This window comes from Rattus norvegicus, chromosome 17, assembly GCF_021556685.1.
Source record: "Rattus norvegicus strain SHRSP/BbbUtx chromosome 17, alternate assembly SHRSP_T2T, whole genome shotgun sequence".
Lineage (NCBI taxonomy): Eukaryota > Metazoa > Chordata > Mammalia > Rodentia > Muridae > Rattus > Rattus norvegicus.
In genome coordinates, this window is record NC_141550.1 from 33,021,525 (window position 1) to 33,093,613 (window position 72,089).

A 72,089-nucleotide genomic window follows, 5' to 3' on the forward strand; every position below is an offset into this window, starting at 1 on the left:
GAGGATGGGGAGCAAGGATGTGGGCAGGAAGCTTGGATGAGCCCTACTCTGCAAGCAGAGCCCCCAGGTTGGTGCAGAGTACGAAGAACTATGGGTACTTCATGCAGCCATGTCCAGGGTGCAATGTAAATGGTGTAGCTACTTGGGCCTGGAAGAACCTATGGAACCAGAAGAAAATGTCAGTGGCAAAGCATGGTGTGTGGAGTATAGGGTGATCCCCAACATCAGAAGGAAATTCTGGGCCCTAGGGCCCTAGGACAGTGGAAAGGTCTAGATTGTCTGTCTTTTGAAAAACTGCTCCTAGAACATCATTGTCTGGGTATAAACTGGATGTCTGTCCTTACAATGCCAAGGGTTATGTGGCCCAATCTGCCCACAAAATTGAATCTCTGTAGGGAAACCCTCAAAAGACAGTGCTTATGAGCAATTGACAATTCTGGGTGACTGTACATTGTCCAAAAGTCAATATGCAGAATATACTACCATAACCATTCTAGGCAGCAATGCTTAATGCTGCAACCCTTCCTGCCAGGGCTATAAACATGGTCTATACTGGGTAAGCCAAAGTTCCTTCCTTGCTCCCACCTCCTCCTGGCTGTACTGTCCACATCTGGACAGTAGCTGATTAGTGTGGCTTTTAGAACTAGAGGGCCTAGGGAACTGATTAAGACAGCATGGCATCTGTTGGCAGCTATCACAGCCAGATCTACTGAAACACCATGTGACTTTGGACATGTCCTTTACTTACTAGACACACAGGAACAGCAGTGGCAACCCAGAGAGATAGGGACTGAACTGCCACTGATGGTACTCAGGTACCCAAAGCTTTCTGAGCGTCAGCTCTGTTCCCAGGTAATGGAGACTGGCAATGAACAAACAGACAGACCCTTTGCTCTGGTTAGAGAGTAGAAAATAAGTGAAAGAGGTCAGCAAACTTGAGTCAGCTTCGGATAGTTTCAGTGATCTGGTGCTAGGACCCTGTGTATGACCAACTCCCAGTGCTTAGACCCCTCATGTCAAAGGGTGTGATGCTTCCAAGAAGCTGATCTGTCTTCCAGACCCACCAGGTCACCTCCAGATGAGCCACAGTTTCTGATGCAGCATCAATACCTGCCAATTGGCATGAGCAGGCTGGTATAAACTTTACATGCTATGGAGACGACTGTGCAGGACGTGGGGTAATTTTAGATACAGTGACCTGAGATGGTGGCTAAAAGTAAACACTTAAAAAGGAAACAAACAAACAAATAAAAAATAAATAAAAACAACCCAGCAAAGCAGCAAAGGAATCAGCACACAGGAAGTCAAAGGCGTTGTGCAGGAGGCCACAGGTATGCAGGGGCGGAGGGGGGAAGGATCAGGGGGCAGCAGGCTGAAAGAACCTGAGAAGGGAGAGGGGATGGGTCAGGGAGACTGAGATTGAAGGACACTGTCATAAGAAGTGCCTAGTACACCCCAACATGCAGCAGACTCCAGTGTGTGACTGTTACAGATATCTTTTCATCCATGTGGGATAGGGCCCTAGACTCTAGTGGGTACACAAACTTCCAAGGAGTATTGAGCCCTTCACATCCTATATACCTACACTCCCTGTGCCTGCATGGCTAGGATATGGCTTGACTTCTAACTCAGAAGAGATAAACAAAAATCACTAAAGTAAAATTATATTGTGATAAATCCTCAGACTTATGACTTGTTTATTTCTGTAATTTAGTATCTTAGAGTGGTGGCAACATGGACACTGTTAGTGTGAGAAGATTGCTACATTTGAGGGACTAAGCTTTATGAAGCTGAGGAGTTCCTTCCATGGACTTAGTCTACTGGACTTCCTGTTCTCTATGACACTACCCTACAGAGGTGTGTAGCCCATGGCAGACAGGCTCCTTGGGTCAGACACAGCTCAATGGGTCATACCATTGATTGGCCTTGACTCTGGGGTGCCCACCCCAACCTCCTTTACACACTCTCTTCTCTTGACCTCTTCCTTCCACCAAGAGAATTAACAAAGGCTAGAGGCTCACATCTCCCTGTGCCTAAGAGGAAAAGATGATCTGAAATATTTGTAGCAGCTCTGTGGGGACGCATACTTCCATGCCCACCTTAACACTTCCCCCACATCTGGTCATAGAATGGTGACACCCAGCCCTGCCTGGAACAGAATCAGGGACTCTGAGAACAGATGGAAACTTCTTAAAAATGAATTCACATGGTGGTGGCTGATCTTTGGGCCTCTACAATAATGTTTGGCAGTCCTGGGATCTCTGTCATTTTGGCCTGTCACAATACAGTAATGTAGACCATACAGGGCTGATGAGCCTCTATATAGGTGACTATAGTGGTAGGTGCTTTGTAAAAATGAAGCTTCTGGTATTTGCCCTCCATTTTGAAGAATGGTGTGTTGGGCTGTGTCAGCCAGGAGTGGCAGTTTTAGTTCTCTGATCACCAGGTGTCTTGCATTGTGTGAGCTGGAGGTCCTTCTCTGAAATCTCCTGTGCACAGCTATACTTCAGGTCTCTTCCATGAAGTGTGCCCAGGGGATGGCCTGTGGGCCTCTCTGCCCCATGCTCAGGAGCTGATGACCAATGCAAAGTGGACTGTGTTTGCCTATATTTTTGTTTGTTGCTTATTTTGCTTTATTGTTGTTCTTGTCATTCATTTGTTTTGTTTTGTGAATTTTGGGGTCTTGTTTGGTGTGTGTGTGTGTGTGTGTATGTTTAATCTTACCGAGTTGTTTGTCTATTTGTTTTGTTGGTTGGTTTGTTTTGATTTTTGTTTTGAGACAGAGATAGAGCATGAAGTTGGGTGGATAAGGAAGTGGGAGAAATCTGGGAGGAGTTGGGCATGGAAGAATACGGTCGAAATATATTGTACGGAAAAATGAATTAAAAAACATCATTCAAAGGAAAAAATATAATGCTCTGGGAAATTCTGAGAGGACTTCTGATAGTTGATAATGATTGTTGACTAGACAGATTACAAGCAGCTGAGACAAGGCTTTGGGCATGCCTGTGAGGAGTGATCTAGATTGGGTTAGCTGATGGTTTTGCCTGTGATGTCTAGATTGGGCTAACTAAAATGTGAAGACTTATCTTAACTATGAGAGACTCCATTCTATGGGCTAGATTCCTGGTTGGATAAAAAGGAGTGAGCCAATCCTGAACATTCATTTCTCTCTTTTTTTTTTTTAAGTTTTGTTGATTCTTTGTGAATTTCACATCATGCAATCCAATCCCACTAATCTCCATCTCCCCTCACACCCTTGCAACCTCTTCCCTGAAGAGAGAAAAAAATCTCATTCTGGAAGTTGTAGTGTGCTACAGTGTGTCCCACAGTATTACCTTTTTTCACACTTCTTTGCTTGCAAAGGTTCATTGCGATGGCTCATTGGTCTCCATCTTCTGCTACTGTATCAATACTGAATCCTCGCTGGGACTTCTCTCAGCTCATCTGTTGTTGCCCTGTGTCATGGAGATCCTGTAGTTTTGGATCTGTAGGACAGGCGCCTTCATGCATCCCAGCAGTTAATCAATGGGGTAGATGTTGGGACAGGCCAATTCAAAGCCCTACCTGAGAGGTATCTGAGATGACCAGCCTGCCAGCTCTCCCACGTCAGCTCAGCCCCACAACCAGGGCCAGCTCTACCAAGATGAGGTACAGGGCCCACTTTCCTGTGTATTGAAGCCGGTGAGGGACATGGCTATTTCTTCCACTCTCATGACCCTGGGGCCAGCTTTCCAGTCTGCCATTGAGGGAAGGGAGAAGGGAGAGCACAAAGGTACGCCACCACCCAGAAGACAAGAGGCAGGGCCAGACCTCCTGTGCTCATGCCCTCAGTGCTGGTTCGCCTACAAGCCCCACATGAAGGTCCAGCTCTATTGTGCTGCCCAGGTGAGGAACAGGGCCCACTTTCCCAAGTGCTGCAGCAGGGCTAGTACTCCTGCTTTCATGAGGTAGGGCAGACAAGAGGCAGAGGGCTAGCTCTCCCATGCTCAAACCCTCTAGGCCGGTTCACCCACATCCCTTCCACCAGGGTCAGCTCTACTATGCTGCTTGGGTAAGGTGCAGGGCCTGCTCTCCTGAGTGCTGCAGTATGTAAGGGGCAGGGACCACTCTCATGTTCTCAGGACCCCACTGGGCCAGATTTCCAGCCCACCACCAGAGATGCGGGCAAAAGGGAGGTGAGGAGAGCTCTTCCTCACTAATGCCACCACCACACAGCAGACAAGAGGCAGGGCTAGCTCGTCCATACTCATGCTGAGGGCCAGCTCACCTGTAACCCCCACATCCCAGGTCAGATCTACTGTGTTGCCCAGGTGAAGTGCAGGGCCTGCTCTCCCTAGTGTTGTAGCTGGTGAGGGGCAGGGCCAGCTCTTCTGCTCTCACAACCCTGTTGAGGCCAACTCTTCTACCTGCCACGTGTGTGTGTGTGTGTGTGTGTGTGTGTGTGTGTGCGTGTGCTCTCTCTCTCATGAGTACTGCACTTGTTGACAGAAGAGCAGGGCCACTTCTCCAAGATGTCCAGGTGAGGAGTGGGGCCAGTTTTGCACAGCCCTCAGTTATCAACATGTCCCAGGTGTCAATCCAGACCAAGGAAGTCCACCTGGCCTTTGGCGGTAACAGACCTCTGTCACTGCAGGACCATGGACCCAAAGTCACACTCCCTACCTCCACGGTCTGAGATGATGTCACCAGCTACTCACAACAGGCTGTTCCTCATTACTCTCAAGTGTCCAGATCTGCCTCCCTTCATTGTTTACACATCCTTCTGTTTCTTTTTCTCTTTATTTTCCCACCACTTACTTGCTCCTCTCAGTGGTGCCAGGGTCTGAGTGTCACCTCAGGAGTGGGCTCAGGAGTGCTATGCCCCACTAAGTGTTATGGTACTGTTAAGGCCTTTGTGCTGCCAGATTGCTGTTTGTCTCAGGCTAGCCCTCTGTCTGACCCCCATGGTTCCAGTCTGGTGATTGTCAGACTCACCTTGAGAGGGTCTTAGGCTTACTTCCTCCCGGAACCTGTAGTCCCAGGTGGGGTTCTTCTAGCTCTGGCTTGCTTCCAATCCTGGGAGCCCCTCTGGGTATGGCTGGTTCTTAGTGGTCATCTCAGACTCACTTTTTTCAGGGAATGTCAGGTACACTAAGCATAGATAGATTCTCTCTGCTGTACCACCTACTGACATACATGTGACACAGCAGTCACGTCTGCAATGCCTCTAGGGGCAGGGCACATTCATTTCTTGATTCTCTCTGCTACCTACTGTAGACACAATGAAACAAGTCTTCTCAAGCTCCTTCTGCTGTGACCTTTCTGCAATGATAAGGCCGTACCCTTGAACTCTGAGCCAAAATAAATCCTTCAAGTTGCTTTTGCCAGGTGTTTTCTCATAGCAGTGAGACACATAACTGATACAGACACACTGATCTGTCAGTGACTGGTAAGTCAGTCTGTGTAACGGGAGAACCGTATAGGGTAACCCTCCCATTTGAGGAGTAAGACAGGATAGGGGTGGGTTAGCAGAGTGTCTGTTAGAGCAGAACTGTTCAAAGGCCTAGAGTGGCTTCCATCTGTAACCTCTGAGAGAAGCCAAGAGGCAGTGACCCGGGGCAGAGCTGACCCTTATACAAGCTTTCACTGGAACTAGTTCTAAGAACTGACATGACTTTTGAATCCTCCTTGTTCAAAAATAAAATAATTTTAGCACAGGGCAAATAGCTCCATGTTGGGCTGAACTGGTTGGTGGAGCATGGGTAGAGAAGGGATTGAGGTGGGGCTCAAAGTAAGAACCTCTGAAGGGTGAGTGTGGCGTGACAGTTACACATAGGGTGGGGATATGTATGTATGTTGGTATGCCCAAGCCTGTGTGGAGGAGGAAATTTGTTGGTTTATGTGTGCATGTAGAATCTGAACTTAACCCCTATCTAGTTGTATGAGATTTATGAGAACCAAGTATGAAATTGTGTTAAATGGGGTAGATTATTTGGATGCTGTGTGTATGTGGTGTGTGTGTGTGTGTGTGTGTGTGTGTGTGTGTGTGTGTGTGTGTTTCTCATTATTCTTTTTAACCTCCTGACCATGAGGGTTTTGCTTGTAGGTCCTGTATTACTATGGCTATAAGAAGTAAAGAATTAAAACAACAACAACAACAGGAGCCATGCCATGAAATCTTTTGAACTGAAATCCAGTACAGGAGTCTATCAGTCTTTAGGATGCAGTGGGAAACATTTCATTTCTTTAGTTTTCTTAAGTTATAAACCAAACAGGTGTGTGTGTGTGTGTGTGTGTGTGTGTGTGTGTGTGTGTAGTTGTATCCTGAATGTAATATCAGTGGTGATAAGAGTACATCTATGCTTCGATTCAGTATTTTAATGGTAAATTTTGTGAACATTTTCCCAATAACTACTTCGTTGATTCATCCTCTATTCCCCCAGCAAACAGTTATTTGACAGTTGCATTACTTAGACAATAGAGATACACATGAATAAGAAATGACCCAGGCCAGAGTGGTCCTCACAGCTTCATCCTAGGGGATGGTAGGAAGAACACAGCTGACTCTGCCTTCATAGACCTCACAGTCTGGCAGGGGATTCTAAACACCAAAGACTGAATGAAGTGCTTACTATGAGGAGAAATCCCATTTAAAGTCTTGGAAAGAGTGACAGGCACCAGAGGAAGATCTTAATCCACAAACAGTTAGGCCCTATGAGGTGCTGAGAGTTCCTTTCAGGGAGAAGCATGGCATATGCAGAAAAGAAGGTTATCCTGAGTGACTGAGGTACAGAGAAGAGAGGGGCAGGAAGAGCACAGGGTGAGGGCAATAGAGTATTGGAGACCAGATTTTGACATCTGTCACAGGCCTGGTGTCATGGCCCTGCAATCCCAACTACTGAGGAAACTAAGGCCAGAAGAGGAGGATCACAGGCTCAAAGCCTTGAATGTGAGCTACAGAGTAGGTCGATTACCAGCTGAGCAATGTAGTCAGATCCTGTCTCCAAAGGAAACCATAGAACAGGCTTAGCGTGAGCTCACTGTTTCAGTGTTTGTTAGATCCCTGGCTTCTATCCCCAGCACAGTGGCAGGGGAATAGAGTGGCTGGAGTTTGGTGAAGCTTATGTCTTGAGGCCTTTGGGATAAAACCCAAGAAAGGACTTCTCAGAGTCTGTTATCCCCAGAGCATATTTTGGTTGGTTTCAGGCTACAACTTGATGTGGAATCAAGTCTCAGGAAAGGAACCTCCTTTTCTGAGATCAGTGAGTTCTTCAAGTCTAAAGGCTGTGGATATGGGGATGTAAAAGGAAGAAATACTGTCCTATGTTTGCCATGGTTGGGTTGATTGCAGTGTTTGTTAGTGGATGCTATCAGTTTCTATGTTTTCTACTAAGTTCTAAAATTCCACTTTGCTGCTGTTTACCCTTAGCCAACATGCTGTCCCCATCTTACACACAGTGAAGCTGGCTGCCAGCCTGTGAGTCACACAGGAGCTGCACCTTCATCTTCAGACACTAAATGGACCCAGTCCTGCATTCTGTAGAAACAGAGGTGGTCTACGTGGGCTTGTGAGTGTGCCTCCAAGAACAGCCACAGGATATCTTACATCAAACACTGCTGTAATAGAATTACAATGGGTGCACTGAGCCTCTCTTTTAATTGGGCAACTGTACCACATTATCCAATAAGTTTAAAGGACAATAAATTCCAGACTCAAATAAGGAAGTGTCATGCCACTTAGAGTACTCACAGCACTAGAAGGGGGAAGCTGGTGAAATCCAGCTCTGACTACATTTGCCAGAGGCCCCAGGCACATTGGAGATTTTGATTGCTACCCACAGGTGGGCTCTGTGAGTCCCAGAGATGTGGTGGGGGGTTCCCCAAAGCCTTATGTCCACATTCTTGCTCTTTCCCCATAAGCAGTAGATATGACTTTCACAGGTGAGGCTGGCTGGAGTCTTTTCAGACCATCTCTTGATTCTGTCAGCTGCTTGTCACCAACTAACCACAGCAACTGCAGAGACCCAAACCTGGTGAAGGTATCACGTGATTACCCATGGAGCTGAATTGAGGAGACCTTGTCCTGGTTCCTTCTGGGGCTCCCCAATAGCCGACCTCTTCCATAGACCAGATCATTTAGATCAAATGTTTTGCAGATTCCAGTCAGTCCTTGCAAACAGAGAATAGATTAGAATTTGTGGAACAGAGGAAGGGAGAGGGTCTAGATATTGAATCTGTATTAAACACACATTAGGAAGGTGAAGTCAAATGACTCTTCTGAACTCTGTGTGCGACAGGCTAAGTGTGAGAACAGGGATGGGCGACAGGCCAATGTGTGTTTCTAAGATGATCTGTGGGATGCTGGATATGTTAGCCCCTTTTTAAAATGCAGTTTTTGAGCTATCTAGGCACTAAGGAAACAGCCTACCTACCAGGAAATAGGCAGAAGAAAAAAAAGCTGTGGTTTGGATGTGAATGTCTGAAAAGCCTACATGTTAAAGGCATTGTCCCAAGGCAGTGCAGTGCAGCAGTTAGGATGTGGATCTTTGGGCCAGGTTACTGGGAAGCATTCTGAGGGGATTTTGGGACTATAGTCTCTTCCTCTCTCTTTCCTCTTGCTAATTAGGTGAGTAACTTTGCTCTGCCTGCTCCCACTACACTATGCTGTCCTACAGGCCCAAACCAGTAGGGCCAGGCGATCCTGGACAGGAACCACTGTCAGCCAAGACAAACTGTTTTTCTTTATAAATTAACTATCTAGGGCATTTTGATATATTGACAGAGCTAACACTAATAAACCTTTGACTTTCTCTTTTTTCTGTCTCGTGATTTAAAAGGCCACTCATTAGTTCAGTGCATATGAGAGGTTTGAAGAATAGGTCCTGCATCTGCATTTTTTATGAAACTCACTCATGATACCCAGAGCTTAATGAAGAAAAACACTCTCAACCTCATTCATGACAAGTGATAATGTGAATTCAATGAGAACATTGCATTGCTCAGGGTTAATTAGAGGAATAAAATACAATAAACATACAGATGCATGCACATATATAATACACATACATATAAATGGATATACACACAGGTATATGTATATGTAGATATGTATATACATACACTCATATGTAACTTAAGAAATAGGCTCATGTTGAAATTGTAACAACTGCTATCTCCTACCAGGAAAGCTCAGAACCCAGCAGTCACTTAGTGTATGGGAGTGGGTGTCTCGGCAGCTGCAGTACCCCACAGTGGCTTCCTCACATTGGTGAGGTCTCCAGTTGCTCAGTGCTAGGTGCCTCATGAGCTTCAATCTTGGTTCAAAATCTAGAAGGATTCCTGGAGAGCCACCAGTCCTTAGTCTATGCCGGAAGCCTGGAAATGCTGGTTCTGATATTAATGGAGGAATCAGCAGCAGCAGCGACAGGTTACAAGCAGAAACAATCCAATTACCGGTAAACAGGAAATTAGTTAAATTGTATCAGATGCGAGACAAAAGAAGTGTAAAAGATTCAGCTTGGAAAGAGCATGAGATTCTGTTCTTGAGATAGTTTCCTGTAGCCCAGGATTGCCTTCATCTCACCATGTAGGGGAATAGAATGACCTTGAACTTCTGATCTTCCTGCCTCTAACTCCTAAGTGCTGGAATTCCAGGGTATGTGCCACCATGCCTGGCTTATGTGGCACTAACTGTGAAACCCAGGGCTGTCTGAGTGGTGGGCAAATGCTCTCAGCCAAGCTGCATCCTCAGCTTTTCCAAAATGCGTCATTTCTCCATTCTTTTTATTTTATTTTATTTTATTTTATTTTTTAGGATTTCATACTTGAATACAATGAATTTTATTATACCTATCCCTCCCTCCTCACCCTGTGTCTCCCCATCTCCCTCTCGAATTCAAGTCCTCTTCTACAATTATTATATGGTATAGTATAGGATTTTATAGAATTATTATACATAATACATTATATCCTCTCTATGTAATCTGAATCTGGTTAGTGCTGCTCTTACACACACGGGTGTAGGGCTGACTAACCACTTAGCATGAGCAACCTAGGAGGGAGTTCATCCATGACAAACACTGACTCTCCCTTTGGGTGCAGGGTTGTGCTATAGATTTCCCTCTTGGGGGATATTCCGGTCTCTTATTCCAGCGGTGCTTCTCTGTCTCTTTAGAAAGAAGTTCCTCTGATGAGGGGAAGTGCTTCCTTTATTGCAGGATTTACAGATGGGTAAGACTGTTGATGGCTTTTCTGGCCAAAAGGCTTGCACAACACCCATGACTGTGACACTATGAGAGCTAGCCACTGGGAAGCGTCTTCCAGCTCGATTTGTCCAAGTCTTATGGCTAAAGTGTGTGGTCTTCAGTGATGGGGTCTTATCCTCAAGTTCTGGCACTCAACCTAAAGCAATGATAGTAGCTTGGGTTGTCCACAGTGAAAAGCAAAGTGTGTCAGCGCGGGGACAGCATGAGTGCATGTTTGCATGTATTTTCATTTACATTAAAACTCAGTGTTCAAGAATGATGGGAGTTGTCATCTGTGCTGTCGAGCCTTGGTCAGGAGTGAGTGGAAAACAGGCAGAAAAGAAACATGAGTCTCACAGTGGGAATATTACCTGTACAAAAAGGAAAATTAAAAGATAATGATACGGGCTCTGGGCTGAGCATTCTGGGTTCGAGTCCAGCACATATCATGTACCAAATATAAGACCTAGGGTGACCTATGCTTCCTGTGGTGTATTCCCTCATTTGTAGAAGGGATTTTTTTCATTAATTATTTTGTTTATCCACTTTAGATCCTGGTCACAGGTTCCCCTCTTTTCTCTTCTCTCAGTCCCACCCTTATAAGTCCCTAGCCCCATTATCCCCTCCCCTTCTTCTCAAAGAAAGAGAAGCCCTCCTTGGGTACCACCCCACTCTGGGACATCAAGTTAAAACAGGACTAAGGACTAAGTGCATCCTCTCCCACTGAGACCCAACCAGGTAGTCCAATTAGGGGAAGGGGATCTAATGACAGGCAACAGATTAGAGACAGCCCCTGTTCTAATTGTTAGGGGGCCATGTGAAGACCAAGTTACAATCTGCTCCAAATGTATAGGGAGTCCTGAGTTCAGCCTCTTGTTAACAAGAGTCTGCAAGCCATGATTCTGGGGTGAAGGAGGATGGTACTGGAAAAATGCTGGATGACTGACATGCACTGTACATAGTCCACATTCCCTGTAGCACTTCTCACCAGGTGTGTCACAGGGAGAGCAGACAGGGTGAGAGATGAACGCTCTACAAAGATCAGGGTTATCAGGGCTGAAACGACATTAGACATATTTACAAATCAAAATTAACCTTGATCTTGAGAACCAAACTTGCACAATGACTGGTCAGGAAAGATACATAAATGAATTTTGCATCGTCACTAAAACTACGATGCTTAAGACAGGGCAAACAGTTAGGTACCTGATAGACCTCACTCGCTGAAAGATCCAGAACTGGCTTGAAAAGAAGTAACAGCGTCACGGTTTGTTTTCACTGTATCATCTTGACTTTATATCACTTTACGCATCCACACTGCCCTGTTTACTTTAGTCAGGCTTTTCCATCCAGCTGCTTAAGTTAGCATTGCATAGGCTTGTCAGCAAATACAATGGTAAAGTGAGACCAAGTCAGGGAACAAACCTTGAGTCATCTTGGCGCCTTGGAGTGGCCTCCTCCCTACAGATGATAGAGGGTCAGAAGTTGCAAAGACACAAAGTGAAACAAGGGCCCAGGAAGGAATACCAGGTCGGAAGTTCACTTCTGACTCTAACACATTGATCTGGTGCTGTGCTGAGGACTCAAGAGACCTAGGTCCTAAGGAATCATCAAGAGGGACAACTGGTGACCTCAGCTGAAACCCTGGCAACAAAGAATGCGTTCATGTAGAAAGCTGGGGAGAAAAAGCTGGTGAAGTTTCACCCTGGGAAATCTGCTTGGAGTGTGGTCGAAATGAAGAACAGCAGGAATAACTCACCACTGTTTCCATATTCTTCTCGAGGCCCAAGTTCATCTGTCAAGTGGGTCACTGGTTCAACTTCTAGGGAAGCATGGGGATTAGAAAGGACCTCAGCTGGAACAGAGCACGGTTCTGAAGAGGTGAGCTGTCTTCAACAGATGGGGCAGTCTTCCTGACTAGCCACTTGAGCAAAAGGTTCTTGGGGATGGGAATTTTTCTAAAAATCCACCTTCATTTTACTGGAGGTTCCTGGAATGAAGACATCTAATGAGTTTTTAAAGGTATGGATGAGAACACAGTACAGCTTAGAGAATTCTGGTCAGTTTGTCTCGCAGTTACTTGGAGAAGTAGATGAATATATAGGAACACAGGACTGCATGGGTGGTGTTGGGCATAGAGAATCAGGAGGGAGGCAAGGGAGGGCTGCCCCAGGGAACTTTGCTGAAACAAGTCTGAAGAGCTGACCCTGCTTCCAAGTATATCTGAGATTCAGAAGAACCCATCTGTAGGATTACTTTTGATAATGCTGCTCTATTAGCTTTGGGGGAAAGGGCATGGAAGCGAAAGGAAGCAAGACTTGGTTTGTCGACATAAGGAGTCATAGATCTTAGTTTGGAACTGGTGCTGCATGGGGTTTAGGGTTTGGATGTCCATCCCACCTCTTCCCTGTAGGAGACAGAACTGTAGAGGACTGATCCTCCATAGGCGATCCACATAGCTTGCATTTTGAAATATCTAACAAGCTGAAATGCTCCTGCCTCAGCTCCCTAGTGCTGCTGAACTGCCTGTCAATAGCATGGCAAGTCTCCAGTGTGGCTACTGGCCTGAATCTTGTCTCTGTGATTCTGCAGTGCTGGTGAAGCACTTCATGAGTTCAGAAGGGGAAATGGCCCTGAGTTCACTCTTGAATAAACTTCAGAGAAAAGAGAGGTCAAAGGTCAAAGAAGTTGCCACTCTGGCTTTCAAAAAAAATGTTTTCCAGGAAAGGTCTATGATTCTAGGAATAACAACAGATAACAACAACTCTGCTAAGCACTGAGGAAAATGCTATGTCGTTCTGGACATAGATTTGGGGTTGCAAGAAAATGATGCTGTAAGAGGTGGGGATGGGTAAGGGAGTGAGGGGCTGCTGCTTGACCTCTGGATGTGGGCCAGCTAGGGATGGGAGCTGAGTGAGGTAGGCATTGAGATCTGTGCATCCCACTTCATAGCAAAGTGAGCAATGCAGAAAAGGGCTGTGGTCCTCCAGCAGAGAAGCCTCCTGCCAACACATGGTTGACACCCTCTGGACTTGCAGCTTCCTGACAACAGTGTGACCAGCGTTGTGGAAGTAGATTATGCAAACACAGAAGAGCTAGAATCACTCACTGTGAGTTACAAGGTTGTGGTGGTCTGAATTAAGATGGCTCCCATAGACTCATAGGGAGTGGTATTAGTTGAAGAGATCAGGATGAAGGGTCTTGTTGGAATAGATGTGGCCTTGTTGGAAGGAGTGTGTCACAGAGAGTGGATTTTGAGGCTTTAAAAGCTCAAGCCAGGACCAGAGGCTTCTCTCTCTCTGCTGCCTGCAAATTCAGATGTAGAACTCTCAGCACCTCTAGCACCATGTCTGTCTTCATGATGTCATGTTTCTTACCATGATGATAATGGACTGGACCTCTGAACTGTAAGCCAGCCCCTATTAAATGCTTTCCTTTTTAAGAGTTGACATGGTCATGGTGTCTCTTCACAGCAATAAAAGACTGACTAAGACAAAGGTTAACTGTAGGCCAGAGAGGTATTTTAGGAATAAAATAAAATTCCCATGCTCACAGACTCCAGGCGTGAACTACTACTATTCTGCTAAATGGTCTGCCTTCTAGATTTTCATTTCTATACCCTCAGATCAGCACAGCTCCTGAACCACATCAGATAAATGTATTTGTGCAGTGGACTGCTCAGCCACACATAAGTCATACATAATCCTCTTGCCAAGGCTCAGATCCCATTTGTGATTAACACAGAGACTCACAACCGGAGAGAATACAGAGATTGAGTGTAGGTGGAATGCTCTGCCACAAATGGGTCATCTGTGTCACATCCTCTTCCCAAACCCCAGAGACCATTGTGCACTGGGAGTGAGGGCAGTTGTGAGAGCCAGAGGGCAGGGAGGATTGCAGCAAAACCATGTTCCAGACATGATAGACCACTGCTTTCACTAACTCACATTGGCTGTGGCTGCCTGCACAAGACCTTCGCAAGATCAAGCCAGTCAGCATTCCAGCATGGAGTGGGAAGAGGTTCATGAGCCCTGACCCCTAACTGAGGAGCTGTGAACAGTCAATGGCTTCCTGGTTCCGGGGTTGGGGGTGGGTATGGGGGTGAGGGTGGGGGTGGGTGGGTCAGTTCTCTTTAAGGGTGTGGTCCTGGTAGGGCAACACTCCCCTGGATGGTTCCACATTAAGGAGTTCATGAACACCATACATTTGGAGTTCAAGGATTATTTAAAAATAAAAGTTTCAGTGGGATGAATTTGAGCCTGAATTTGAGAGTAAGGATGAAAAGCTTTGGGTGAATATGATCAAAATGCATTGCATGAAACTAAGAATTATAAAATTAAAAAAGGAAACTGAAGTGAGCAGGTCCTTGTTAGGACTCCATGAGGACCGGAGGGTGGAGGAGTTTATTGTGTAACTACAAAGGGTGGGAACAGCAGGCACTACAGAGATGCTTTTTAAAGGAACCTTTACCTGAGGGCCAGGCTATCCTCCTTTGCAGCCACTTCCTATGGTTTGGGAGATGGCAATGTGAAAAATCTTAATGGCCTCCACTTCTCCAGGACATATCACCAGAAGACAAGTGCCACAGTGCTAGAGGGTGTGCCAATCAAGACTACACACTCCAGCTCCACAGAGCTTTGTGTACTTCGGGGAGCTTTGTGTAGAGGAAACTCAGATGCCCAACGGCAAACAAATTCTATGCCTACATTAGTTACAGTGCATTTCACATGACTCTTCCGTGGTGTTATGTGACAATGTAGGACACGGACATACAGGGACAGTCTGTGGCAGTTTGGGTTTTCTGAGCTGTGTATGGTCTGGCATGGCGTATAATCATAAGCAATAGGGCTGAAAGTTTCAGATCACAGTGAAGCCATTTCTTTTTTTTTTTAATTAACTTGAGTATTTCTTATTTACATTTCGAATGTTATTCCCTTTCCTGGTTTCCGGGCCAACATCCCCCAAACCTCTTCCCCTCCCCTTCCTTATGAGTGTTCCCCTCCCCATCCTCCCCCCATTACCGCCCTGCCCCCAACAACAGTGAAGCCATTTCTAAGTGGTCACAAGGTTGCTTAATGAGTTGACTCCTGTGAACTGTATCTGTGGGTTCTGAGTCTCTGTTAGTACATACACACTTTGGGAACACACCCACACCAACAGAAGCCCAATCACCAATCTCACACAAAGCAAAGCATGCCTATCACTGTTGGAAAATGGCCCAAGAAGCTGGAATTAATCCCAGAAAAAAACCCACCCCCACCCTTACATGATGGCTGTAGCCTCACAGAGCCTCTGGGATCTTTATTTGAGTTTGCAGTCACCTTAGGCAGGTGCAGGAGGTCCAGGGGACTCAAACGGCTTGTTCTGGGTTTTCTTTCTTTTCTTTCCTTCTTTCTCTCTCTCTCTCTCTCTCTCTCTCTTCCTTCCTTCCCTCCTTCCTTCCTTCCTTCCTTTCTTTATATATATTTTTTTAAACTTTAAAGAGCACACCCCATGAGGTGTTTGCAGCAATGGTTTTTAGACCAAGGACTTCCCCCTTTATTCCTATTTGCCTAACTGTTTGATGAAATTACATAGATCAAATGGGACAGCTGAGAGATGGGAATGGGTGAATGCATTATTTAATTCTAGACCCTTTCCCTAAGTACTTTAAAATCATTTATTTTATATGAATCTACACAGTTTCAGTAGTAAAACATCGGATCAAGTGTTCATTTTGAAGATGTGTTTTATTCTCTTTGTGTGCCCCACCCTCTGGTGTGTGTGTGTGTGTGTGTGTGTGTGTGTGTGTGTGTGTGTGTGTGTGTAGGGGGTGTATTTGCATATGAGCACAGGTACCTGTGTAGACCAGAAGTGGGCACTGGACCACTGTAGCCGAAAGACAGGTGGTTGTCAGCTACCTGTAGCTGGTTCTGGGACTCGAACTTGGGTCCTCTGCAAAAGTAGAGCATGCCCTTTGCCACTGAGCCCCAGCTCCTCTGCTACCTCATTCTAAAACTGGAACAAGAGTTGCCCCTGCCTTCAGACACTCCTCCTGGGCCGAGAGATGAGGAAAGCTTCTCTGTAGCTCATGCTCCTGAGAGTTACAAGCACTCACTAAATGCAAAGCCTGCTCTGCTCTGTCCTTCCATGTGACCCAGAGGTCTCTATACTACACCTCCCCTACAGATGAAGTCATGGGGGGTTGTGGTTGTTTAATCCTGGCCTTCATGACTGTTCTTGTTTGAGTATGCGACTAGCTTTGGTGCTCCGTGCTTAAATCCCCTGGTTTTTATCATTTTTTCCCCCATGAGACAGTTCAATCCACTTTCCAGCACTTTTCCTGGAAGAGAGTTTAGGGACTTCATCGGAGCGAAGCTCAAAATGAAACAAAATGAAAATAAAAAGATAGCATTTTCAGCAAATGGTGCTGGTTCAACTGGAGGGCAACATGTAGAAGAATGCAGATCGATCCATGCTTATCACCCTGTACAAAGCTTAAGTCCAAGTGGATCAAGGACCTCCACATCAAACCAGACACACTCAAACTAATAGAAGAAAAACTAGGGAAGCATCTGGAACACATGGGCACTGGAAAAAATTTCCTGAACAAAACACCAATGGCTTATGCTCTAAGATCAAGAATCGACAAATGGGATCTCATAAAACTCCAAAGCTTCTGTAAGGCAAAGGACACTGTGGTTAGGACAAAATGGCAACCAACAGATTGGGAAAAGATCTTTACCAATCCTACAACAGATAGAGGCCTTATATCCAAAATATACAAAGAACTCAAGAAGTTAGACCGCAGGGAAACAAATAACCCTATTAAAAAATGGGGTTCAGAGCTAAACAAAGAATTCACAGCTGAGGAATGCCGAATGGCTGAGAAACACCTAAAGAAATGTTCAACATCTTTAGTCATAAGGGAAATGCAAATCAAAACAACCCTGAGATTTCACCTCACACCAGTGAGAATGGCTAAGATCAAAAACTCAGGTGACAGCAGATGCTGGCGAGGATGTGGAGAAAGAGGAACACTCCTCCATTGTTGGTGGGATTGCAGACTGGTAAAACCATTCTGGAAATCAGTCTGGAGGATCCTCAGAAAATTGGACATTGAACTGCCTGAGGATCCAGCTATACCTCTCTTGGGCATATACCCAAAAGATGCCCCAACATATAAAAGAGACACGTGCTCCACTATGTTCATCGCAGCCTTATTTATAATAGCCAGAAAATGGAAAGAACCCAGATGCCCTTCAACAGAGGAATGGATACAGAAAATGTGGTACATCTACACAATGGAATATTACTCAGCTATCAAAAACAACGAGTTTATGAAATTCGTAGGCAAATGGTTGGAACTGGAAAATATCATCCTGAGTGAGCTAACCCAATCACAGAAAGACATACATGGTATGCACTCATTGATAAGTGGCTATTAGCCCAAATGCTTGAATTACCCTAGATCCCTAGAACAAACGAAACTCAAGACGGATGATCAAAATGTGAATGCTTCACTCCTTCTTTAAATGAGGAAAAAGAATACCCTTGGCTGGGAAGGGAGAGGCAAAGATTAAAACAGAGACTGAAGGAACACCCATTCAGAGCCTGCCCCACAGGTGGCCCATACATATACAGCCACCCAATTGGACAAGATGGATGAAGCAAAGAAGTGCAGACCGACAGGAGCCGGATGTAGATCGCTCCTGAGAGACACAGCCAGAATACAGCAAATACAGAGGCGAATGCCAGCAGCAAACCACTGAACTGAGAATAGGTCCCCCGTTGAAGGAATCAGAGAAAGAACTGGAAGAGCTTGAAGGGGCTCGAGACCCCAAAAGTACAACAATGTCAAGCAACCAGAGCTTCCAGGGACTAAGCCACTACCTAAATACTATACATGGACTGACCCTGGACTCTGACCCCATAGGTAGCAATGAATATCCTAGTAAGAGCACCAGTGGAAGGGGAAGCCCTGGGTCCTGCTAAGACTGAACCCCCAGTTAACTAGACTATGGGGGGAGGGCGGCAATGGGGGGAGGGTTGGGAGGGGGACACCCATAAGGAAGGGGAGGGGGGAGGGGGATGTTTGCCCGGAAACCGGGAAAGGGAATAACACTTGAAATGTATATAAGAAATACTCAAGTTAATAAAAAAAATAATAATAAAAAAAAGAAAAAAATGTTATATTACTTGTTTATTATATGTTATATGTGCATACATCTATGTGTATGTGAGTATAAGCACATGCATATGTAGTCTCTAGATACCTGGCTTATTTCATGGGTGCTGGGATCTGGATTCTGGTCTTCATACTGTACACCAAGCGCTCTTAACTGTCGAATCATCTCTTCTATCGGAACTTTCATCTCTCTTATTTAGTCTTGGGGTCTCTGGCTGATGTGTCCAACCCATGGCCATGAACATCAGGCATCTCAGGATATCTATGAATTCAGCACAACACAAAACCACAAAGTTATTTCAACATTGTGAAATTCTTGTTTTAATCTAAAATATCTCAATTGTGTGGCTTTTGAGAATGAACTTTGTAGATGACCATGTCATGTCACAGTATCAAAAGTCTAGACACACCTACAAAAATGGCCATAAGTCAAGATGGTTGGTGTACAGGAACCCTCATGTGTCAGGAGAGACACAAGGGAAAAGGAAAACCAAAGTTCATGAACCATGTGGAATGAATTACAGATTCCAAAGAGATTAGGGGTGGCACTGTGGGAAGCTTGGGCATACAGGAAACTCAGCCTTAGAAGCATGTGTGTCTCTGGGGCGTGAACTATGGGTTTCAAAAAAAAAATTAAAAAAAAAAAAGAAAATTTCACAAAAGAACCTAGAAGCAGAAGAATTGTGAAGCCAGCTTGTACAGCAGGAAGAGGGGCTCTGAACAGCAGGAGGAGGGGTTCCGAGCACGAGGATACCTGCCGCTGACTTCCAGCTCCCTTTCTCCCATGGCTCGGTACAGAGTTCAAGCCTTGAGGCCCACAGCGTGCTGCCCTGCACCTGTCTAGCACACAAGTGCCTGCTGCTAGTTCCTGCTGCTCCCTCTGGCTTCAGATCTCCTACCTGACACCTTATTGGCTCAAAGGGGTCCCCGCAGGTTCACTCTCTGACTAAACACCCTTGAAAGACTTGCCATCTCCGCAAGGATTTCGGAGAAATTCACCAGTCAGCACGAAAGACATAGCAGGGCTGTGAAAGGTTACAGATTTACAACAGTCGGTGTTCACACCCCGGATTTACTAGGCAGTTAATAATTCGGCAGAGTGCGTTGCTTGTGGTAGCTGCGCCATTCTGATCTTGCCCTCTGATGGCAGCATCAGCTGCTCACTCTGTGGAGTAGGGCAGTGGGACCTCTGCGCGTTCTGGGGAAGGATAGAGTGTGGCGCTTCGCTAGAGAGATTGAGGTGGGCGCGCAGTGAAACCATCCTGTGCACTGCACCGTTTTGAAAGCATTCTGAACAGATGCGGAGAAGTCCGGATGAAACTCTAACTCAGTGACACTCCTTAGCCGGTTGCTCTGCCTCTCCAGCTTTCCAATTAGTTACAGCTTTAGACAGCATCTCTTAGGTTTGTCAGAAACAGCCATGTGGGGTGAATTCCAAATCTTTGAAATTCTAACTAAAAAGCTGTCCACCAATCTCTGGAAGAAATTAGTGTCCAGGAAGGGTTGAGTGTGCAACAAGCAGGGAGTTAAAAAAAAAAAGTCTGCCTTCATCCACGCTAAACCCCGATTTCATCTGGGGCCAGGAAGATGCCTCATCTACCCAACCGTAAGGGGAAAGATAATAGCTGTTTATGTACCTGAAGGGGGAATGGTGGGGATTAATTAGTTAATGGCCCCATGTGCTTTGAAGTGCTAAGTGCTATTAGGCTTCATTTAATCTACCCTAATAGTTCCACAAACGCTGGCTCTTCTTGCCAGCCAGGACTTGGCATCTCTTGGTCAGAATTTTCAAATGGCAGAGAAGTTTTAAGGCAAGTGTGTTCAAAACTGGTTTGTGCTGGCATTTGCAATTTAAAAAAAAAAGGTTAAACACTTGAGCAATCACCAATCACCATCACCTAGATCAAGTGTACCAGAAGGCAGACTAATCTCTTCATGATAATGGAGGTAAATATTAGTCCCTCCCCCTCCCTTTTTACCTGCTTCCCTTTGCCCTAGTATCTTAGATCTCGGTATCTTTTAGTTTCGCAGGCTGAAAGTTCGAAATAGAAACTCAAGGTAACGACCTTTGGGACTCAAGTATCAGTCCACAAATGCAGCCTAGGTAGAGCCAGCTACCTGTTTCTGAGGGTGTGGGGATAAACTACTGCTTGTGGTCACCATTGCCATAGAACAGGGTCCTGGGGTCCCTGCCTTAGCCTCCGTGAACAAACAGAGCCTTTGACAGCCAGAAATAGCTGAGGAACAGCGTGGCAGTTTAAAATGGTGCATTTCAGACGAAAGGAGAGTTCAGCATTATATCTATCAGGTACTTGTCTCCTTTGAGGTACTTCCTGGAGGCCGGGGGTAGGTGGGGATATGGAAAGGCTTTGCTTGGGTTCTAGTGGAGAGCCAACCACATTTCATGCCAACTTAGCTTAGGACATGCACAGTGCAAGCTACATTCTGCCCTTGCCTCCAAGGTAAGCCTCCTTAAGGGTAGTCAGGCAAGGCCAGGGAAAACACAGCCAGGGAGGTGGCTATTTGTCCCAGTGGATTTGGGTCAGTCTCCTTTACCCTCAGTGGCTGACCCTCCTCTTACATAAGCAGTACGTTGGGGGTGGCATTTCCAATGTCAGTCAATAGATTTCACCCAGAGCAAGCTTTAATTCTAGAGAGGACCTTTGGCAATCTGGCTACACTTGGGCAGTGATGCCAGTCAGTTCACCACTGGGGGGAGGTTATAGTCACAAAGATTAGTTCCGTCCTTACTGTCCCTCTCTTCCTTGCACTTGATTCTTATGCACATCTCCCATCTGGGTCTCCTACCCGGCACCTTCGTGACATGAATTGTTTATCTTTCTCTTTGATTATACTTTATCAGCATGTTCTAAATCAGGACACAGGAAAAATATTTTCTATGCTTTTCTTCAGCAAGCTAACACGATATAAGATAAGACATTCTTGATCGGTAGTTGGTTTTGCAGTCCCTGCTGGGCAAACATTTCTGGTATATGTAATGTATGTATCATGGAAATAGCACAGGGTGTGTAACTGTGATAAAGTTCTGGGCCTTTTCCAATAGTCCTTTCCAGGCCTGTCCAGTGTTCATGAACTGCGTTTTCATGGGGTATGATTGGCCGGCCTGGCTTCTGACAGTAGCTAGCCTCAGTGTTCCCAGAAGTACTGGGTGTTTGTGAGAGAGTGCTAGAACAGAACGGGTTAGCAAGGGTGCAATAGACCAGCAAGAGGCAGCTGAAGAGCAGACATCCCTTAGAACACTTTACAAGTGCATCCTTCTGGAGGAACAAATTACTACAATTGGTGTGTGTGTGTGTGTGTGTGTGTGTGTGTGTATCTGTGTGTGCAAGTGTGTGTGTGAGAGTGTATCTGTGTGTGTGAGAGTGTGTGTGTGAGTGTATCTGTGTGTGTATGAGTGTATCTGTGTGTATGAGAGAATGTTTATCTATGTGAGTCTGTGCATTTGGGTGTGAGTGTGTGTGTGTATCTGTGTGTATATCTGTGTATGAGTGTGTGTGAGTCTGTGTGCATCTTCATGTGTCCATGTGAGTGTGTGTATCTGTGTGTGAGTGTGTGTGTATCTGTGGGTGAGTGTGTGTATGTGAGTGTGGGTGTAAATGTGTGTGAATATATGTGAGTGTGTGCGGGTGTAAATGTGTGTGAATGTGTGTGAGTGTGTGTGTGAGTGTGTGTAAGTACATAACTATTAATAGTTACATGTAAAACTGTACATAATCTGAAAGATTAACCTTTGCATTTCATGGAAAGTTTGGAATGGCATCATCCATTTAGGAAAATGAACTGGTGAACTTCATGTTTTGTAGTTGCTTTTATAGGAGACTGGGTAAATTATTTATATTTCTTTCACATTTTGAATACTTTTGTCCCCAAATCACTAAATATGTACTTTTGATTTGCTGTATCCCATGGTATTTATCCAAGTTCAGTCCTCTTGGTAAATACTTCGTGGGCTCAACCTTCTGAGAAATTCTCTTTCTGTGAGGCCTGGGACAGGCTAGCGTTCCCTCTGTCCACTTGGGGAGTGTTTTCAAGACAGTAAAACAGGAGAAGCAGGATCTGCAGAGATCCACACCCTGGGCACCAGGCTGGAACAGAGCCTTAAGCACATTAGTGTGTGACAAGGAATCCATGGAGGCCGAAGTGAGAAAACTTTCCATACAGTCACCTTCAACGCCCGCCCCCAACCCTCGGACCTGTATTTCAGGAGCAATACAGTCTTTTAAAAAAAAAAGAAAGAAAAAAAAAAGATTGTGTCTTTATGACCAAAGAGCAGGGTACTTCATTAATTAGAATTGAAGCACTGTAGGTAATACCAAATCCCTACGTTTCGTCCCTTCTAAGGGAAGGGGAGCAACACATGGCTGCCAAGGGATCCTCTGTTGTGTGTGGAAGGCCCTTGCAATAACCAGGGTATGGAACAACCTTGTTGTGCACAGATGGAGTAATGACAATTAAAGATTATAATATAATGGAGGGGATGGCTCGGTTACTGAGGTACTTGCCCTATAAGCATGAAAAGCTGGATTAGAGCCTCAGAATACAAATCAAAATGTCTGCTATGGTCTTAGCAATCCCAGCACCAGGGGCCAGGAGCCAGGAGGCTCTCTGGAGGTCACCGTCGAAGCCAAGCAGGCTTCATCGGTGAACTCCAGACCAATAGGAGACCCTGACACAAAGGAACAGGAAAGCATTCCTGACTTTCCTGTGCACACATGCATGCATAAAACAATAAATTATAATGTGTTTATACACATACACACACCACACGTGCATACACACACACAAACACAAAGATACACACACACACACACACACACACACTGCAATACTACTCAGCAACAAAAAGGGAATCCTGTTGTTTGCAATAATGTGGATAAACCCAGAAGATACAACAGAAACAGGGAAGACAAATACTGCGTGGCCTCACTCACATGTGTAAACCGAAATGTCAAATCCATAGAGTAGAACTGGGAGTGCAGCGCTAGTGCCAGGGCTGCAGTTGGAACAAAGCGGAGATGCTGGTCAAAAGGCAAGGACTTGTGGCTCTCAGCTAAGGAAGCACAAGAGAGCAGATGCGCCGCATGGCAACCAGTTAATGATGCTGAATTATGTGCTTGGCATCCGCTGAAGTGTTCTCACTGTAAACAAACGGACAGAAGAGTAACTAGATGGTGAGCGAGATTGCCTGTGATGATACCATCAGGAGGTGTGCTGCAGCAAACAATCACACTGTACACCTAACTCCAGGTAGTCTATTTGTCAGGGACTCCAGATTTTGTCTGCAAGGCTCTGCATTGCATTCCACTCCTCTCCACGCCAGGCCCTCGTCCTGTCAGCGGAGCGCTCAGTACTTAGTTCTTGCCATCTCCAGGCGCAAGGGATGGACTCATTTTTTTTCCGTCACGAACGCAAACTTAGAAACATGTCCTGCCCAGATTCTAAAGGGCGAGCTTTCTGCCTTCAAATATCACACGAAGAGCAAAGTCCACCTAGCCTGACCCTGAACAGTGCTCCTGTTCTCAAGACGGGATGGCTTTCTCGCATCTGGCCATGAGTGTCTCACTGTAGCGAGGCCTGTGCTTGCCACGCGTGAAGGACAGAGCTCCAGATCTGATCCGCATTCAGTCCTGCTCTTAACTTATATAAATGCTGTGGGGCGCAGGAGCACAGAGTAAGTCTGTGCACACCTGGGGAGCCCCAGGAATCTGCTGCCAGCATCTTGGCCCTCGTCGTCCTGGAGTGCATTTAATAAAGTGCTTTTCTCTCTTACACGGGTACCTTTTTTTTTTTTTCATCCTCACCCAGGTAAAGTGAATCCCAACTACTTAGAGAACTAGTCTGTGGCTCTCAGTACATGTATGGAAAGTTAGAATTTTTCCTGTCTCTGTTTTCCAGTTGCTTCATTGCTAATCATTCACTATTAGCTACAGGCAAGCTAATAATCTACTTTTTGATTGAACTTCTTCTCCTTTGAAGGCAAGGGGGACGCAAACAGTTCTTCTATTCTTGAGTTCTCAGTAATATTGGAATGAGGTGTGCACCTAGCGCTAGGAGGCTTTTGTGACTTGGTGTCATTGTTTACTTTCTACATAGGTCCCTCTGCAGTGCTGGCTGAACTGCAGCTGTGCCTGCCAGGATCTGAGGAATGGGGAGCAGGAGGAAGAGTCTGCTGCTTGTCTGAGAAGCTGGAAGTGTTGGTTAAAGGAATAGTTCCTGTTGATACAATCATTAGACTCGAGGTGGGCCTACCTATCTTACCAATCTTGTGAACTCAACTCAAATACAGGTGTAGTCTCAAAGAAGAAAACACTAGAAAGCTTGTATGAAAGATGTTGGTGATACTTTCTTCTTTTCAGAATAAACCTGGAAATGCAACTGGAAAGATCTAGAGAGGGAAGGTTAATAAGTCTTCAGATTCCATCAGCTACATTGTATCTATCTCAGAGACTCAGCCCTGCAGTGGATCTCAGAATAGCCAGAGGGTTGCAAGTCAAGCAGATGCAGCTCCCTTCGGACAAAACTTTATCATTCAGCCAGTGCGGTGGAAAGTATTCATTGCCCTTAATTTAAATGTTTTGTCTAAATTAACAAGAGTTCGATTCACTCTAATGTGCTTTGATAGGAGCTTTTCTGGGTGAAGCCTGACCAGTGCAATGGGTACAAAGCTCCCAGGAAGCCCATGTCCCCTCCCTCTGTTCTAATTCTATTTTTGTCATGTACCCAGTAGTTCTGAGGCATGGGTGGCAGTGACAGCTGGAGCCCTGTCCTATACCAGGTAGCTGAACTTCCTCCCTACTGCCCCTAAGCCTATTGCCTTGGGACTTTCTGGACCACAAAGCACATTCTCCATGAATCCAAGCCCCAGCCTTCTCAACTATAGAAGAACAAGAGAAAACAGAATCTTCGCATCCATGAAGAATCCACCCTAGCTCACGAGTTTATATTTAAAGTGTTTCATAAATTGGCAAGTAGACTCACATTACTCAAATCAAAGATGAAGGGAAAAGGAGAGAGCTAATGAATACTTTCAAGTCCCAACTCTCAGTAGTGACCTGACCAGATGCTGGTTTTGGCAGAGAAGGAATTTGGTAGCTGCACCATATTCGCATTGCCTTTGCCATTTTATATAACCAGGAGTCTGGGAACCGAATGGTCCTGAAGGCTCACATCGTCTTTCTCCATGTTCTGTACATACACCTCTTCTTCTTAGTGTTGACAGGAGTGTACCTGGAAGCCACTCAGTTGCACGCCAGTCTTGGGAAAGTGCTAAAGAGGGGACTCACATGCTTTGGGAATAAAAGGGTGGATTTAAACAAATTAACCAACATTCACACGCCTCATCTATGAGGTACTGCCAAGACAAATTTAATGCTTGTCTTGGACAGAGTTTGTTTGGTTTTCAAGGTTAAACTCAACCAGCCCACAGTAAAAAGAACTGTTCCTAGAGATACTCGGGGAAGCTGTGGGCCAGGGGCTGGCACAAGAGCAGGAGGAAGGAAGTAGCTGAGTTCCCCACCCTTTCCCCCAAGACCCTCACCTCTGGCTTCATGATGGCTTCTGTCCATTTTCTGGTATTCCTTTGTAGACTATGCTCTTAGTGCTTCTGGTTGCTATAATGAAGTACCTGAGAGACTGAGTAATTCTCAAGAAAAATGAGTTGATTTTGGCTTTAGGTTCTGGAGGTTAGATGGTCCAAGAACAGCTAAATGTATTAGGATCTGCTTGGTCTCTGGTAAGGGTCTCATTCTACATCCTTTGAGGCAAAGAACAGAGAAAACAAAAGGGTACAGAAGTCACAAAATATAGAGGTTTACTTTCTTCAATAACCACACACACACACACACACACACACACACACACAGAGAGTGAGGGGAGGGAGAGAGGGGGAGGAAAGAGAGAGGGAAGGAGGGAAGAAGGGAGGGAGGGAAGAAGGGAAGGAAGGAGGGAAGGAGAGAGGGAAGGAAGGAGAGAAAGAGATCCAAATTCAGTTCCTGGATATTCAGCTCTTATGACCCACTCTGACAGTGGTCAGAGGTCAGAGTGCAAGCCATATTTACTCATAACTCTAGCCTTCTTTGCTTATGTAGTAACATGACCCAATCTATCCATTCTCAGCAAAGCACTCACTTGTGTCTCGTTTCTACACCCTCTGTATGTTTCTTATCTATTCTGTTGAGTCATCCTGACTTGCAGAGCTGAGGACATCCAGAGTTCTTCTTGGGCAGCCCATCTCATGTCTGTTGATGAGCATGCCCCAGGAAGTCAGTTGGTCAGACAGCAGTCTTAGGAAATGGCTAAAAATGTTCTCATTATTTCTTTGTGAATCAAAGGTTACATTTAAACAAACCCATACTCATGTTCTTTATCCTGAGGTCAGACACACTGAAGAACTTTCATATATGTTTGCTCGCTGGCCCCTTGACAGAACTGAATCAGTGAATATTTGTAGTTAACTAGAAATTCCAAATTTCAGGTTCCTAGAGTGGAGCACGTTCTCTTGAGCCACAGTCCAGAATTGATTATGGTCATGCAGTCAGGCTGGAAGTAGCTAGATGGTGAGGACCACACCTGACATCATCAAAATCCCAGAAGAGGGTGTACCCTCAAAGGTCCTGTGTTGTGATTCTACTTAGTCTAAAAGTATGGGGTTCCTGGAGTCCATGAGATCAATTTAACTGACTCCAGTCACCTCAGAGCTCAGGTCATGCCTAGATCTATTTGTAGAAATAGGTGCCTTAGACCTCCACGCAAACTATGTAACAAGGATAAGCTTCATGTTGTGTTCATGTTAGCACATACACAGGCACATTTATGTGTACATGTAACACAGATAAGGGATTCTAAGAAGTAGGTAACCAGCCACTTCAAACACCAGTGGGAGAGCATGGAGAATGAGAACTGAGCGCCAGCTCTCTTACACAATGAGCCACTGCCAGAAACATCAGACTTGTCCAATGTAGTGGATGGCAAGGATGCCAGGCAACATCAATGCCAAAAGACAAGGGAGGATAAAGGGTGGGCTGTTGGGGGACGGGAACCCTTTTTTAAAAATAATTTTTATAGTTTTCATCATTACATGATAGCCTACATGCCAACAGAAAAAAATGTTGCCAAAGTGAACATATTGGCCAAGAACACCGAGAGAAAAATGGTGGATTCTTGAGACAATGGCTTGACTTAATGCTGTAACAGTCACCTGGGATATTCATACCTGTGCCCAGAGGGATGTGCTGGTACAGACGTTATATGAGCACAGGCTCATAGGTATTGCTTATTAGTGGATAAGAGCTAAGTTGGGAAGTCATAGGTGGGTCTGGTGAGAACAGGCTTGGAGGTAAAGGAAGACATATAACCAAGTGACACAGTAGGGCTTCAGATTAAGTTTTGAAAAGATATAGAGGAACCCGAGAGAGGTATGGAAATGGATATAGGAACAGAGAAGGAACCAGGAACCTTACCATACATTGTGAAGAACTAGGAGAACCATCATCTGCCACATGTCTTTGTGTCTTGGAAGACGAGTCTTGAGTGAGAAGCTCACAGTATGAAAATGCTAAGTGAAGAACTTCGGAAATAGACTGTACAGTGGGGAGAAGCAGGGAGAGGAAGAGTCCTCACCAGACATATATACACCCATAGCAAGGAAAAACTGCATGTGGAAGACAGAAGACAATTTGCTGGAGTGAGTTCTCTTCTTCCTCCATGGAAGCTCAAGGGATTGAATTTAGGCTCTCAAACTTGGAGACAAGCGTCTTTACCCACTGAGCCCTCCTTTCAAGCTCTTTTTCCATTCATAGACTCCTGACTGTGGACCAGCTTTGGTTTTGTATGGGGATGATGTGCCATGGGGTGTTTTTTTAGGTCAATGAGGCCCCAAAAAAACAGAAATTGCCTCTCACAGTCAAGCTCCTAATTGGACGGTAATGCCCTAGCTTACTGAAGCCACCAAGGGTCTGTTCCCAATAGACAGGAAGAAATACTGTCTTAAGGTTCCCCTCAGGGAAGGTTAGAATGTAGCTTCCTTGAATAGATTCCCATTATGCCTCTCCTTTCCCTGGCTATGGTGACAACTTGAAAGTCTAGATCAGCATTTGCTAATCTGCCAATATCCACATCTTAGCTCACCTACACGCCAGCTAGTAAGCATTATGTACTGGGTTAGACCCAACTGTGTAGCCACTGTTGGAAGGGCTCTTCCTCGTCCCAGATGTTATGCTCTGCCAATAGGAGCACATCAGAATTCTTCTCTGCCTCAGTGGACTGAAGAGTGTGGCTGCTTTGTCTGTCTATCACATTATTGTGGCTCCTCTGATGGTCTGTGTGCTGTCTGTTTACCTCCCTGGCTCCTAGCTGCTCAATGGACTGTGGATCCCTAAAGTCACACTGAGCTCAAGTCCTCAGTCTCCTCAGAGGCTGGCATCAGTGGCTCTGAATAGGCACAGGAACAAAGTGTGAACTGGAACCCTTTGCTTGGCTGGGTGTGGAAATCGAGCTGTTGGGTGAGATAAATTTCTTGAGCCTCTGGGGTCATTGACTTAATATCCAAAAGGTCCTAGCACATTTGATCTCTGGTCTTGGTGGAGTGTAAAACTGTGGTCAGCACAAGAGGAGAGGGGACAGTTCCCGATGGTTTCTGGGTCTAGTCATGCTCTCTTCGGTGTCACATGATTCCTCTGGAGTCCTGTGGTCAAGGACCACTGCCCTCACCACATCCCCCCTGATACAGTTCTATTTGAGTGCTTTACCTTTATGCACAGGCATGACTAAACGCTCAGGAAAATAGGAGCAGAATGGCTAACCACGTTGTGTCAGTGTATCTGGTACCACAGATGTTCCCAGAATCTGATACCTGAGTTTTAAGCCAGCATGGCCCAAGCACATCCTCATGGCAACATATGTGACTTTTGTGGAATGGAGATGGGGTGTTGGCAGTTTTTACTAGCTGTAGATGGGTGCTGAGGCTCTGCTAGGAATGGGGAAGAGAGGATCATCAAGAACAAAGAGTGGATCATCAGTAAGCCACTCTAGAAACCAAAATAGTGGCAGAAAAGGCTGAATAGAAAGACAAGTCCCATAACACCTGCCTGTTCTGGGCCTATCGAACACCTGCTTTAAAAAAATGGAGCCCAGGGAGACATAGCAACCTCCCATCAGGAGCGTGTCAACAGAATATATGACGATGGCCTTCCTTGGGCCCTTTTTGGAAGGAAGCTAAAAAGACACAGTATCCTTTCTTTAGAGAGACTCTGGAGCAGCATACATTCTGGGGAAGTTCAAAGCTGTCAGCGTGCGTGTGTGTGCGCGTGTGCATGTGTGTGTGCATGTGTGTGTGGGGAGACAGGAGGCTGCAATGATATGAACAAGTTCAATTCTGTGATATGGAGGAGCATGAATCAGAATGCAAAATGACTGAAGACCCTCCCATATCCCCACTGAGTACCCAGGGATTTCCATCCAGGTTTGGCAGAGATGAGGTTCAGACCCACCAGCCAGAATTGGACTGACTATGGTAGCAGACCTGTAGGTTAGTTGAGCTAATCCTTTGAGCAGCAGGAACCCTTCTTAGTGGATCAGACCAAGAGAAAGGCCCTCTGCTCTCATAGTCCAAACAGGAAAAATTTTGGAAAATTAAATTCCTGATGCTGGTTAAAGCTGTCTTTAGAAATTAACACAATTTATCAAGTAGCTGATTATGGAGGAGCATAATAAGCATCTTGGTATATCTCTGAGGAATCTACTCAGGCCAGAGGAAGAGTGTTAGAGACTAGAAAGCATTTGCTGAGCATGAAGAGGGAGGAAACTGGTTCTGATTAGAATGCTTCCCAGGGAGCTTTCTGAGGACTTGCCTGCTGCAATTCCTGCAGTGTTTTTGTCCTAGTGTCCAGCCTTACAATAAATCCCCTTCACTATACGATGTGTCTACACTTCTATGCTAGACCTCCTCCATGACCTTCATGACCTTCCCCGACCCCCGACCCCCAACCCCCGACCCCTCGACAGAAACACTGACACCACTACCTCCATGCTATGCTCATAGGGACCTGCCCTGATCTGTTCCAAAGGAATGGAAGAGAATCAGTCAGGGGTAGACCTTGAATCCAAAGCTGGGTGAACTGGATACCTGGTGGGGCCTCTGTCATAGTTGATAGAGCACTCTTCAGAACTGTGTGCATAGCAGTTGTCACTAAAATTAAAGGAGAGTAAAAGAATTCATAAAGCAAGGCTATCCCTCTCAGATCCCATGGTTTACCTTTTCAAGCATGTTGTCTTTGGAGACATTTTCACCAATGAGTCAACCTGTGCTCGCTCAGTGACTTCACCTTCTATTGTCTTCCTCTCCCAGCTCTCCCAGCTGTCAGCATCTACTGAACCCTGACCCGAAAGAGAGGTCTGCTTGCTGATGAACTGACAACTTGATAAGTCATTCCCACACAGGCCATTACACACATACCACAAGCATGCTATAACATGCCACACACCCCACATACTGTGTATCCATGGTTCACACTCCACACATAGGATACACACTGTACAGATACCACAAACATGCTGCTATATACAACACATATCCCACATGTGCCACACACACAGAAATGGCCCCACATATGGGGAGCACGCACCAGAAACATATCATACTCACATATACACACATCATTAACCGCATGTGTGCCACACATGCCCAAGAGTCATGTGGATCCTAAATTACATTCATGCCTTACACACTCCCATCAGTACGTGATATATGACCATATAATCCCCATACAGTACACCCATGCAACACACACTCCATATCTAAAACACCTGTATAATGAGATACACACGTTCATATTTTACTCTATACACATGAGCACCCCATCCACTCCTGAGATTCACTCACACAACGTGCTAATGTTCATTTTTCTTCAAGTCGATGGCCAAATGAGCATGCTGGATCTGTTCCTCTCATTATAATAAACAGGTTGAACACTGTGCATCCCAGGGCATTCAACCTTTGAGAGAATCTGTTCTTCACTACTCAGACTAGCCTTGTCCATCAGGAGGATAAGATACTTTGCAGTTTGGTTCTTGGCTGGAGACTGACATGCTGTCTGGGTAGGAACTCTGGAATTAGTGGTCCCAACTGCAGCTTCCAGCAAACAAAAATCAGTGCCTGAGATGATTCCAGCTAAGGACAGGGAAATGCTGGTGAGTTGTATGTACTCTACCTGATATTCTTCCAGCCTCTCTAGTTTTTTGTTTTTGTTTTTCTTTTTTTTGTTGTTTTTTTTTTATAGCTCAAAATGTCAACGTACTGTCATACACCCTGCCTCCCAAGCAGCCATGTCAACTTTAGTGTGCAGTGGACTTGGCCATTCTCACTGTATGGGTGTCATGAAAACAAAAGTTTTGGAAGTCAGGCTGATTTGTGACCAGCCCCTGTCTTCAGAATGCACCAAGCTGGGCCTCCTAAGCCTATGAGTTCTTGAGTCTATGGAACTTCCAACTTCAGGGCTCTGACATTTCAGGGTGCTCTGGGCTCCCCAGAGGTCCTGAACCACCAGGCCTCCTACTTTGCCTATACAGAAACCCTCCTGAGAACCAATTGCTTCCACTGTCCTGTTTCTAGCCAGCACATCAGAGGATGGCAGGGCTGTTGTGCAACTAGATTTCTAAGGGCAGCCATGTAAATTAAATGTATAAATCATTATAAATTGTTATTTAATAACGCCAGAGTGAATAGAGTGTCTGCTGCTGATGGCACGCCCGGGCCTGTTCCTTTTGAACTGACTGCTGGCCAGGAAACATCAGGCAAGCTTTACCCACGTGTTCCTACTTCATAAAAATGGCACTAAAGTATGTGCCTTTGCGGGATATTATGGGTTTTTATTTTAACTCCCTGCCGCCCTCTTTTTTAAATTTATTCCACCTGAAGTGTGCACCACAAAGCTGATGGGGAGGTCTGGGTATGGGAGCTTTGATTCTCCAAACCTGCTACATCCTAGACTGTGACAGAAAGGCAAGAGAAGTTTATAAGAACGGAGGCTCGAGAGATGTGAGCAGAGGTCAGGAGCACCCACACCCTCGCCCCCTAACCCCCTCTAGTGTGTTCTATCATTCAGCCTATGGGAATAGTAAGGAGATTCTCCTTTGGAAATTATAGGTGCTTGTGGCTGTTTTGAGGAGAGAACAGGGCTGGTTGTTTTCTGAGACTCACTGTCTGGCATGTACACCCCAAGTTCCCATGTAGTTCATCTCTGTCTATTCCGGATAGGCCTGGAGTATTGATATTTTTCTTTCTTTTCTTTTCCATCTTGTTTATTTGGGTTTATTGGGACAGAATCTCACTATGTCACCCAGACTGGTTTGGAACTCACCATCTTTCTGCCTCTTCTTCTGGGGGAGACACTGCCCTTGGTCTTTTTCTTTTATCTGAATTTATTTCCTCCATTTACTGGTGGGTAAGGACCGTGGCTTATAGCTGTTACACTTGATTGAGCAAGTTCTGAGAGAGCGCTCATGGGGAGTGTGACACTGATACAATGTTGTCCCCTGCTTTTCTGATCAAGATTGGTTTACCCAGCTTAGATAACAGGATCTAGCGAGGCAGACCCTTTCCTAATTAAAATCCCCTGGCAAGGGGGCATTGATAAGACAAGATGAGCCCATCTTGTGTTCTCTCACTTCTGGTTTTGAGACTCAGCAGGCAGAAAGAAAAATAGCCTGAAAAGATAGAGCAGAGGGGGAATCTACTGTGTGCCATGATCTTAGGCAGTGAGTGATCCTACGCAGTTTTAGACCGTTTCTTCATCTCTAATGTGAGAGGAACTGGATGAGGACCTCCCAGGATTGTGAGGGTTAAATGGCTTCACCCACCTCTCAGGTTTTGTGTAGAACTCTCTATATGGCATGTGGTAACGATGCCTGGGGGGTTTGTGTCATTATACTGCCTCTCCATTTTGTCTTTACTTCTTTGTTTTGTTTGTCTGTTTCTTCAGTTAGTTTGGTTCTTACTTTCATTGACTGTCCAGAAACTTTAGGTTATATATTCAGCCACGCCCAGTAATTGCTCCTCAGTTTAACCCCCCTTTTAATTTTGTTTTCTTATTTGTTTATTTTTGTTTTGTTTTGAGACAAGGTCTCATTATATATCCCTGGCTGACCTGAAACTTCTTCTATAGATCACTCTGGCCCTGAACTCACGGTGATCTGCCTGCCACTGCCTTCTGGGTGCCCCCTTCACTTTAGCACATACCTTCCCTTCAGACCTCTCTAGAGGGGACAGCCTCTTCTTCTTTATCAGGCCTTACCTTTTTCAAAGTTCGCCCCTGCTCTAGTGCTGCTTGAAGCCCACCTTTGCCTTCTACTCCTCTACCCTCAGATTCTGTCCCTGGAATTGTTCCAGAAATGCCACACGGTGAAGGTCGTGACCTGTAGACCAAATGCTGTTCACAGGTACATAACTGAAATGCAAGCTAAATCTGCTGCCAATGCAAACACAGTTAGAAAACTTCCAGCATTCAGGGCTCCTGGCTTTTCCAAAAAGTAATAGAACATGACCATCCTGGGTGTGCTGTGCAAGATGCCAATATGTGGGAGCTCAAAGTTTATTCTGCCTCTTCATACCTGAAGAGCCTCCACCCTACTTCCTGATGGCCTTTCAATTGCCTCTGACCTGGATCCAAGAGAGACTGGATCTTGTGGCATCTACTTTAGAGCAAGTAAGCGCAGAAGTCACAGAGAAGCAGAGTAATGTGAAGACCTAGCTTTGATGCTGTATTTAACCAATTGTCTTGCCTTTTATCTGCTGGTGGTGGTGAGGCGAGGATACTTGGAGCTCTCTTTCTATTAGCTGTGGCTGTGGTCTGTGAAGTACAGAGTAGAGCTTCAGATCTCCCTTGTTCAATCATCCGGGAATCACTGTGTTTCAGAATGGCATGAGATTGGGCGCCAGGTCTTTCCCAGGCCTTTGACCCTCTCTGAGAGCTTTGGCTGGTGGTGTTGGAAGTTATGGCACTAGCCAGGACTCTGGGCAAGTCTTGTTGCTTTCACCACAGGAGGAAATGCAAAACAGCACAAAGCACTGACTTTCTCTCACCCTTGCTGCCTTTCCTGGGCAAAGGAAGAAGGTTCTTCCTACATACTGCCATGCTGGCCTCCACAACAAAGGGCCTCACACACCTAGCTGCAGCCCACGAGCTGGCACATCGCCACTATAAATAAAGCCCATGATTTTTCTTATTAATCCCAAACACACAACCTCTCTTTCTATTGTTCTGTGCCTGGTTCACACCCTATAGAATTTTATTCTGTTCCTACAGCCCTGACATGCCCTAAGCTACAATTGACATTGATTCAGTGGCTTTTAAAAGGTGCTATCTGTTCCCGTGTGTCTACAAGGAGCTCTCTGACTCCTTTTGCCACAGTGGTGACTCAGACCTTTAAAGAACAGGGCACGGCAAGGTCGCACGCCACCAGGAAAGGTAGTTTGGGGTGGAGATGGGGGTGGGGAATGACAACCACTTTTGGGCCTGAGTGTCTTCTTTTTGGTGACTGAACTCAGGACACATATTAGGGGAGAGTCACACTAGTGTATGAACCCTGCTAGTCCCATCTTGTGTCCACCCCAAGAGACCCTTTGAAGGGCCCCTTATGATACAACAGGCTGGATAAGAAACATACAGGCTTGAGGCATTCCTGACCTAGCCTATGATCAACAAAAAGGAGAATTTTGTTGATAAGGTTCCAAAGGTCTCATCAGTATAACTTACCAAAAACCCATACAGGATTGTCCAATCCAGGGCTGCATATGTCCCAGGATATGTGTGACTGCAGCCCAACACGGGTGGAGACGACATCGCCATGTGCATTGTGAAAAGAGTGGGCAGACACCGTTGACGTAAAGAAGTCCAGCTGAATGTACGTTTGTTCAACTAGCCACAAATGTGGGTGGGGAAAAATTAAAATAATATAGATGTGTCCAAGTCAACAAGAAAAGTTGTAAAGTTTAAAAATATACAAAACTGCACTCACATTCTAAAGAAACGAATGCTGATCACATCTCCTCAGAGGAGTTTAAGGGTATGAATTATGGCTGAGACAGATTCTTTCAAGCTGAACCTCTCATTTCAACATTCTTGGAACTGGGCAATGACAACGCCAGAAGAAGCTGCTGCTGATCACCAGAGACCCCTGTGCTTCTCCCACTTTTGAAACGCTTGTGGGCCTCTGAGATAAGGACAAGAATGTCCCTGTCACTTTCAGCTGGAGGCCCTGGGATGACACCTGCATTTTTTTTCCTTCCCCCCAACAGTGCAGGCCACGTGCCAAGCTGTAAGTAGAATGACCGCTCACCCTACATTCAGCTGTGGCAATAAAAGGAATGAGAGGTGTTATGTCAAAATTTGCAGGGTTTATTTGTTACTTGAGTGGGGCCTCCTCCATTCTGCTCAGCCCAGTCATACACTGAAAGCAGAAAAGACTTTCCCCCTGATAAGTTAATAATAAATCTTTGACCAATTTTATGGTTACTGCCAAACAATCCAAAAATCGGAAAATTCTGTTTATTTTAGTTTCAGTAGTCGATGTGGAAAATTACTAGAAGCAATAACTTAATCTAACAAAATGTTGTCTGTGAGAGGGGGAGTGGTTTACAGACAATCCCCTGAAGGATCTTCTCACCTCGGACTCCTTTCATTTAGGTCTATGCTTTTCCTACTTTTCATGTGTACAAAGTGAAATACATATATATAATATATATATCATATATATATATTATATATATATATTGGAAACACAGTCACTGTGCTCGAATTAAAATTTTTCCCTCCCATTCTTTCTTTTACTTTGTTTAAAAATGCCTATCAGTGGCCAAAGAGATGAGTCAGCAGGTAAAGCTGTTTGCAGCTCAAGCCCTGATAATCTGAGCTTGATTCCAGCATTCCATGGTGGAAGGAGAGACCTGAAGCTAGAAACTTACTCTCCTACCTTCACACTCAGGTCATGGCACCTGTATGCACCCCCTGAATCCAAATCTCTCTCTCTCTCTCTCTCTCTTTCTCTCTCTCTCTCTCTCTCTCTCTCTCTCTCTCTCTCTCTCTCTCTCTCACACACACACACACACACACACACACACACACACACACCATACATATACAGACTCACTGTTCATAATAATTTAAATTTATAATTAAATTTAAAAATATATATTTGAAGAGTTCAACGAGACAATCCAGGTGAGGGAAGTCACAGGCCCTGAGATTCACTGGTGGGCAGCTCAGAAGGGTAGGGAGGAGAACAGCAAGGGATGCTGAGGAACTGACAATCATGGTTACATGCAGGGGCCCTAGAAAATAAGTAAATGTATTGAATAAAATGGGTCTGGAGGTTTTCTGGACTTGGATATGTACTGTGGAGGTCCTTTAAATTGATGACGAGAGTGGAAACTCATCACCTAGTCTTGGTGCCACATCTTTCATTGCTACGATATACAAATATCAATTGTCTCCACCCTCAGCAGCATGCTGTCCAAGTGTATGGCCTTGGAGAATGGTCCATGCTACACAGAGGAGGATTCTCTGATGCTCAGGCAATCATGAAGGTGCCTGATGATGTGCCTTGGAGAAATGGCTGCTTGCTTCCAAGTGTGGATAAGATTACTCTATGTAGGGCTGGGAATGTTTTCACCAGAAATTAGAGTATTCCAGGTGGGGGCACATGGGAAGGATATAGGCACCAAACTAATGGCCAAAGCAGGCTGTAGCATACTGACTAAATGACAGCCCATATAGCTTGCTGAATGCACCTAAATAAATTCATACTTATATCTTTATCTATATCTACATACATATGTGTGTGTGTGGGGGGGTGAAGGCCAAAGTTCTCTATAGAAGAATGGCACCTGTCAGAGTTTAAGGAAGTAGAAAAATCTCTACTCAGCAACCTGATTATTAATATATAATTCATTTAGGACCCATCAGCAGGTACTAAAACTAATGTTTGAGCAATAGACGAAAGTTGGGGAATTTGCCATTCTTGAAGTAATTCACAAGAGGCGTATCAGAAAAACATAAGGGTGTTTATTGTGAAGGAAGAAGGAAGACTGCTTAACCCTGGAGTCATGTCACAGCATCACAGGATGGGCACGGAAAGGGCTCCTCCACTGCATCCATGTGGGATTCCTGCCAAGCATGAATAACCTCAATCTTGTCCTGAGAATGTACCAGGTAAACTCAAATTGCAGGATACGTCATCAGCCTTTCTCTTAAAGCTGGTGAGGTTGGGAAAGCTAATGAAGGACTGAGGAGGATAGGGACATGGTGGCTGAGGACAGCTTGTCTGTGTGTGTATATACATGTGTATGTGTGTGTGTGTTCAGGTGCACACATGTGTGTCTATTTGTGTGTACGTGTATATGCATGTGTGTGCAAGTGTATGTACAAGTGTGTGTACATGTGTATGTGTTCGGGTCATATGTATGTGTGCCTATGTGTGTGTATGTGTGTGTGTTCAGGTGCACACATGTGTTTGTGGGCATGTTTGTGTATGTACATGTTTGTGTGTGCACATGTATGTGCAAGTGTGTGTACATGTATGTGTTTGGGTACATGTGTGTTAGTGTGTATGTGTGTGTTTAGGTGCATGTATGTGCTTGTATGTTTGAGTATATAGTCAATGCTTTTAGTTTTCATATGTTTAGATTCTGTAAACCTTATATCAAAAATGCACCTTTTATCTGTTTTGAACAAATGAGTTTAGTTTTGTTGGCATTGTTCTCTAAACAATAGGCCTAACAACTGTACGTCATTTACACTTTGTTAGTTAGTATATGAGATTTTCAGTGTGGGGGAAGATGAGTGTCCATGTTATATAAATATAACAGCAATTTACATAAGGGACTTGACTACCCATGGATTTTGGTATCCTCAGGTTCTGAAACCCATTTCCTACAGACACCAAGGGCTGTCTAGATATAGCTACAAGAATAAGTAACAATATAGCACCCATTGAGGCTCCACAAAGGGAGTGTGGAGGTCTGTGTACAATACTTATTACTTGAATCTTAATGTGTGTTCCACACAGAAAGTAACTGTTCAGATCACTGGAATCAATGGTTCTTCATACTCTGACCCTTTCTCTCAGGATCCTCACTAAACACTTGTAAGCCTGGGTTCAGGGAAGGAGGAGAGAAATGATTACGTTTCCATGGAGGGAAAATCTAAGAGAAAGAAGCCAGAGTATCAGAAACTTGTTCCTTAGGAAATCTTGGAGAAAGGCAGATTCTCATTGTCAATGTATATGCTGTTTTTTTCTGGCCCAGAAACATACTTGACAGCACTTGACTCTGCTCTCATCTCCCTCAGGGCACTACCTGCATGGCATCCCCTCCAGTGCTTACTCTGGATAACTTCCACTCTATCATGGAGGACTTTACACTGGGCAGAGCTGTGTGAAAACACAGCCCTAAAGTTTTAGTTTTTAAACTGTGGTTGAGTAGACATTTATGTCATGGGAGTGGTACTGAGCACAAGGTTAGTGGTGAGCACCCATCACTACCATCTCCAGAAAAATTTTATCCTTCCAAACTGAAACTCTGAACTCATTAAATGCTGGCTCCCCATTCCTCTTTCCCAGCTCACTGAATCCCTATCTCCATGAATTATACATTTATAGGTGCCTCACATGAGTGGAACATTAGTACATAAACATCAGAGTTCAACTATTATACAGCATTTGTCAGAATTGTCTTTCTTTTCTGGCTTGAGTAATGTTCCCGTGCATGGGCATACCACATTTGGCTCACTGCTCAACAGTTGTGAGCAGTCTGTTTCTACCTCTTGCCTATTGGTATTAATGCCCCTGTGACCATGGGTGACAACTTTCACATGGAGACTTATAGGGTTTACATTCCCATAGGCTTTAAGGTTTTAACTTATAACTCCTTCTAGACCTCTTGTCAGCAGGCTTGCTCATACTGGAAGAAAGACATCATGTTTCGTGTAGCAACATACCTTTTGTACCCTCCTCGAGAATTCCCAGCAACCCAGGAGGAGCTGACTGCAGTGTCTTGCTCTCAGAGAGCTGCTGGAGAGAAACACAGTGAAAGTTTTGACAGGCAGCCAGGAGCCCTTCAGACCAATTCTACTTACATACTCACATTTGCATAGAAAGGATTTATAGATAAGTGGAGGGTACAACAAATGACATTTTAAAATTGTATATATCCTGGAGCACATGTGGACTCCTTGAAGGAATCCATACATCTCAGAAAAGCAGGAAAGGTAAGAATGGGCACTGAAAAATCTCCAGCTTGTTTGAAGAAGTGTACACATGTGCACGCGCGTGCGCGCGCGCGCGCGCACACACACACACACACACACACACACACACTGGCATGCACACACAACAGCAGCAGAAACAGCAGAAGATTTTTAATACTCTAGCTATCACAATTATATTTTCTGATTCCAACAGCCAATGATTCTCCCCTGCACTCTGAACAGTCCAACAGTGAGACACTTCTTGTTCATGCCAGGATGTTAGCAGCTGGCAGAACTGTGAGCTGTGATTGTGCACCTGTGGGCTTGAATTGGTGAATTGCGATTAGACGATATGTTGACTCCTCCTTGACTCTTAGACTTACCACCTGTGTCTGGGGATCATAGGGAAGTTTGGTAGTAGCCCAAGCTTTAATTCTTTAATTGCTGGCTGCACTCCAAGCCCTGTATGCCAGACATTATGTGTTTGGCTCCTGTCTGATCAATCCCCATGGTAGTATGAGCTTTGAATCCCTAACTCTCAGCTCCTCCATGGGGAAGGCCTATTCTGTTGTCCCCTTGGCTTTTGTTCCTCACAGGAAGTCCCTGAAGCCACGTGTCTTTCCTCTTTAACCCTTGCCAGTTGTAACCACTGGGTTCTGGAAGAGAGACTGGAAGAATGAGGAGAAGAGGAGAAGTGAGTCGAGAAGCACTTCCTTGTATTCCTTGCCCACTTCAAAGGCCTTGCTAATGAGCCTGCCTATTGTCTCAGCTCTGTCTATTCCTGTGTTTTGCAATCCACACAGTAGGGAGATCACAGAAAACCGAGGAGCCTTTCAGACAGGACAGGACAGCCCACCCTCCCCCTCATAGGAATCAAAGGGGCAATTGTCAAGGGCAGATGACTCTGTGATCTGGCACATAACTACTGGAACAGGTTCAGCAAAAGAAAGGAATATTCACCGTTGGGAGGAGGCTGGAAGGAGCAGGATCTCTGGAATGGTATGCTACAAGAAACTGTTGAGACAGCCTCACTCTGATGACACGCAGGAGATGGCTGGTATACATTCTTTCCCAGGTCTATCCCTACTCCCTCCTCAGTCTGTAGGTCAATAGTTGCCTGTTGCTGGTGTGGAGTGGGGAGGAGTGATTGACATTTGGAAATATCTAGGGCCATTTTGGGCAGTCATAATCATGACGGGGTGTTCTTGGCTTATAGTAGCTAGGGACCAGAGATCTTTTAAAATGTTCTATAGGGGTTGGGGATTTAACTCAGTGGTAGAGCGCTTGCCTAGGAAGCACAAGGCCCTGGGTTCGATCCCCAGCTCCGAAAAAAAGAACCAAAAAAATGTTCTATAATGCACAGAACAGACAGACTTCTGTAGGAGAAAGCTTCCTGGTTGGGTGTGTCACTTGTTTCTTCTATGAATGAAATCAGAAGAAAAAAATTCAGCCCCTGATGTGGCATCTGTGGAATCTGATATTGCTGTTACAATCTTACCATTTTACCACATATCCATTCTTTCTCTCCTCACCCCAGGTGTCTCACATTCTACTGAGAGATCTTATGTCACTCTTTTGAGAAAGGCTTCCCCTCTTCTATCAGACATCACATTTGCTTTTTATCAGATTCCCCTGACAGAAAGCAAAGTCAGACTTGAGCAGGTTTTGTGCGTGTGTTGGGGAGGGTGTTCAGATCAAAGCAGAGGACTTAAATGCAGTGTCATGCACGCTGAACCACAGCACACAGTGAGAGTGTCTGTGCCACAGCACACAGTGGGCACTTCTGTGGCTCTCTCTATAACCAGGGATCCTTTGCATTTCTGATGATGATGTGATATAATGAGACAGTCTCTCTGCATGTAAGGCCACCATAGGCAGGGAGATGATTTACTCTAATTACAATGGACTCTGGAGCAGAACAGGGAGGAGAGGGTGATCACCATCATGGCCTGCGAACAATTATCTAAATTGATGTCAAGAGCATAAACTATGAGGGAGAAGTATTGTGAACTCTGTAGGCTTGAGAATTGTGGTGGTTTGAATGAGAACCTACGCCACAGGTTTATCTGTTTGAATACCTGATCCTCGGTTGTTGTAACTGTTAGGGAAGGACTAGGAGGTGTGGATTTGATAAAGAGCTGCAAACCACTGAACTGAGAATAGGTCCCCCGTTGAAGGAATCAGAGAAAGAACTGGAAGAGCTTGAAGGGGCTCGAGACCCCATATGTACAACAATGTCAAGCAACCAGAGCTTCCAGGGACTAAGCCACTACCTAAAGACTATACATGGACTGACCCTGGACTCTGACCCCATAGGTAGCAATGAATATCCTAGTAAGAGCACCAGTGGAAGGGGAAGCCCTGGGTCCTGCTAAGACTGAACCCCCAGTGAATTAGACTATGGGGGGAGGGCGGCAATGGGGGGAGGGTTGGGAGGGGAACACCCATAAGGAAGGGGAGGGGGGAGGGGGATGTTTGCCCGGAAACCGGGAAAGGGAATAACACTTGAAATGTATATAAGAAATACTCAAGTTAATAAAAAAAAATAAAAAAATAAAAAAATTAAAAAAAATAAAAAAATAGTTGTAAGTTAATGTCTATATGTAAAAAAAAAAAAAAAAAAGAGCTGCGTCACTGGAGACGAGCTTTGATGTTTCAAATGATACCATTCCTAGTGTGCTTCTTCTCTACCTCTTGCTAATGGATCAAGGTATAAGCTCTCAGCTCCTGTTCCAACCATCTATTGCTAAGCTTTTATTCCATCATCATAGACAAACCCTCTGAAACCATAACTCCAATTAAATGCTTTCCTTTATGAGTTGCTTATCATAGCAACGTATCACGGTATCCTATCATAGCAATAAAAACTCTAACTAATAGAGAAATTGGGACCATGGAATGGCATATTGCTTCAACAGGCCTAACCATGTGAGTTTTGGAGGAGTGTAGAAGACTTTGGAACTTTGAACTGGAAACCTGGTTGAAAGCTGTAAGCAGAGCTTAATGGGCCATTCTTGCCGGAGCCTGGAAGACAGTAGTGTGGGGATTGTGGATTGTGGAGGCTCAAGGGGCTTCAGAAGGAAGCAAGAACCTTAAAACAGCTGGACTAGAGGTCATTCCTGTAACATTTGCAAAGAATCTGGTTGCCTTTTGCCTTTGTCTTAAGAATTGTCCTGAGCCTGAATTGAAAAGTAATGAACTAATTTCTTTGGTGGAAGAGATTTCATGTTAGCCCAATATTGACTCTCAAAAAGAGCAAATAGGGCAAAAGAAATACAAAGCATACACACTGAAAAGAAAAAGATTATTAGAAAATTTAATGTTAGAGCCAAGGCTTGTCTTGAAATACAGAAGGAGGTTGGGGTGGGGCTCTGATCTGAAATGGAATAGGGGCAAGTTTCTCTCAGGGCAAGACCCCATCCAGCTAAGCTTCCAACTTGTGAAAGAGAATGGTTTAAAGAATTTTCTGCTTCTAAAATGCAACAATAAAGGAAAGATGCTGTGAATTGAAGGAATTCAAGGTGTGTAATTGAAGGAAGCAGGCTCAATCCCAAGAAGGCAGCTGAACTTGTGAGCGTTAACCACATAGTTTTGACTTTAGAGTCACAAACCATATAGGAGTAAAGGGGTTGTAGGATCTTTTTCTGGGTTTAAAGGGCACCTCTGAGGTCATGTGTTTGGGAAGAGACTCCCTGCATGATTGCTAGGAGAGGCTTCTGTATGAAGTTGTGAAAGTAAAACCTAGATTATATTGGAGACCCCAAGATGTTGGAGATGTCAAAGCCATAGGATGTCTGTTGAGGAGAGTAGGTGGTGGGTGCAGGCCGAGAGAGAGAGAAAGAGAGAGAGAGAGAGAGAGAGAGAGAGAGAGAGAGAGAGAGAGAGAGAGAGAGAGAGAAGTGCCTTGCAGTGGAGCTGGAAGAATGGAGCCATCTAAGCCCTTTGACATCTCATAGGGAGCAACAGGATTTGGAGTTTCAATTTTGCTTTAGTCCAGCATTTCCTCAGTATAACTTGGTTCCTTCTTTTTGGAATACTAATGGATTTCTGTATTTTATGCCATTGCATGTTGGAAGCATGTAATTTGCTTTTGTATTTTACAAGATGTTGCAGTTAGGAGATTGCCTTGAGAGACTGTGAAAAAGACTTGGAGACTTTTAGAGTTGGAGTAAATAGATTTTGCATTATGATATGGCCATAAGACTATAGAGGCCGGGGAGTGGAATGTGGTGGTTTGAATTATAATGGTCTCCACAGTCTCATATGCTTGGACACCTAGTCCTCAATTATTAGAACTGTTTGGGAAGGACTAAGGGATGTGGCCTTGTTAGAGGAGGTGTGTCACTGAGAGTGGGCTTCATGGTTTCAAAAGACTCCTGGCATTTCCAGTGTGCTTCCTGCCTCCTACTTGCAGATCAAGATGCAAGCCGTCTTCAGCTGCTCCAGTCACCTTGCCATCACTCTCTCCTTCTAGATGCTATCCTGCAGTGCCATAACTTTTAAACTTTCTTTTCTAAGTTGTCTGGTCTGTAATAAGACACCTTACCGCAGTCTTGTGAGTGCTATTTTTAAAGCCCTCAATAGTTTCCATTTGACACTTATGTTAAAAAAAATGAGTTTTGAAAAGTTGACCACACTAGGCCCAAGTCCAGGCAAGACCCACGAGCATGGGGAGTCAGCAGGATTTATGATAAATGGCTGCAAAAAAAAAGTAGGTATGTATGCCACTACTTAATAGAAATAGTGACATGTCTGTGAAAATGACCTGAAACCCAAGACAGCACCAAGTTCACGGGAATGCCTGGGCCTGCCAACTGCAGGACTTCATGCTTTAACCAGCCCATGTCACGAGCCACTGAAGACAGCCAGAAACAGCTGACAAAACCAGGGTTGTGTGAACCAGACCATCTGTGTGCACATGAGGGTGCCCACCACTTTCCAGCACCAGGATCCTATAGTGTGATGTGTGTAGATTTATGGTATGGTGTGATGTGTGCCTGGGACAGTGAGAAGATATGCAGGGAACATGAGAAATTACCCATCGTGAGTAGAAGGCCCCGTTTCTGCATGTCTTTTACTTGAATGGTACATTATTTGGGGTTCTCTAGAGTCACAGAACTTATAGAATGTGTCTCTATATTAAGGGAATTTATTGTAATGACTTAGAATCCACAGCCCAACTAAGCCAACAGTGGGCAGCTATCAACGGGAAGGCCTAGAATCTAGTAGTAGCTCAGTCCAATGAGGCTGGATGTTTCAGCTGGGATTCTGAAGAAGCAGTTCCAACAGATATGCTGGCAAGTAAGTGCAAGCAGGCATAGAAGGGAAACTTCTTTCTTCTATTGTCCTTATGTAGGTCTCCAGCAGAAGGTATGGCCCAGATTAAAGGTGTGTACCATCAAGCCTAGACCTAAGCTTTTAGTTGCTTGGAACTTACTCTGTCCCAGACTGGGCTTGAACTCAGAGATCTGTTTGCCTCTGTGTCCTGGGATTAAAGGCATTTACCACCTTACCTGGGCCCAATCTTACCATGGCCACTGTACCTTAAGATCTGGATCACAGGTATGCCCTCTATTTCTGGATTGGAGCATTGGGTATAAACACTCCTGCCTCACATGCCAGTGTTGCCCCCCATAGTGGACTCTGCTGAAGTGTTACTTTCTAAAATTCTTATTATCCAGGCCTTGTTATGGCTGAATTGTGTCCCTTCAAAAGATTCATGTTGAGGTAAGCTTCAGTACCTAAGAAGGTGACTATGCTAGATATTATTATCATCAAAGAGTTATTACAGTTAAGTGAGTTCACTGAAGGTGTGTGTTCATCTAATGTCACTGATGTCCATGTAAGAGGATGTCAGGATACAGCACAAGACTGACATAAGGCCAGGTGGGAACCAGGGAGACACCACTTGCAAGTCAAGGAGAAAGACTTCATGTCTTACCCTATGACTTCCATCCTCCAGCACTGAGGAAATCCAGGTTTGTTGTTTAAACCACCCCTGCTTAAGCCTGACCCAGACATGGATAAAAAGAGGCTGGGTTGGGGCGATTCCAGGGACCTCTACCACAACAGCCAAGTATGGTCAGGAGACACTAAGGGCAGACATTCTGCAGGGAGAGCAGCAAAGCCAGTAGAGCTCAGTTATCAGTCAAGATGTCACTTATCAACAGACACATTCTAGGAAATTAATCATTAGCTGTGAGCATCACAAGAAACATTAGCACAAACCCAGGTGGCTTAGCCTACCACATATTGAAGCTGTGCGGCACAGCTGTGGTCAGTGTGAATCTCTGAGTGTAACTATGGTCAGTGCGTGTGGAAAGCCTCAATAACATTCGCCATTACAAGATGGCGCTGGCTTCCGCTGTGCCCCACGTGGAAAGCCGGGATAGCATTCGCCATTACAAGATGGCGCTGGCTTCCGCTGCGCCAGCCCGACTTCCTTTCAGGAAGCTAGCTGTGTGCGCATGTGCAAGAGTGTGTTCGCGCCAAGTCTTTGCCCACCCCAGGGCGTGCCAATGAGATCATGGGTAAGCGACCAATCAGGCGTGGACACGCCACATTAGGGTGTATATAAGCAGTGCCATTCTGGGGCTCGGTCTCTCCTCTTCAAGATGCAATAAACGCTTTGCTGCAGAAGGATCCTGGTGTCTGCGCGTGTTCGTGCTGGCGGGACGATAGCGTGGGACAAGTGCGAGCTGATAAAAGCCTAGGGAATGCAAAAGCCCAGAAAATGCAAACAACTGAAGCATCTTCCCCTTGGACCAGCCTTTGTACAGGCCAAGCCTTGCACACCTTTGCCTTTCATTTTCTCCTCCCCCCTTCATGGAGGCCAAGGCTTGCACACTTTTCATTTTCTCCCTCCCCTAATCCTCTGAATTTATGCGAGTTCCAGCTTGTCTTTACAGTTCCCTTCATGTTTGTTGCTTCCCCTACCTGTCCATGTCTGCCTTGCCTGCCTTTATCACCCCACAGAGATGCTTCCCTGTGCTTTTCTGGATCCCTCTCTTAGTCTTTCCCTCTAAGAATCCCTCCTCCATGGCCCCAACTAAGAGCCAACACACCTCACCTGTCTTGTTCCTATGAAGAATCTTCCATAGCCTCTCCATATCTTGGCTCTGGCATCTTAGTTCTCTCTGTCACTCAGGACTAGCATGGAGAACCAATGGACATCAGGGTCACTTGTAAGAGCATAGACAAAGCACAGAAGAACCTTGAGCAGCTTTATCACCAAAAGGCCTCCCAGCATGAAGAGTGACTTCTGAAACTTGGGAGGTCCTTGTACAACTTGTAGGCAGTTACACTGAAGAGACCCCTTTCTCCTAGAACGTTCTCACTAATCACAGAACCTTGGGGTAGAGTCTGATGAGTCCTGTAATTTTCATGAGCTTCCTGAGTCTCATGAGTGCCCTTGGTCCCTCCAGAAGGGAATGAGGAACTAGAGAAACAATTGCCTTTATAGGTGATTTTTATTCAATCTTGGCTGTATTTGATGGTTACATGAAGAACATTAAAATAGATAAGGCCTTGGCCTGAGCTATAACCCTTAAATACAAATTTCTGAAAACTAAGCCCCAGAGTTGTCACTTATTTTAAATCACTGAGTTGACCTTTAGCAGCATGGATGCTCCATGCAATCTGATTTGCTCTCTTTGAATCTTAAGAATCAAAGGCAAGGGGATCGATACAAATGTATGACTAGATTTTTAAATGCAATTACACATGCCCTGGAGATAAAGGACATAAGTAAATCTAATTTTTCATATAGTACTGAGCACTGGATTTTATTAAAAATTCTCATGTGTTTTTTTTTTTTCTGTATGTTTGAATGGTACTTTATTCTTTGACTATTAAAGAACTTCAATATACTTATGTGTCAGGCACAAAATACAAATCTACAGTCCTTCTAAGCACCAACATTTTCTTTCATAGTCTCCCAGCTTTAATATTAATATACATAAGTGTATTTTCCAATGGTTTTGAAACAGGAAGGTCAATCCTTCTTTGTTACTCTGTAGCTTACCTATTGTGAACTATTGCCTGCAAAGATCCACACAGCATCAAACCACCCACTATTGCTACAGTTTTCATTGCTGTAACAAAACACTCAAGGCTAGGAACCTTTCAAAGAAAAGCAATTTGTTTAGCTCATACTTGTAGAGGCTGGGTTCATCCCAACTCAAGAGTGGATTCATCCTCTGATAAGCACTTATGGGAATCACAGTAAGAGGGATTGTGAAGTAGCAGGCACATGGGGAAGGGAGTCAGGGCTCAGTTCAGAATCAGGATCGTTTTTTTTGAACCAACTTGCTCTAGTGGGTGCTAACTAGGGTCTCAAGAGAACTGCTTGCTCATTCCTGGTGTCCCAAGCACTCCCACTCAGTCCCACTTCTTAAAGGCTCCCCCAGACCCAACACCACCAGAATATAGACCAAACCACCAACACAGAAACATATCAGGGACATGATCAAAGCACATCTAATCACAATACCCACTTGAAGAACAGTAACAGTATCTGAGGGCTATTTTTATAGCAAACATGACCCAAAAGATGTTGCATGAATCACTTTAGATATTAAAGTGCCTGAGGTAGAAATTGGTGTCCCTGTTTTAGAGTGGAGAACTAAGGTTCTGTGGCACAGTGAAAGTGCAGCTAAATGGCAGACTAAACCACAGGTAAGAAAGAGCCCCACAGAGGACTATGGTACTTGCTAGCAAGTAACACTGGTCAATATGTAGGAGAGCCTGGGATGTGACTCTTGGGGAGAAGAAGGCTGACATTTTCCATCAGATTCCAAACTACCCTTGACAGGTCCTAACAAAGATGCTTACTGTGGAAATATGTGGAGCTCTTCCTTCTGGTGGCGACCTGAACTTAAGTCTGAATTCATATCTGTCCTTAGCAGAGGCCTTTCCAACCACACCCCCCCCCCCTGCTGCCCAAGCTGCCAGGACAACAGGAAGCAGATGACAAAACACTTGTCCCTTGGTCCATGAGGCTGCCTGCTGTGACATCTCTAGATCTCCAGGAAAGGTCAAATGAAGCTTAAGAAGCCCCGAGTTGAACATCTGAGCTCAGAAGTCACAGGGAACGAGTCTCTTTGAAAGTGAGGGAAGTTTAGTTATTTTGGAAACCTGGCCAAGTCCAGGAAGTGAGTGTGTTTTCTTTCTTTTGAGCTAATAAAGCAAGCAAGGGGGAAAGCATGGGTTTGAAGGAAGGACGGAGGAAGAGACAGAGCCGGTGCTATTCTGGTGCATGACCGCAAACAACATGGAGTTGGTCCTCAACAGCTCAGGAAAGGGTAAAGCAGCGGCAGAGGCCATGGGATGTGACTGGGGCAGACAGGGGCGTGATAACTGTTTTTTCCTCTTACCTCCTCTGTGGACAGGGGCAATAGGGAGAGCAGGGGGAGCTAGGAGAAAACATCGGTGTAAACAGGAAGTGACTCTGAAGCACGGGGAGGAATGTTTACCATCCAGCTGTGCTGGCTCTCCAAGGCAGAGGGGAAAATTTATTGTACTGACTTAGCAGACTATGAGAATTGTAAGTTGAGTTTCCCTCTTCCAACAGGAAATGGTAACAAGATGAAAGGAAATTTGGATGTGCTCAGTGAGATATAGAAGGTGCCCAAGACCCTTACAGAGTCTCTGCACTCTCTACCCCAATGGACCAATGAAAACCGGAGAACAGAAGACCCTAGTGCTCGGTTTTCAAGTGTAACCCCTTTAGTATTCCTTCAGTTCTCTACAGATGACATAGTTATAAGGAAGAGAAAGCTAAGGATTACAGAAAGAGTTCCAGTTCCCCAAGAGTGGGAACATCTGTGCCGGGATACCTCATGAGTGCCACACCACTCAGTATGCAGCCTAAACAGGAAAGAAAGGCACACTTTGAATTCATTCATGGAGATCAAAGACATTGTTATTCCCATTGATTCAGAGAATGTGCTAGCTACAAGATTCTAATGGGAATCTGTACTTAGCAAATCTTCCCAGGGAATCCCGTGGTGAGAGCAACTGGCAGAAGACAGTGTGAGCTGACCGGAAAGTGGGGCTGAGTTCCAGAGGGACAGTATGGCACATCATGACTCAAGTGCAGGCATCTCTGTAGAGGACATGTAATGTGTTCACAGATGGATGACATGGAGGACAGTGGTAAGACACCCGGATGGGCATGCCAGCAAACACCACACAGCTACAACACCACACAGCTACTACCCCGAAATCCTAGATCTTCACCATGTACCTCATATATTCAGAATTAAAGCAGACGATGTTAGCAGAGTAGTGGTTCTCAACCTTCCTAATTCTGCATCCTTTAATGCAGTTCCTCATGTTGTAGTGACCCCCAACCATACATTTATTTACTTGCTACTTTATAACTGTCGTTTTGCTACTGTTGTGAATTGTAATATAAATATGTGACCCCTGTGAAAGCCTCATTGGCTCAGCAAAAGTCACCTGTTGATAACCTCTGTCTTAGAGTTACTGGGGCTAGTACTACAGATTATAGAAAAGACAGACACCTACGTCTAGAAATGTTTTCCAGAAAATGCCCTCCCACCCGAAACAGATAGGAAGGTCCTGCAATGACATTAGCAGAGAACGACTATTAGGCTGTGCTTATAGCCTGAGGGCTCCTGGAGCACTTTAGGGGCTTTGCAGAAGTCAGTTTCACCCAGGGTCCTTTGATCTAGAGACCTGGTAGACAGCCGAGAGTAGTGAATCTACTTTAAGTCAGTGTTAGTTATGTTTTTGGGTTTTAGTGTAAGAAATTTAGCAAAGTCCAGTAACAGAAATGTTAAAATGAATCGTCCCTAAAACAACAAATTAAAATTCCTAGAATTGCTCACAGATGATCTTATCTGAGGTTTTGATCATGGCGCCTCTTTCCAACCCCACTTTTAGATTTGTTTATATATGTGTGTCACATGGACGCTTGTACTCTCATGCACATGCTCCTAGAAGCCAGGAGATGACATCAGACCTTAGTCACAGGTGGTTGTGAGTTGCCGTGGGTACTAGGAACTGAACAGCAGTCTTCTGTAAGAGTATCAAGTCCCCTTAACTGCTGAGTCATCGCTCCAGCCCCACTACTCATAGGGAACTAATTAGAAAAAGTTACTTAGAACCTTTAACACATTGTCCTTAAAAATAAAACGAAAAAGCTGCAGACTGGTTAAGCTTCAGACACTATTTTAACCAGGGTTTCTATTACATGATACAGGACCATGGCAACTCTTAACAGGGGCTGGCTTACACTTTCAGAGGTTTAGTCTATTATCATCATGTCAGGAAACACAGTGACACCCAAGCAGACATGGCGTTCGAGAAGTAACTGAGGGTTCTACATCCTGGTCCCTGGCAAACAGGAAGAGGGAGCCACTGGGCCTGGCTTGGATTTTTGAAAGCCCAAAAACTCACCTATGATGACGTATTTCCTCCAATAAGAGCACACCTATTTCAACAAGCCCCAGCTCTTAGTCCTTTTTAAGTGGTGACTAAGCATTCACACAGCTAAGTCTATGGGGACATTCTTATTCAAACCTTATTGAACTCTTCCTGTTACACCATGTGACTGATAGTGAGCGCCACAGCAGTTTGTTTGTTTTTTTTTTTTGTTTGTTTGTTTTTTGTTTTTTGTTTTTATCCCAACCACGGTCTAGGACAAATGGGCGCTTATAAGTACCTATCCCTTTTCTCTTTCCCCATTCAGACACTGTCTTCTTGAGTTCATGCTTATTATTCATGCTTATTGACTCTGATTATGTGACAAGTGCTTTGAGTGAGTCTCCTAATTTCTCTCAGATCTTGTAATGTTCTTCCATTTTCATAGTCAGGGCACTTTTTTTTCCCCCTAGCGTAGAAGGACTTGAGCTCCAGGGTGTGATTCCTTCCTTCAGTAGGAAGTTACTCAGTTTCTTTGGGTTTGGTGTCCTGGAGACCTTACCCACTCTTAGAGGAGGGACTTGAGGCTCATTCTTTGGATGAGGCCCAGCCTCAGAGGTCAGAAGAGCCAGCACTTCCAGAGAAACAGCAGTAGCCGTGAGGTGAGGAAGAATTGGGCTGCGCACACCACAGAGGTGTTCTTCATCCACATAACACTTTGGATGCTTGCTATTTGCTGACTAGTTTTTCTGATGTAAAAACATCCATATTATTGACTATTGGAATTATTCTGAGAAAAAAATGTACTATTTTTATTTTGGGATTACAAGCAAACCTTTATGACCTTCAAACTGTTATTTTCACTCCCGTTAAATGCATGAAAATGCCCACAGGAAAATCAACTCTAAACATCTACCAGGCCTGTGGTCCCTGAAATTGTTTTATGACAGCACCAGGTAGGTATCAACCACTCTTTCCTTACCTTTCTTCCTTCCTGCTGTCCCTTGACAAACCGGAACCTAGAGCCTGAAAAGCAGAAGAGAGAGCTAAAAAAGAAATGACACAACCACTTGCTATCATGGGACACTGCCAAAGGCCAGGGCTGGGGTTACGAGGGAGACTGTTCTGGTGTTATCTGCACTGAGTATCACTGTCCTGGTTGGCATTAACTTTATATCTTAAGGTGTAGGTGAGATTTTCTGTTACCAATGACCAACAAACAGGGAGACAGCCCTAGTTTTCAGCTGGGAGCAGGAAAGGGCTACTTTTTAATTTCCATTAAACAGGCTTCAAAATGATACTGGAAGAAAAAAGAAAGCTATGTTTTAATGGTTTCATACCTAAGCTCAGTTTTCCATGATGAATTGCACAGCTAGCAAAACGCTTCTGTTGTCTTTCAAGTTCACAGATAATCACTTCACGCAGGAGATGGGACCCATTTGAAATAGACCATTCAAGCTCAGTGTGCTCCTGGGCAGTGGGCCAACCCTTTCTCTAAATACCTTTCTCCCTGGCTTGAGCTCCGCTTAGGTGAGACAGATGTGGCCCACTCCTTCCTGGCTACAAAGGAGCATCTTGTCAGAAAGCTAAGCCTTACTTTTGCTTCATACATTTAAAACCCAACCCTTTGCTCCACTGGACTTCAACTGCCCTGCTCCATATGGGTGGAGGGAAATCACAGATTCCACTGTCCTGTGTGTCAAGGGAGGCTTGTTTATCTTACTTGTAAAGTCAACAGACCTGTGACTTCCTGCCAAGGACTGCATTCTGGGACAAGAAAGCCAGGCTGATAAAAGTAATTGTTCTGGAAAATATGCTAACAATGCACCTGTACCTCCTCTTCCCTGTCAAGAGGTCACCTGGCATTCAGTAGTAGGGAGGTTTGGGGTGCAGGTGCTCAGAAGCCAGGCATGGAGACTGCACAGTGAACAGACACATTGTGTATTCTAAAGAAGTGTCAGAGTCTGGCCTAGGACCCAACATGGCAGGGTCATTCAGGAGGGCCTCCAATTGAAGTCCTAAGCAAGGCAGCACTTGGGTTGCAAATTACTTGTCTCCAGGGAACACACAACATTTTTCTCAGAGCAGCAGACAACTCCACTTTCATAGAATCCCAAGCCAGCCAAGAAAATGCCTGGAGCTGCTAAGGCTTGGGTCTCCTCATTTCAGGAGAGCATGGCTTGTCCCTTTGGGATAACCCTGGAAACAGTTACTGTTTCTTCTTAGGATGGTATCAGTAGAGGGAGGGAAACTCGCTGCTGATTTCTCCATGGGATCTCTGTGTCTGCTGCTTGCTAGGACTCAATAGGAGTTAATAAGTTCACCAAGGTTCTAATCACATTCAAGGCAAGTGGCAGTAGATAGTTCTGTAGGACATCAGGAAGTTCAGTCATGGTGTTCAGAGAACAAACAGCACACTTAGTGACTCCCTGTTTTTTAGCAAGCAGGCCAGTAGAAACTTTGTTAGGATTTACGTTTAGGGCTTCCTGGCTGCCATATTCCGTGTCCCCTTCCAGTCTTCTTCCCCACTCAAGGTGCATGTCATGACTCATCACTGGAACATACATGACCTGTCTCCGGGTAATTATATGGAGAAAGGATGAGACAGGAAGTGACCAAAATCTGAGTGACAGAAACTCTTTCCCTCCTTGCACACCACAGCGAGCTGCAGAGAAGGGAGCTGGCTAGTCACAGCTGGGGCCACTGATTACAGGGTGGCGTGGGTAAGAAAATGCCACAGAGATAAATGCTTCCTGGTAAGAGACCAAATGTCGAGGATCCAGAGGAAAGAACTGATCAGAGTGTGGTGTCATCACATAGCCTGTGGACTGGCTCATGAACAAGACAATGAGACCAAACCAAAGGCCCACCTGCCATGGTCTAGGTGTTTCCATGTGGGAACAAGGCAAACTCCACCAGCTCCAAATCATCATGGCGTGTATACTCAAGATAATTCATATCTTTCAAACAACGACATTTTCAGAAAAAATGATATGAATATCTTTTTGACTGCACATCTTGTGGCCATGCATTCTTGTTTGTTGCAATATCTTAGGCCTTTGCAGTCATATACTAGCTTCTTTCCTGACGGTGTTGCTCCGAGACTGGGATTATGGAGGCTTTGAGAACTATATAGACCTATCAGTTTAAGAATACTTCAATATGTTGCCCAAGCTCCACCTCCTAATGTTTTCAATCAAGGTACTGATCCTTGGTAGAGTCACAATGCGGGGTCCACCCCTTTGTAGACTCTAAGACTGCATCTTGTATGTCTAGTCACACTAACTTCTAAGAAGTTGGATGAAATAATCATCTCCATTGTGCTGTAGTGACCAACTCTGAGGCCAAAGTCATCGTAAGAAAAAACATACTCAAAACCATGATGTGAGGGCCCTGGTAACACAGATGAATAAGCCACAAAGGGGTGTGTTTCATAATCTGTCCACGCTCTGCAGACATCCATGTACATGTGCATGCACATCATCCACAGTGGCTAAGTGGTGGATGCCAGTGTCCATCTACAGAAAAATGGATGTACAAAGTGTGGTGCCTGCATGCAATGGAGTCTTATTCAGCCTTTAAAAAGAAAGATCTGACACATGCCATAACACAAATGTACCTTGAAGGCATTCTCATCAGAGAAATAAGCCAATCACCAAAGGACAAATACCGTGTGGTTCCACCCATATGAGCTATCCACAGTGATGAAACTCGTAGAGGAAGAGGTAGATGGCGATGGCTGGGGCAGAGAAAGGAAAGTAAAGAGTTGGCGTTTAAGGGGAACAGTGTTTCCACTTGGGAAGATGCAGGGTTCTGGAGGTGGGGGATGGTGATGATCAATCGACAGTGTGAGCATGCTTCATGCTAGTGAACTCCACATTTATTAAGACAGAGACTCACAATACAAGCAGAGACACCATTTTTAAAGCATGAGAAGTTCTTCAATGGTCTTATCACTCATGCCCAATTGTGTTCTCTAGGAAGGAGCTGTTGGTAGGTGAAAGACAAACCTGTATTTAGTCTTTGTTACAATTTAGAATTTGAATGCTTCCAAATAGCCCTTTGTTGGTGTCTCAGTCTCCAACCTACAAGTGCTGAAAGGAGATGGTAGAACCTTTAGGAGGTGGACTCTGGTAAACAGAAGTTAAGTTGTTGAGGAATGATGTGCTTGAAATGAATATTTGACACTCAAAGTCTCTTGTCTCTCCCTTATCTCTGTTTCTCTGTCCCTGTCTGTCTCTGTCTCTCTGTCTCTTTCTCTCTCTGCTTATGCTTTCTTGGTTCCCAGAGGATTGCGGAAAGGCCACCTTCACCAAATGAACCTGCCAGAAATTGCTGCCTCACCAGAAATCCAATGGTAACCAAGCCAACTGACCATATGCTGAAACCTCAAACCAAAACCCAAGTAACAGTTCCTCCTTTAAAATTTTTTTGGACATTTGTCACAGTGTTGGAAAGCAGATCTGAAACTGGGCCAATGGCTTTGTAATCTTGGACTATTTAAATTAGATCATTTTATTTCTAGGAGCCGCAATGTACTTGATATGCTTGGCAGTGCTGAATATTTAGCTATTGAAGAAAATGGCTATTAGACTTTAAAAGCACCAATTTTAGCAAAATGTTTTCTCAGTGATTTTTACCCTGTTTTAAGGATCATCTGCACAAGATCAATATCAATACTATTCTTTTAAGTTCACCCTGGTCTTTGGTGGGAGTAGCACTGAAACTGTGTGGTCTAGGCAGGGAGCAGGCCCCAAGGTAGCCTGTGGAACTCCTATTTAGCCCCAACTCCCTCTGAGTACCTTCTATGTGCCAGCACTTCCCTGTTCCCACTGCCCGTCTCAGTCTAGCCCAAGGAGAGGAGGCTGTTTTAAAGCTTCACCCACTAATATGCAGTCTCTCCTGGGGATGCTCCTGATTTGAGAAGGGGCTGCCCTGCCGTTGTTTGCGTGTGAGCATGCACTGCTGAAGCATCCACTGAACACTGGTTGTGATGCTAAAGTGTTCTGTGTGTTTTCACAGTGGCAAAAGGATAAGCTTTAAATGAAGCCATAAGAGAAAATGATCCAATAATGTCTTGAAAAGCAGGGATAGCTGTCTAGGCATGAAAGCCTGGGCCAGTGGGAGTGATTGTTTCGATGGTGGGTGAAAGGAATCCCTTTAACAGGTCTCCCACACCCCGGAGTGCACCTGCCTGCACACAAGTGTCAGGACCCGGGCCAGGAGAGAGGGTGGCTCCTTACAATCTGACTGACACCAGTTGCTTCCTTATAGGAAGTACTGTTTATTCCCCAATAGCTGTCTGAAAGTGCAGACTGTATGGAAACCTGGATGCAAAACGCTTTCCCCTGCATAGCCTTCCCTGTATGTGTGCCTATGATAAGGTATAGTTAATAATATTTAATAAAACAGTAGACAATTAAAACATTATAGTGTCTTTTTCTTTGTGCTTTCATGGATAAATTTGCCCTTACCTCAGGTCTTAGCCACCTCTGTATACAAGGTTTTCCTTTCCTTAGTAAGCCAAGAATTCCCCTCTTTCTTTAGAGTCTTTTTGACACATTCCACCTTCTAGCAGTGTTACTATTGCCCTTGGGACCATCCTGGGGACAAGCACTGTAGTGTAATAGCAACCTGATGGCCACAATGGCCATTGAGAGATTAAGGGTAAGTAGCATATACAGTGTGGACCCACTGGAAACGAGATGAGTCACATCCTGGGAGAGGCAGCACACTGGCAACATGGCAGGGGTTTCATCATCACTCCACTTAGGTGGTACACAATTGAGAACATGAGTGGATGACTGGGGCTTTTCCATTTCCTGCTTCAAACTGTGATTAACTAAGTGTAGTGAGACTACTGAAAGCAAGAGTGCAAAGGTCTTCACAATGGGAGAAGATGAAGACCTTATTGGGTTGGCCAAACGACTTGCTAGTCACTCAGTCAAGCCTGCAGGAGAGAATAAGTGGATGTCTCAGTGCCAAAAGCCTACCCAGGCACTCCACCCTCAAGGGAGGACAGGGAGCTTTGAGTCAGTCCTTTCTTTCACATGGAAGAAGAGTAAGGAGCCACAGCAGAGAGATGGGAGAGAAAAAACTCTTCACAATTTCTGGGCACTTCTGTGGGAGGCTGGGTGGAAGCAGTTTTCTAGAAGCCCCAAACCTGTCATTTCCAAACAAATTCTAAATGACCTTTTTTCTTGTTTTATGTATCTTTCCCTTTTTATGGTCACCCTCTCTACTAGTTCTAGCACCACTGTCAGTCTTGAAAAAGCAAAATAAGATCATGAGAGGACAGAGTATGGAGAAGGTGACCCTTGACCTGTGCCTGCATCCTGGGCCTGGCTGGTAGCCATGCAGAAGACAAAGTCAGTGACTTTTTAGCTTAACCTCATGATGAAGCAATCTTCAGGAATCCAGAACCCCTTGCTGCAGAGTTCTAAAGAAAATAGTCAATGCACTTGACGTGTGGGTGGCAATGAATCAACGCAGGCAGGCAATTTCCTTACAGAATCTTTTCTTGTCCTTTGTTCCTTGTTCCCACCCTTTGGCATCGCTCCCCTGGGGATTTTTTTTTCTTCCTGGAGGTAGGGTTATATGCACACTTGTAGCTGGTGATATGCCTACAGCTTGATTTCAAGATACACCATTTCTCCTTTCAATGGTTGATGGAAGACCACATAAGTAAGGACCCAAAAACGTGAGCAGCTCAGACATTTTCTGGGAGTTAGACTTGTGCTCCCTGACACTTGACTGAGAAGATGCAATGATGCCCACTTTGTCTGATTAGAATATCTACAGAAAACTTGCACAAATCTTCTTTCTTTTGGGAAGTGGTGGGGATTGTTCATGGTTATGGCAAAGATTTGAACAGCAACTTCAAATCTCACACACACACACACACACACACACACACACAGAGAGAGAGAGAGAGAGAGAGAGAGAGAGAGAGAGAGAGAGAGAGAAAGAGAGACAGACAGACACAGACACAGAGACACAGAAAAAGACAGAGAGATTAGTGTTATTTGTGTTTTCTAAGACAATTTGATTAAATATGATTAGGGAGATCTCATATTTCAAATCAAGGTTGAGAAGTTCTTAAGTAAATCACATTGGACCAGAAACTCTCTAAATGAGAGATTTGGGTGTCTCTATGCCTGCTGCTGTTTGGTCCTGCTGATTGTCCTGGGTGTGCATTACTTGGTTGGGTTTCCTGTTGTGGCCACAAACCCACATCACTTATTTCAGAACAGCAAGAAATGTTGGCTGCTGTCCCCACGGCCCTATGTCTGTATACACACTGAGTGATATCAAATACTTCCTCCAAATTTAGGTGGTGATCTACAGTCCACCAGCAATGTTCAACTCTGATTTCTTGTTAACTACTGGGAACCACACTCCATTACAGCTCCAAGAACGAGCATGGGAAGGAAACATAAACTGAAGAGACAGATCTACCTATTTAACCACAAAGCTCTGGCTCTTGGCTCTTTATATAAGAGCTATTGTCTGGACCCAGCACAGGTTCTGGCATAAGCCTATGACTCTCCCTGTCCCTCTTTCCTCCCTCTGTGGTAAGAAGGCTGTGGGCAGGGCTATCCTGCACGTCCACTTCACAAGCTGCGGCAAGTGTGATTTGTGTGCAGTAGATTTCATACAGGGCTTGCTGGTGAGCTCATTAATGTATTTACTTAATGACATATTAATGTATGTCAATGCTTGCAGTAAATCAGGAAGTATGCTGGATCTACTTAACACACATACACATGCTTTCCTCAGAACTGCTGTCTGTGATGAGCAGACTGAGCTTGTGTCAGGTCACCGCCCCAGGACACAAGGTGAAGAGTAAGTAGTCCTGACCATCCCACTCAGGGTTTTATTGCTTCTGATATGCTCTTGATGTCATGAAGATTTTAAGACTCCCTGGAGTCCACTCTAAAACTCTGGGGAGGAGTGCTGGGTGGCGGGGTGAAGAATATCGGGCCGAACCTGGGCAATCCCATCTACCTTCTCTATGCCCTTGAGATTTGGGGGCTTAGGCTATTTGGTAGTCTTTGAACTATGATGGATTCGGTGGTTCTACTAAAGCCCCTGCTTGAGCAGCCTCTCCAGCACATAGTCGTTTCCCCAAGCTGACTCATGACATTATGGTATAAGTTATTTAAATACATAATTTTTTGTAGGTCTTAAATAAGACCTAGGAAAGAATTTTGATAGACTTGGAGTTGGAGTATTGTTTCCTTTCTGACATTTCTAGTCATTTTCATAATTTTCTACTGTCTAATACTGTCCTAAAATTAGAGATATATCACTAGTAAAGGTTGAACATATTAACAAGGAAAACTGGAAATCAGAATGAGGGAAAAGTGAGATTGAAGACAGATTGTGACTCACACTGGACAGAAAATGGTGTGTCCTTTAGTCAACTCTATTAACAGTAAGACCCCACACTGATGAGATGGGAATAAGACAGGATACTCTGCTCTTTGATGAGGGCTCACCCTGAGCCCCACTAATGAGGAATTTTTCAAAATAGTCTTATGAGTTCTGATTAGATAAAAACCTAAAATGTTCAGGTCAAAGCAAGAGCAGATACAAGATAGTATACAACTTTTGTTTTGATATATGTGAAACATTTAATTTTTATTAGTGATTCAGGAAGTGCTTTTACTTTCAAACATGTTCCCTGTGACATTTACTAGATAACATTGCTTATATGCTCAATATTTAACAACTAGAATAAAATTATGGTACATTAATGAGTTATCCAAAACCATGTATTTAAATGTATTTAATGATAAAAATGAAAAGTCATACATAAGAAGAAATATACTTTATTAAAACTGTTCAACTATACTTACAGTATTTGGTATAATATTTTTATAAATTCTCTGAAAATTATGTACAATATATTTTGATGATATTTTCTGTCTAACTCCTGTACATTGACCCTCTCCTTCCTTCTCCCAACCCCCAACTTCATGTCCGTTTTTTTTCTTGGACATGCTAATTTTTCTTTGCCATTTTCAAATAATATATTTTTATTGAAAATATGTTTCCATACAGTATATTCTTATCACAGTTTCCCTCCCTCATTTTCTCCCACATCTTCCACACTTCCCCATTCACCCAATGCCGTGTCTCCTTTGCATTCTCTTAGCAAACAAACAATCCAATATAAAAGCGAACAAATCAGAATTTAAAAAGCAAACAGGCAAAAAGTTAAACAGCCAAACCAACCAACAAACCAAAGGAAGAAGAGAAAAGGCATAAGAAACACACATACACATGAGAAAAATAACAAACCCAAACCTGGAAGCCATACTAGGTAAGTAAAAGGCAAGTAAGGTGAAAATACCCAAGGTGTTATTAGACAAAACAGCTCCCAAAAGACCGTTGAGTCTGTTCCATGTAGGCTATCACTGCTGGCCACACGGACTCCACTGGGGAGAACTAATTTTACCTTTACAAACCATTGACAGTTGGAGCTAGCTTCTGGGTTAGGGATGGGTATTCACGTCTCTCAGTGCTGGGACCACGTCTGGCCTGGACTTGGGCAGGCCCTGTGGAAGCTGCCATGATCTCTGTGAGTTTGGATGTGTGTCAGCACTGTTGTGTCTGGAAGAAACTCTTTCCTTGGTGTCTTCCTTTACTACTGGCTCTTATAACCTTTCTGCCTCCTCTCACCCCCACTGCCTTTCATGCCTCCAGCTTAATCCTTTTGCTATCACTGAGTGTAATTTGTGCTCTTCATGTATGTATGTATATATGTATATATATATGTGTGTGTGTCTGTGTGTGTGTGCACATGTTTATGATATATATATACATACATATATATACTCATACTTCAGTGTGGGGCCATCCACAGGAGCATGGCTGACCTCTCAGGGGCCAAATCATTGAAAAAATAACTGACCCCTAGAAGCTATCAACTTCTCATGGCTCCTTATTTAGGGGTAGGAACACAAACCCTTTTCCCCTCTGTTGTTGTGTTGCTGTTGTTGTTGTTGTTTAAGCACAAATCAAACAGGTCAAAGTCATAAATTATGTATATGTGCATGAAATTCGGAGCCAACTGGAAAACTCCATTTAGACCTTCATTCAAAGTTAGGCAACCACATAACACTGAGGCGTAATATGTATCATGAGTCCATATCCAACTGCTTGTTCTGGTATGTCTGGCATTGTACGTCTGTCTGACAAGGTCTCGAAGGAGCCCAGCAGCAATACTGTCGCCCAGCCTGCTTTAAAGCAAAGCGACTGGCCATCCTGTGGTGCTTTTCTTCCTCTCATCTCTGCTGCTGATGGTTCAGCTTCCAGACTCCCAGGCAATCACTTTTCTTCTCCACTCTTGCAAAAACCCCAGAGTAGCCTCCTGTGACCTCCGACCCAAGTACAGCAAAATCTCCTGACAGCTCTCACCTGGCTTCTTTTGAATCCATTCTCTGTAGAGAAAGCAAGACACTTTGGATCTCCTGACGAAATGCCTTCAGAGGGCCTTGTCTCCTGCTATGCTTGGAGTAAAGGCCACATTTGTACACCCTGGTCTGCTGCATGCTCTGTTCACCCCACTGCCAGCTCCATCCTGGCTCTGCCCCACACTGGAGCTTCTGCCTCCTGACTGAAGACCTCGTGGCCTTGGCCTTCCTCCCCCAGAACTCATTAATCTGCTCTGCATCCTTAGCAGTAACTCGCTTGCTTGTCTGTCTCCTGCCTCTCCTCAGTCCACTACAACCTGGCTAAGGGAAAGGAAGACATCACCCTGTTTGTGACCACATCCCCAGCACCTGCAGGGTGAAACCTGAGTTTCTGCTACAACTCCACACAGAAACTTTTGTTTTTTTATTTCAGGTGGCTCACACTGACGCCTCCCATCCCCCTGTGCTGTACTTTATTTCATGGTTAACATGCTGGGGTTTACCTGATACAGTCCATACAGTCTGTTGTTTCAAACATCAAGATAATGAAAAATACGACTCATTTGGCTGCACAGTTTGCTGGACAAGAGCACAGATTTGAGAAAATCTTTCAACTAAACCTTGAGGTAGTAAGAACTGAGGCCATTAAACTTTGACATACATAGCTAACAGGAAATGGCTAACAGGGATTTCTCTTTATTTTGTAAAGAGGAAAACAAGAGACAATTTAGATAGGAAGTCATTTTTAATATGGTTTCTACCATATTAGTCCGGTTCAGTGAAGGTCACATACACATAAGCATGGGACACAACCTCCTGACTGTGGAGAAGCAGCACCAGGCACATTTTCAGGTGGGGTGGCCCCTATGGCACAAACCAGACCCAGGGAGGATCATATACTGCAAGGGCTAAGACAATAGTGAGGAATAGCTTCTACATAACATGTGACATCTTTAGAAAGAAACTGATATTTTCTTCACTTCCTATGTTTTATTTATTTATTTTGGAATTGAAAATAACTACAGTGGCTTTGAGTGTCCCTCAACCCGCGTGCTGTTTGGAGGTGGGCGTATTGGGAAAAAGTTAGGACATCAGAGATGTGCCTTCCCAGGAGTCTGTGGGGCCCTGGACATTGTCGTACTCTTTTTCTTTTCTGTCATGAATGAACAGTTTTGTTCTGTCACTTGCTCCTCTATGATGCATCACCGCAGCCTCAAAGCAATGGAGGCCACTGATCATGAAGTGAAACCTCCCAACTGCCAGTCACAGTAAACATTTTATCTATATTGGTTTATTATCTACAATATTTGCTATAATGATAGCTGACTGCTATGGGCATACAGACTTTTTTAAATATAAAGATTATGAGATAAAATTAGTTGAAAACTGCATTCAAGTGAAAGTTCTCCTTGCCTGAGTTTCCCATTTCCCTCTTAGAAAGACATCAGAACTATCAGTTCTTAGTTATACTTCAGAGGTATCCCCATACAATCTCTCATCTCTGTAGTAAATCATGTTCATTCTTTGTTGGGTAGATTTTCCATAGGTGGTTGTGAATAGGTGTTTGCTCATCCCAGGTAGGCACCAACAGACAAAACCATGATTCCATCACAGCCTCAAATGGGAGACCCAATGAATTTTTAGGAATTACTTACAAAGTGTTGAGTGAACTGTTTCCACCTGCTTCACTCGATCTCCAAACCCATCATGATGCCCACTGCTCTCCAGTGCTCCCGGAGGACTCCAGAAACTAAGGCACAATGGCTTCCAGCATCCATCCAAGATCAACTGTTCTGTACATTAGTATAGGACCAATTAATCCATAACTGAACGTGGAGTTACCAGTTACCCAGGATGGTACTCACAAGCAGAGACTTTGGTCACTACTTTGCAGCTCCCACCCGATAATCATTTCTTTCTTCAGAAGTCACAATGGGGGCTCATCTCTATCTCCATATCATCCACCCCTGTTGATGAACTGCCATTCAGACTAAAGAGCTTTCTGCAAGCTCTTGAGCATAGCATTTGACTTTCAATAATTTTGGTTTTGCTACTAGGAATTTTACTAGCTAAATTTGCTTTCAGGTGACCTAGACAGATCCCCTTTCCTCTTTTCTAATTCTCTATTTGATGCCTTTGGTGCCCTGCAAACCTAATTTTCTTGCTGATCTACACCTTCGAGATCCTCCAAGGTCTCTCCTACTTCCTAAAATCACACTTCACCGGGAGAGTCATCAAAATCACAAGCCAGTGTCAGTCACCAAGGCACATGCTGAATTATTGTCCTTCTTGACCTTCAGGTGAACACGATACCATCTTGCCTGATGAACTAGACATTGCATACTGCCTCTCTCATGACAATTCCTCACTGTCATTCTTCATTTTTCCGTCCTTGTTATATTGTTTTCATGTACTTCTATGCCTGGAGGAAAGCATAACATTGTATGCATTTAGAAGAATGTATCTGGGGCAAAAAACAATACCGGTGTGTGATATGGTTTCTTGATTCTTTTTTCAGCTTGTATCACTGCACGTCATCATTTTTTAGCCAGTGTTTTGGGCAGTATTCTATTGCTGTGAAAGGACACCATGACTGTGGTAACTCTTGTAAAGGAACATGTGGAAGGAGCATGGTGGCACACAGGGAGATGTTCATGGTATGGAAGAAGAAGATAAGAGTTCTACGCCAGATGCACAGGCAACAGAAAGAGCGAAGCCCATCTCCAGTGACACACTTTCTCCAACAAGGCCACACCTCTTAATCCTGTAGGCAAAACGTTTTTCTATCTTCTGTGTAAAGATGAACTAGTAATACAAATTACCTCCAATAATTTATAACAACTATTAAACCAAGGTATAAATTCTCCTGTTCATAGAAATAAATGTCTTAGTGTCAGATTAAAGGTAATGTATGAGTCTGTATGCATAGTGTTTTTTGTGCACCAGTAAAGGTTATCCTTGTGTTATTCAAATGCTTACTTCTCTGTCCTCATATCTTGTTTCAATCCTGACACAACATTGTAATGCTAAGGTCAAGAATCTCCTGTCTCAATTCTGTGTAAATAATTCTTACTATTTATTCTCTGCCTTGTCAATAAATGCTGATCACTCAATGGCTGGACAGGAGAGGGAGAGAGAGAGAGAGAGAGAGAGAGAGAGAGAGAGAGAGAGAAAGAGAGAGAGATCATAGAAACACGCTTGAAGCCCAAAGAGTCAAATCAATAATAAGAAGCAAGTATATTGGAGTTATGGCTGGGAGGTAACCAGATTAGCATAGGATTTATATTGATTAATATAAATCAATATTTCTCAGTTACTGAGGTGCAGCTTTAAATAAATCATGGTCACTTTGTGTGGTTATTGGGGACTAGCATAAGGTAAAGAAATACAACTGTGGGATTAATTTACTACTTGAATAGATATTAAAAATAATTCATGTTACATAATCCTTCTCAACTAGTTCCACTCCCTAATGATCAAGCATTCAAATATATGTGCCTTACCTAGAAAATTCACTATATGTTTCAGTAATTTATAAATACTTAAATTATAACAAGTCATTACTTTTAACTGAGGAGGACCCTCCCCACACATACACACACCAGCTATAATATTACCACAGTGTGATTCTTCATATAGTCTGTGTGAAACTTTCATGAATAAGCGGAAGGATTAGACATTCATTTAACAGTTACCTAAAAGTGAAGAATTCTATGTTGATTTAATATACAACATAAAATAAATAAAATAAATTCTGAATAATATGACAGATATAACTCTGATGTATTTGAGGTTTCTAAAAATGACACCGTGAAATATTTTGGATCAGGTACCATATACAGAGTTATACTTACACTAAAGTTCTATGTTAAAGCCTTAAGTGTATTTTATTACAGTCTTTAAGAAGCTGACTAAGGTTAAATGAAGCTGTAACTGTAATCGCACAGGACTAGTGTCCCTACAGAAGAAGAAACATTACCTGAGCTCTCCTTTTCTCTCTCTTCTCACACAAACAGAAAGGGTCATATGAGGACAGAGAGTGCGGTGAGCCTCCTGAGGAGGAGTTGACCATATACATTGAGCATGAGTCTACAGAGCGATAAGAAAGAGGGTATCTGTTGTCTGCTTCAGTGGTGTTTTGTCCTGCAGCCAGAGCTGACAGGTATATTAGGAGTCTATGACAGACATTTTCTACCCAATAATATGGGTATCAATTGGCTAAAGAGCTTGATCTTTGATTCCTTCTTAACTGAACATTTGCGAACTTATGGCTGTGAGCAACTCATATACCCCTTAGTTATTCACGTCATTGTAGATGGGTGCTACCATGATTGTGTTGAACATAGAGTAGCCTTATGCCTGATATCTGCCTTAGGTTTCAGGGACTAGGCTACTCTCTGAAATCCACATTGATCTCAGTTTTTGTTTGTTTGCTTGTAGTTTGCCAAAAATTAAACAGTTGAATAGGTTCGAAGGAAGAAACATAAAATGCAAGTGAAGATCAATTCGGCAAGAACTTATTAGTTCATTGAAATTCTATGATGTCCTGTCACTGGGCAAGGGATAGAGGTATTTCTATATCTGAGGCGACAAAGTGTGCAGCTGCAGCCGAGTGAAAACCTGATTAGACCACGCTGAAATTTGAACCAGATCTTTGAAAGCATAAGCAATAAATCTCGTACTTCAGAATTACTTATTTATCCATGATAAGAACTAGTTTTAATTCCAAAAGCTAGCTTCTAGTTTAAATATATATTGCAACTAATTATATGTATGAGGGGTTTCAATTCTATATAACTGAAAATAAATAGGCTATGACCTGGAGGGGAAAGTTGACATTAAAATACACTCCTATACTGGAGTCAAATTCAATCATCACCAACAAATTCCTGGTTCTTCATTAACTTAACTAATTTGTAGTGTAGACTTTCAAATCTAGTTGCAACAATTACTTACAACTTCTTCTGGGTTTCCAGAATGACCTAGGAGGGCATAATACCACTTGCATTTTTTCTGGGCATCTTTCCACTCTTTATTAGAGACATCTGATTGTAATTACTTTTATTCTATGAAGAGTTAGCTAGTGTTTATGTTCTCTTACATAACTGTAATTCTCTCTGTTTTTAAACTTCCTCATTTCTTGATTATCACCAGAATTTGTTACATTTTTTAAGTTGACAGATCTTATTTGATCTTCCTAAATAAATATATTTCACTTGCCTTGTAATTATATGTCACATCCACAAAGAGCCCTTTCATTTGGCACTTCAGCAAACAGTCGAAAATATGAACAGTCTATTGTCTTCCACAGAACAGCCCAGAAGCAGATCTGGCTTCAAATGAAATTCACCCAGGCCCTGAGCAAAGTGTTGGTGAAGTGGTTTCTCTGTTTCCTAACTCTGAGTCTGCTAACTCCTGTGTTGCCCTAACTCTCAAGGGGTCCTCTCTTGGTGGTCCTCGGAGGTTGACTGAATCACATTTGACTCCAAGAGACAAAAACTGCCCTTCCAAAAGGCTAACCTCAAGATTGGAGTTGACTCCTTCTTCCAAAGGTCTCTGTGGGTCACACACCTGTTCCTAAACAAGACATCCCAAAGACTTAAGACCACTTGGTGCCTCAAGTAATTCAGGACTCACTGACTTACTTCCAGTGAAACCACCTGGTGTTGAAAGGGTGATACAGAAGGGCGGGCTGAGTGGTGGTGGTAACCAGGAACTGCTCTGAGCTGATCAAACCAACTCTGAAAGACATCTTTCATAATCCTTGGTATGGACATATTCTCTCCTCTCTCTCTCTCTCTCTCTCTCTCTCTCTCTCTCTCTCTCTCTCTCTCTGTGTGTGTGTGTGTGTGTGTGTGTGTGTGTGTGTGTCTGCATGTGTATTGATGTGTATATACACATGCAGAGGTCCAAGAGAGAAGACGTGGATATTCTGCTCTATCAGTGTCTGCCTAATTCTCTTGAGATATGTCTCTCACTGTGGAGCTGGCTGTGTTTGGACACTCCTCAAGCAAACTTCTTGCAATCCTGTCACCACCTCCCACAGACTGTTACAGGCACAGATGGCCACATCCAACTCTTCATCAGTGCTGGGGATCGAACTCTCAGGTTCTCCTGCTTATTCAGCAAGTGCTTTTACCCATGGACCTCTCTCCTCAGGCACTCTTTCCCATCTTAGTTTAGCCTGGAACTTATGCATGTGCCCTCCTGGTCGCTTACCTGTGTAAGTTTGAGATGAAAAACGAGCAAAAATGCCTGTGCTAGTTTTATGTCAACTTGAAACAAGCTGAAGTCATCTGAGAGAAAGGAACTTTAGCTGAGGAAGTGCCTCCATGAGATTTAGCTGTAGGCCATTTTCTCAATTAGTGATCAATGGGGGATAAGTCTAGCCCATTGTAGGTGGGGCCATCCCTGAGTTGGGTTCTGTAAGAAAGTAAGCTGAGCAAGACATGAGGAGCAAGCAGTAAGCATCCTCCTCCATGGTCTCTGCTTCGCTCCTGCTTCCACATTCCCGTACCACTTGAGTTCCTGTCCTGACTTCCTCTGATGATGGACTATGATGTGGAAGAGTAAGTTGGATAAACCCTTCCTCTGCAACTTGTATTTGGTCATGGCGTTTCACTGCAGGAACAAAAGCCATACCTGAGACAATGTCTATTCTTTAATAAAGTCCTACCATAGAAAATATCACCATCTAAATGGTTCTAATTCTTCTCCACCCATCAGCTAACAGTTTTTGAGCATCTACCAGGCAGTTGGCATACCTACAGGTCTGGGATTTCCATGGGACTCAGCATAGATACTGTCCCTGCTCTCTACAGAAATATAGTCTACCGTATCAAAGTAGGAGTTGTCAATTTTTCCAATTACTAATATGTTCCAGGTGATGTTATTCTTTTTTTGTTTGTTTTTTGTTTAAAGTTTTGAGACAGGGTTTCACTATGTACTCGAGGCTGTCTTTGAACTTGTCCTCCTGCCTCAGCCTGTTGGGTGCTGGGAAGGGTGTGAACCCCTTCCCTGAGTTCCACTACTACTTAATTTTTTTTAATTAAGGGGAGATAGAAGAGGTGAAGGAGATTATGGAAGGGAAAGTTGAAATATTGAGAGAAGACAGAGGCAATGAGGGGCTCCCTGAAAAGATAACCCATTCACCTGGCCTGTTGGGCTTTGGATTCTTAGGGCTCAAAGCAAAGCCCACATGCATGAGTCCTCATTTCTTAGCCTTTCCATGATGCCCTGCACCTGCCTGACACCTGCCTGACACCTGCCATGACACCTGCCTGACACCTGCCTGACACCTGCAGCTCCATGTGCTGTCTGAGAGCCCGCTCTTCCTTGTTCTTCATCCACCTTTTCTTGGCTTTTCTGTCTCCTGTTCCTGCAGCTGTGTCAAGCATGCAAAAACCTAGGACCCTGTGAGTGCACTCACAGGTTTGGCAGGAGGCCTGAGCGGCAAGAGCAAAGCTCTTGTTGGTGGTGTCATGGATTCCCAGAGCTGTGCACATCCAAAATTTATTCACCTGTCACTGGGCTCTGCATCTGCTTTCTTGGGTTCCAGCTGCCCTTTCCAGAAAGAGCAGTGGTCCATGCCAAGCTCAACGTTCCATGGGCCAGACTGTTGAGTACCTCCTGGTGTGCCATTTCATGGTGTTCTTCAGGTCCCCCTGAGCAGGAACAGTCATCGGTTTCCATCTTGCTGAAGATGCTAGGACTTTATCCGAACTTGTTGTATAGCCTAGGACATCTGGCAGTTACATATGCTGGGCTCTGCCTGAATCTCTGCTCCCTTGTCCAGGCTTCTACACCTCTTATCCCAGGGAGCACAATCCCGACCCAGTGGCTTCCTGTTCCTCACATGGCAGCCTCCACAGGGCTGGGCTGCTTTTCTTAGGCAGTGATGCCAGCCTTTCACTTCTTGTGTGGCAAGAGTGTCTCCCTTAGAAAAGAGACAAACACGGGTGTGTCAAAGAAAAAAGGTGCAGGAGTCAAAGAAGGGGGACTTGGAAGGTCAGGAAGCCAAACAAATCTGCGTACTTGGGGGAAGGGTGAGCCATTGTGGACTTGGACCTTAGAACTTTGAAGGCGGCTTTTCACTTTTGGTCTTTTCTTTGTTCAGGTATTGTTTTTCCCCAGTGATGTTTTAGGAAGGATTTCTTTTGAAAACCCCGAGCTTTGTCAGCTGTGCAAAGAGAAACAAAGGGACAGGCTGTGGTGTTTTATCCAGGATTGGACAGGTGTTCAGCAGAAGAAGTGCCCCGCCTGCCTTGCCCTGGTCATGTGGTACTTGTGGGCGGAGAGGAGACTGTAACAGGCTCCGCCCAGCTGAGGACCTTTCCATGGTTTTTACCCAGACTCCTGCCTGCTTCAGTAATCACTCCAGAAAGACTTGCCGACTGCTTGTTATATCAGCCAACAAAATAGAGGTTCACAAGGAAATGCACTGATTCATCTTATAAAAGGTTCCTATTCTAAAGGGAAAGTGTCAACCCCACCCACCCCACGTCTCAATGAGAGGAAGACTCTGTCCTGAGCCTGTCCCTGAAACCTGCTGAGCGTCGACTTCCAGACTCCAAAAGGAAGGAGTGACACAGATTTTCCAGGACAGCTGTGATGACAGAACGGGGTACTTGCTACACTTTGGATCTCAAAGTACCCACAGATCCCATTGTTGAGGGCTTGGTCCCAAGGCAGTGGTGCCTTGACACAGGCCTTGAGAAGAAAGTCTGGTCATTATGCATTTGCTCTTGAGAGGAATATTGGAACCACAGTCTTTTCTCTTTTTGCTTCCCAGATTCCACGAAGTAAGAAACATCCTCTGTCACAGACTCCTGCCATGGGGATTAATCAAACCATTAAATTTGGGGATATCAACTATTATACTGGTCTGCATATGGAAACGAGAGTTAACATCTCATTTTTCTTCCCTGCTGTGTACATATAAAGGCTAAAAAGCACTCAAGCCAGAAAGCCATGGCCTGAAACCTCCAAAACGTGAACCAAGAAAGTAAGCTTTTCTTCTCCGTTAGCTGATGCAGCACAGCAACAGAAAGTGGGACCTCACATGGTGGAGAAGCTTTGCAACAATCCCATTGTCTGAAAGCTGCTCTTCTGGTTGAAGGGCTCTGAGAATGTCACTCATGATATTGAGTTTGTGCCTTTTTAAAAAAGATTTATTTCTCTTTTTAGATATGTGAGTACACTGTCACTGTCTTTAGACACAACAGAAGAGTTCATCAGATTCCATTACAGATGTGCGCTGTCATGTGGTGGCTGAGATTTGAACTCAGGACCTCTGGAAGAGCAGCCAGTGCTCTTAACCTCTGAGCCATCTCTCCAGCCCTGAGTTTGTGCTTTTAATACCAGAGTTCTCATAACATAAGAAGATAGAAAGAAAGGTTCCATTGTGATGATGCTATGGTTGATGGGAAGACCACACATCAAACAGTGGTCCTTAGTTTATAAAGAAGTTGTGACTCTGATGTATGCAGACTCACTGTGCTGCCAAGCATCCACAAGTATAGGCTGTTAACAGGGGTGCACTGCTTAAGGAGACAAATCACCATGATACTCAAGTGTGACTTTACTCAACTGATTTTGATTGCTATTTTACGGCATTCTCCTTGCACTTATAAAATATGTTTCCTATGAAACACTTTGCTATGTGAGCTCAGTATCACTCACATCTACCTCAAGTTTAGTCTCTTGACTGCATTATTGTTCTAGTGCTAGGCATGTTCTCTCTCTCTCTCTCTCTCTCTCTCTCTCTCTGTGTGTGTGTGTGTGTGTGTGTGTGTGTGTGTGCATTCTAGAGAGTACGTTTGTGTGGCTGCATTTACACTGAGCTGTCATTGATTGGTAGTCCACATCCCAGGGTATCATACTGGCTGTTGGGAAACTTCAGTGGTTCAAGAATGAAAACAAGGACATCTCCCACTTCTTGAGACTTAAAAGTCAATGTCCCAGCACATCCTGTCTGGTAGATCCCAAAGAAAAGGCTTCCAGGCGTTGCCCTAGTTGCTGCTGGAGTAACAAGTAAAACCCAAGAAAGCATCAGGTCATGTGAAGACACTGTGCTAACCGACAGAGTGGGCAGTGCCGGACATGTGGGTGGTGGTTAGCACACAATGTGGACGAGGATCGGAGCCTGGGTGTCCGTCATCATAGGAGGCTTTTCTCTTACCATTGAGAAATCCATGTTTATTTTCTCCCAATCCAAACCATGGTTTCTACTCAGCATACTTTTCTACTTAACATGATTTTTAAAGGTGCTATGAGCCTATAAAAAATACAGTTACACAGGATTAGACTTATTTTTTTTAAATGGGTAGGCAAAGTCAAGTTAAACAAAACACAGCTGTAATTAAACAATAATTTAATAATGGTTTAATAACAGAGCCCAGAAGCAGCCTTGGCAGCATCATTTGTCGGGAAAGAGTTACAGTGCATAGGTATATTAAGATGACTTCCACCTGGAAGAATTTTTATAAAAAGACCAATAAAAGTGAAAGTGTAGAGCAGCTCTTGGGGAAGGACATTTTCAAATAATCACAGGTAGTTGTTTAATTTAGCTGACTGTATATTTATGTGTCCCAGTGCAAGTCACTATGCATCCAGCCATCACACTTAGTAT

At 44.3% G+C, this 72,089-nt stretch overlaps 3 long non-coding RNA genes and 1 pseudogene across 4 annotated transcripts; 2 read left to right on the forward strand and 2 right to left on the reverse strand.

The window, feature by feature from the left end:
• Window positions 1–5,095: 5,095 nt before the first annotated feature.
• Window positions 5,096–5,220, reverse strand: LOC120098004 (small nucleolar RNA SNORA17; annotated as a pseudogene).
• A 3,721-nt stretch (window positions 5,221–8,941) lies between these two features.
• Window positions 8,942–19,400, reverse strand: LOC148000114 (uncharacterized). Its single transcript, XR_015641274.1, has 3 exons — window positions 19,148–19,400; window positions 18,482–18,655; window positions 8,942–12,216 (listed from the first exon to the last, which is right to left on the reverse strand). It is a non-coding gene; the product is annotated as an uncharacterized LOC148000114 (long non-coding RNA).
• On the forward strand, window positions 11,616–56,466 carry LOC148000115 (uncharacterized). 2 transcript variants are annotated; one of them, XR_015641273.1, is made up of 3 exons: window positions 11,616–12,107; window positions 24,508–24,653; window positions 55,327–56,466. It is a non-coding gene; the product is annotated as an uncharacterized LOC148000115 (long non-coding RNA). The 2 variants fall into 2 exon arrangements; XR_015641272.1 differs by lacking the exon at window positions 11,616–12,107 and adding an exon at window positions 20,478–20,701 and having other exon boundaries at window positions 55,327–56,460.
• Window positions 56,467–58,680: 2,214 nt separating this feature from the next.
• LOC148000116 (uncharacterized) lies at window positions 58,681–64,381 on the forward strand. Its single transcript, XR_015641271.1, has 2 exons — window positions 58,681–58,883; window positions 63,978–64,381. It is a non-coding gene; the product is annotated as an uncharacterized LOC148000116 (long non-coding RNA).
• The last annotated feature ends 7,708 nt before the right edge of the window (window positions 64,382–72,089 follow it).